We start from the raw sequence: 71,685 nt of genomic DNA on the forward strand, positions 1-71,685 counted from the left end.
GATCTTCAACAAAATCATATTCTATTTTTCCATGAGAAACATTTTATTACTATAAAACAATATTCATATTTCACAAGTACACCTCTTAAATTATAGCTTGGCCTTAAGGAAAATAATTAGCCTTGGAAATCATCAGTACATGATATCTAGTATTTCCTATATTTTAAATAACTTTTACCTCCTAGCAAAAATAAACAATGCAATGGACAATTTCTGTGTTCTAAATTCACACACACAAACAGGAAAGGCACTTTAAAAATGATTTGTTCTCGGCCGGGCGCGGTGGCTCATGCTTGTAATCCCAGCACTTTGGGAGGCCGAGGCGGGCGAATCACGAGGTCAGGAGATCGAGACCACGGTGAAACCCCGTCTCTATGAAAAATACAAAAAATTAGCCGGGCATGGTGGCGGGCGCCTGTAGTCCCAGCTACTCGGAGAGGCTGAGGCAGGAGAATGGCGTGAACCCGGGAGGTGGAGCTTGCAGTGAGCCGAGATTGTGCCACTGCACTCCAGCCTGGGCGACAGAGCGAGACTCCATCTCGAAAAAAAAAAAAGATTTGTTCTCTTTTAAAGCAGAATCCCAACCACGTGCTCTGAATCTAAAAGTTTCCTGAAAGCCATGAAGGGCTAGTTTATTATGAAGGTGTTGATAGCTGATTCTGTGGAGACTCACACAGAAACAAAGAATAAATTTTAATCACACTTAATGCTAATATGATAGTAAGGTTGTGACAATATTCAAATATGACTAATTTCATTGAATTAACTACACTCAGGCTTAGCTTAGTTGTCCAAATTTATTACAAATAACTCAAGACAAATAATTCAACTCTTCTGCTTTCTATTTATTTTTTGTTAATGCTTAAGAGTAAAAAAATATTTCAACTGAATTTTTTTTTTTTTTTTTTTTTTAGCAATCAGTTCTCTTGTTTTATCACCATAAGACTCTAAATGGCCATAACAGGTCACTGAATCTAGCACTGCCTTCAACAAGAAGTGCACCTAGAGCAGGAATGTAGTACTTGGCACTCATCTCTAGGCCTATAACCTAATAGATTTTTTGTCTGTTTTTGGTGACAGTAATGTAAATTTGGAGCTGGAAAGGACCTTAGAGGTCATCTAGTCCCACCCAAGCATCTTTTTTTTTTTTTTTTTTTTTTTTTTTTTTTTTTTTTTTAGACGGAGTCTCGCTCTGTCACCCAGGCTGCAGTGCAGTGGCGCGATCTCGGCTCACTGCAAGCTCCGCCTCCCGGGTTCACGCCATTCTCCTGCCTCAGCCTCTCCGAGTAGCTGGGACTACAGGCGCCCGCCACCACGCCCGGCTAATTTTTTTGTATTTTTAGTAGAGACGGGGTTTCACCGTGGTCTCGATCTCCTGACCTCGTGATCCGCCCGCCTCGGCCTCCCAAAGTGCTGGGATTACAAGCGTGAGCCACCGCGCCCGGCCTCCAAGCATCTTTTAAAACAAAATAAAGAAGTATGTTGGCCTGGTGCGGTGGCTCATGCCTGTAATCCCAGCACTTTGGGAGGCCAAGGCGGGCAGATCACAAGGTCAGGAAATCGAGACCATCCTGGCTAACACGGTGAAACCCCATCTCTACTAAAAATACAGAAAGTTAGCCAGACATGGTGGCAGGTGCTTGTAGTCCCAGCTACTCAGGAGGCTGAGGCAGGAGAATGGAGTGAACCCGGGAGGTGGAGCTTGCCGTGAGCCGAGATCGTGCCACTGCACTCCAGTCTGGGCAACAGAGCGAGACTCCGTCTTAAAAAAAAAAAAAAAAGCATGTTTATTTCATCATTTCATACTCATACACTGTGTGTTTCCAGAAAAGCCTCTGAGACAGCTTAGAATGAAAGGCACAGACACTATAAAACAAGGGCAAAATGACAGAATAATGAAGAGAAGGAGGTGACAATTACGTGGGACAACCTAGGGAAGGAAACACTACCCTTCAGCCTAAACTTTAGTCCTAAGCCTCTTGTTCTTAAAGGCCAAAAGGAAAACGAGAATTGAAATAGGTGTCGTTAGTTAATAAAATAGTATCTGCATATGTCAGCAGCTATTTTTTTGTAACTCTAAACTCTTAAGCAAAATATATAAGTGTTTAAGCAACAGACAATGGACAATACAATAAAAATAATCTTCCATAGCAATTTCAAAACTTTTAAAGATGTAAGTACAAATGACCTCTTCTTACAGGATGCTTTGTTGAAAGCTGCCCACATGATGGTATTTTAAATTACATGATGTTAAATTGCCTGCATGGTGGTATTTTATTGGGACCTGGTTACATGACTTGGTGAAGAATGTAACCTTTGAGAACTTAGAAGAGTGAATGGTTTATATTTCTCTGATTTTTTTTGTTTTCATTTTTTATTTTTTTGAGACGGAGTCTCGCTCTGTCACCCAGGCTGGAGTGCAGTGGCGCAATCTCGGCTCACTGCAAGCTCCGCCTCCCGGGTTCATGCCATTCTCCTGCCTCAGCCTCTCCAAGTAGCTGGGACTACAGGCGCCCGCCACCACCCCCGGCTAATTTTGTGTGTGTGTGTGTTTTTAGTACACAGTTGGTGATGGGCCTGACTTAAAGTCTGAAAATTTAAGACCATGGGGTTTCGCCGTGGTCTCGATCTCCTGACCTCGTGATCCACCCGCCTCGGCCTCCCAAAGTGCTGGGATTACAAGCGTGAGCCACCACGCCCGGCCTGTTTTGAATTGATATTTTATTTTATCCCTCATAGAAAATATATGTTCTGGGAAATATACTGAAATATAGTAAAAAAGAATCTCAGGGTTAAAGTGTTGTGGTAAATGAGAAAGCAGCGGTTGTGTCTGAAGAACCGTGTGGTCGCACTGCACCACACAGCAAACAGAAATACGGGTGAGCACATTACCAACACCAGTGGGAGAGGAACAGCAGTCACAAGATGTGTTTTAACAGAGAGATTGTCAATTAAATATTTTCTAATACACTTATTGAACCTACATTTAGTGGAATTATTTACTTTCCTTACTTTGGCAAATGTGTGTATTTTTATAGAGAACATGGTTTTACAGATGTAATTTTCAGACTTTAAGTCAGGCCCATCACCAACTCTCTATGAATCGGGTGGCCTTGATATGTGGTCCATGTATTTTTGAATCAGGGATGGGAGCCTATCAAATGAGTCAAAAGCTGATTTTTGTAGCTTTCATTATGAACACCTCTCTGGCTGCTCTTCTTTTTGACTCTACCAAACAAATTAGTTAGTATTCTTAAATGCAAGGCATATTAACATAAGAACTAAATAAATGTTTAAAATAAACACACACAGACACACACACAGGACTCTCTATATTTACTTCTACTTTGAATAGCAAACAAGCTGTGTTCCTGGGCCTGTGGAAGAAATATGAAGTTTGAAAAGATTTATAAATAACTTTTTCTTAATGAAAATAACCCTGTAGTAATTACTATTTTAAAAAGCCATTAGAATTTGAGCATAACACAGTTTCAATCTTGTCTCTATTCCAACTTAAAGTCTTGTCCAACAGTTCCATTTTATGGTCTGTTGAATCACAAAATAAAAATTTGTATATTTTAAAGTATTTGGAGAAGGAGGAGGAGGAGGGAAGGAAGAAGAGGAGAAGGAGGAAGAGGAGGAGTTGGGGAAATAACTAGGATTCCTGTTCTTGCCTCACCTTAACTACACTACCACCAAATTCCTGCTACAAAACAGTCCTCAGACAACAATCCATGTATGTAACAGAATTTAATTTGCATCCACTTGTATATATGAGAAAATTGCTCCTCCAGCTAAGTCTTGGCAAACTCAGTTACACAGAAAACAGCTGGACTTGGTTCCATAAAACTATATAGGCCTGGGGACTTTTAGATTCCTAATAGTGGCAATCACCCAACAAACATATTTGGCTGACTCAGTATAGGAAAAATGTGCATACACAGGATTGAAGACCTCTGAAGCCCACATAGAATGGAAGTTTCCAGTCCAGATGACCTAGAGATTCCACACCTACAGAAACATTTGGCCAATCTCTCCCTCACCCCTTATACTTCCCCCATTCTCCTCTCTCAGTCCTTTCATGATTTCTGCCAGGTCCGTTAGTGTTTATGTACTCTGTCCTCCCTGTTTGGAAAGTTCTATACCTTCAGATCCTTTCCTCAGTCATCTGTACTAAGCTTACAAAGGGAGTTTACAGATGTGATTAAATTAAGGATCTTAAAATGGGGGGCCTGGTGCTGTGGCTCACGCCTGTAATCCCAGCACTTTGAGAGGCTGAGGCGGGCAGATCACGAGGTCAGGAGATCGAGACCAACCTGGCTAACACGGTGAAACCCCACTTCTACTAAAAATACAAAAAACCAGCCAGGTGTGGTGGCATGCGCCTGTAATCCCAGCTATTCAGGAGGCTGAGGCAGCAGAATCGCTTGAACCCAGAAGGCAGAGCTTGTAGTAAGCTGAGATTGCGCCACTGCACTCCAGCCTGGGGAACAAAGCGAGACTCTGTCTCAAAAATAAAACAAAGTAAAAAAATAATAAAAAGGGGGGATTATCCAAGATTATCTGGGCAGGCCCTAAATACAATCACATGTATTCCTATAAGACCGAGGCAGAGGCCATTATTTAAAGACAGAAATGGAGAAGACAATGGGACCACAGAGGCAGAGATTGGAGCGCTGCAGCCACAAGCCCAGGAATGCCAGAGCTGAAAGAGGCAAGAAATAGATTCTCTCCTGGAGCCATCAGAGGGACCTTGGTTTTCCAGACAATTTCCACCCTATTATGCTGATTTCAGACTTCTGAGCTCCACAACTGTAAGGGAACACATTTCTGTAAACTGAAATCACTCCATTCATGATAATTGGTTCCAGCAGCCCCAGAAAACTAATACCACCCCCAAACTAGAGCATCTCTTCTAGGTTACTTGCTCTCTTTGTGCAATTTGTCAGAATTGAAATTGAGTAGCTTTCATTGTGTTAAAGGGAAAAAAGAAAGAAAAAGATAAAACCTGACAACAGAGCCAGGAAGGTCATAAGGGATGGTTCTCATGCAAGTATGCCTGGTAATAAGAACCATCATAAATAATTACAAAAACCACAAGCTTGCACAAAGGCCATTGCAATCTTACACACACACACACAAAAAACACTTCTGTGAGAATATCTGCCCAGACACTGCTTGTCCAACCTCAGCACCTTGTAGTCAACGGTAATTATCTCAAACAACGACGTAGTTGTCCTCATTTTTTCTTTAGAAACCATTGTCTTCCTTTACTTCCTGTATACACACACAGTTCACTGTGGCACGTGGATTCCTAAGGCAATGCCCTATCCCCAAATAAACATTATTTTATTTTAGAGACCCTCCCTCTAAAGCTTGTCATAAATGGTGTCCAGACATGGGACTTGAAGCCAGATCACTTCCAGAAGGAATTGGCAATTCTAGGAACCAACGTGTGGGACTCACCTGAGCCCCTTGAGAGCTCTGCTCGCCTTTCCTGCCCTGCTGAATCTTCTCTCAGGCGGACCTTCTTTCTTTTTTGTAGAGGCCTTTTTTTTTTTTCTTTATTAGGGATTTGGTTTGGTTAGAAGGCCACCTTCAGTGAAACACCTTAACATCCCTCCTAGGATGGTAAAAGACTTTTTATCTTTTCTGGCAATTCCTTTCTGATTTAAAGACAACTGTCCTTCTGGCTTCAGTACTCTGGTTTCTGCAAAATTTACATTCTGTCTCTGAGACATGTCTTTTCTGGTGAATTTAATCTTTTTTTCAGCATGCCTAATTTAATATTTTGTTTGATCTGCACACCTGGGTTAAAATGTTTGTGCACACTCTGATGTGGGTTTCCTTTTATTAGCGACGCATGTCTGCAAGTGATTGCTTCTTTCCCCTGCTTGTTTCTGTAAATCTTCTGAGAACAAAAGTAAACATTCTGAACGGTAGGTGCAGAATGACTAACAGAAAATCACTAAGGAAGTCACAACCATCTAAAACACCAATCCAAACTCGTGACCTTCCTTGACAAGATTTACAGGATTTTCTTTGCTCTCAAGAGATTAATAAAAAATGGAATGGGATTCTTTAACAGTAAGGCATGCCAAGCTTTCTGGAACTCCAGCCAGATACATGGCTTTTCCTCATGCATATTGTTGGATCAATGGTCATCATGGGGATCATTTGAAATCTCCAAGCTTGTTTTCGCTTAGTACCAAATTAAGAGACTGCAATCATACAGTTAACATGTAGAGCCTTCAACGTTCTCTAATTTTTTCCTACATACTTTGAATCTACTGACTTTACTGCAGGTGCTGAAATAAAATTCACTGCTTATGGCATGTCGGCCAAGATTTAAAAAAAAAAAGTCCTGAATGGTTATCAAATTGATGGTTTTACAAATTATCACAGCTCCATGACAACCAACAACTTGGACACCTTCTGGAAATGTAAATTTACGTTTGCCTAACAATTGCTTAGGGTGATGGAACAGATAACTGAAGAATTGACTTCTAAAAGAAAACTATCTAAATAAATGTTTATAAAAGTTAGGCACTTAAATCAAAAAGGTCAAAATCTTGATCTCAGAGCAGTAATATATTTATATCCAACAAAAAAATTGCTTTGTATGCCATGCAGGGGCCAGAAAAAACCTGGAAAAAATAACCTGCTAAAATGCTTTCCTGCCCCCATTGACTAGTTAAGTAAAATAGACCAGCAAAGAATGATAGATTTTTTACTAAGATTTCAAGGCCACATGGAGATTTTGTTTTTCTTACACAATTATGCTATTCCTAACTAAAATGTAAACAATGAATATTTAGCCCAAAACTCACTTGCAATGAAAAAAAATGACATGGGGAGAAAGGGTAAATGAGATTCAAAAGTAAGTTGTATCTAAAATGTTTGTCCACAGACTTTGTAAGACTATCCATAGGGGCAATGGAATTTAGTCATGTAAACAGGTCCTATTTTGTCAGAAATATAATTTGGAACCAATTGTCTATTATAAGTTAGTATGTGTATTAATATCTCATGACTAACATTCTAGAATGAAAGCTATAAGATCTTTTGTTGTGTGTGTATATGGCTTAGCTATGTTTATACATATGTACATGTTTTATGGTATATGTTGTGCCTACATGGACAATCTGGGGTAGAGGGCCAGAAATCCCTTACAAAATTCTATTCAGATTGGTTTAGACAGATGCCTGCTCATATAAAATACGTAGTGATAAACCTAAATCCCTTTTAGTTCACATGGCTTAAGTAAATCTGTAATAAATAAGTTGCTTTTACATTTGGTGATGAAATAAAAATACAAATAAAAATACAAAAATACAAAGTCATTGGCATCCATTTTTTTCTAGGGTTTACAGGCCAGACAGGATTATATTTGTCGCTGCTAGATGTTTCAAGGTGTCAGGATTTGACACAAAGTTTATAAAACTATAAAGTCTGCCTAGAAATGGAATGATCTTTGTCTGTGTAAATCTTTGATATGAGAGTAATTTAATACTGCTTGTTTAATAAAAACAGCTACATCTTTTGAGTTATCAGCAAAATGTCCGTGCAAATAACTTTAAGTTTCTTATTTAGGAAAACAGTTGACATTCACAGGCTATAAGAATGGTTAACAGAAAAAACTTCATATGATGACTCGCTTTATCTAATACCTGAGTTTTCATAAGTATCTAGGTATAATTGTCAAAGAAATAAATCAGAAAACTATAAAATAGATAAAGTGTATGAATATGCTTTTTGTTTAATTTAAAATCTTAAAATTTTGTTGTGTTAAATTAAGTGATATATACTCACTAAATGTCTGGTTCATTTTCGAATAAGATACAAAACTGAAACATAAATTGCTAAACATAAATATAATTTTGTTACTGCATTCCTATATTTTATAGAAAGTCTAAATATATTCAGGTCTATGACAACATAACAAGTTATGCTCTTTGGAATCATGTTTCTAAAATTATATAATAATTTTTATCTACAAAATACTGATTTGTAAGAGTTAAAAATTGCTTGCTTAGTAGGTTTTCACTAAAAATTAATGTTACTAGAAAGTAAAATTACTATTCTTAAAAAATGCTAGTGAGTCTGATATTGGTGTGGGAAGCAGGCTTAGAGAAATATCAATCTATTGCAAAAAGTGCACTTCTCTTTGGACACCTGAAAAAAAGAGCATGCATTAAATACATTAAAACTCTATCAAGAATACTTCCATAAAATGCTTCCAAAATATATTGATATAGCAAATAAGATTTTGATGATTTTCAGGGTAATGCTGATAATGTTTTTAAATAAACGAGTTCATTTGTTTTGGCTTTTCCTTCTCCCCGTTTCTTGCTAAACATTGTAGATCTGCCACCTTTTAAAAAATAGATGACACTTCCACTTCCCACTCCTACTAATATACTTACAGCTCCTCTTTAGTGAAAATTCTATTGAATGTTCTTGTGCTCCAACAGAAAGGAAAAACACAGCAGCACTTTATTACTTAATATTGGAGAAGTTACTCACCTTGTCTGAAATATATTTCGTGTCCTGTAAAATTGTGCTAATACAGTACAGTGTTATATTAAGAATAAAATTTAAAAATGCACGTGAAAGGTTTTCAAAAATAAAGAGGTGTTGTAAGAATGTGAGGCATTACCCCACGCCATGCATTCAATTGAATCATGCCATTTAAGAATGTTTTTTGGCTGGGGGTGGTGGCTTACGCCTGTAATCCCAGCACTTTGGGAGGCCGAGGCGGGTGAGTTGTCTGAGATCAGGAATTCAAGACCAGCCTTGCCAATGTGGCGAAACCCCATCTCTACCAGAAAAAAACAAAAATTAGCCAGGCATGTGGGTGCACACCTGTAGTACCAGCTACTTGGGAGGCACAGGCAGGAGAATCGCTTGAAACTAGGAGGCAGAGGTTGCCGTGAGCCTAGATGGCACCATTGCCCTCCAGCCTGGGCAACAGAGCAAGACACCATCCGGTCTGGGCAATATGGTGAAACCTGGTCTCTGTCTTTTCTTTTTTTTTTTTAGGCGGAATTTCGCTCTTGTTGCCCAGGCTGGAGTGCAGTGGCGCGGTCTCTGCTCCCCGCAGCCTCTGCAGCCCAGGTTTGGGTGGTTCTCTTGCCTCAGCCTCCGGAGTGGCTGGGATTACAGGCATGAGCCATCATGCCCTGCTAATTTTGTTTTGTTGTGGTTGTTTTGGTAGGGACGGGGTTTCTCCATGTTGGTTGGTCAGGCTGGCCTGCAGCTCCCGACCTCGGGTCATCCACCCGCCTAGGTTTCCGGGGGTGCTGGCACTGCAGGCGTGAGCCTCCGCACCCGGCCCAATTTATTACTCAGAAAGGAATAGATCTGCGTGGCGTGGTGGCTCACGCTTGTAGTCTCAGGACCTTGGACGGCCAAGCGCAGGGGATCCCTTCAGCTGGGATCCAGAGTGGCTTGGGGAACATGGTGAGACTGGTCTCTCTCTCTTTTTTTTTCTCAGAGCGGAATTTCACTCTTGTTGCCCAGGCTGGAATGCAGTGGCGTGGTCTCGGCCCGACGTGGCCTCCACATCCCGGGTTTGGATGGTTCTCCTGACTCAGGCTCCCGAGTGGCTGGGATTGCAGGCGTGAGCCATAGTGACCGGCCAATTTTTTTTTTTTTTTTTGGTTAGAGACGGGGTTTCTCCATGTTGGTCCGGCTGGCCTGGAACTCCCGATATCGGGTGATCCGCCCTACTAGGCCTCCTGGGGTGCTGGGACTGCAGGCGTGAGCCACGGCGCCCGGCCCACTTTATTAATCAGAAAGGAAAAAATCGGCCTGGCGTGGTGGCTCATGCCTGTGATCCCAAGACTTTGGACAGCCGAGCACGATGGATCACTGCAGCATAGGAGTTCCAGACTGGCCTGGGCAACGTGGTGAAACGGGTCTCTCTCTCTCTCTCTGTTTTTTTTTTTTTTTTTTTTTTAGGGCAGAATTTCACTCTTGCCCAGGCTGGAATGCATTGGCGCGGTCTCGGCCCGCCGTGGCCTCCGCCTCCCGGGTTTGGGTGGTTCTCCTTCCTCTGCCTGCCGAGTGGCTGGGAATGCAGTTGTGAGCCATAATGCGCGGCTAATTTTTTTCTCTTTTTTTGGCGGGGGCGGGGTAGAGACGGGGTTTCTCCCTGTTGGTCCAGCTGGCCTGGAGCTCCCGACCTCGGGTGATCCGCCCGCCTAGGCATCCGGGGCTGCTGGGATTGCAGGCGTGAGCCACTGCGCCAAGCCCAGTTTATTAATCAGAAAGAAATAGATCGGCCTGGCGTGGCGGCTCACGCTTGTAGTCCCAGGACGTTGGACGGCCGAGCACGATGGATTACTGGAGCCTAGGACTACCAGACTGTCCTCGGCAACATGGTCAAACCGGTCTCTCTCTCTCTCTTTTTTTTTCTTAGGGCAGAATTTCGCTCTTGTTGCCCAGGCTTGAATGAAGTGATACGGTCTCGGACCGCCATGGCCTCCACCTCCCGGGTTTGGGTGGTTCTCCTGACTGAGCCTCACGAGTGGCTGGGATTTTAGGTGTGAGCCATAATGCCCTGATAATTTTTTTTGTTTTGTTTTTTTGTAGAGAGGGGGTTTCTCCATGTTGGTCCGGCTGGCCTGGAGCTCCCGGCCTTGGGTGATCCGCCTGCCTCGGCCTCCCAGGGTGCTGCGATTGCAGGCGTGAGCCACCGAATCCGGCCAACTTTATTAATCAGAATAGAATACATCAGCTTGGCATGGTGGCTCACGCTTCTAGTCTCAGGACCTTGGACGACCGAGCCCAGGGGATCCTTTGAGGCTAGGAGACGCAGACGGGCCTGGGCAACATGGTGAAACCGGTCTCTCTCTCTCTCTCTTTTTTATTTTAGGGTGGAATTTCGCTCTTGTTGTCCTGGCTGGAATGCAGTGGCCCAGTCTCAGACTGCCATGGCCTCGGCCTCCCTAGTTTGGATGGTTCTCCCTAAGCCTCCCGAGTGGCTGTGATTGCAAGTATGAGCCATAATACCCGGCTAATTTTGTGTTTTTTTGTTGTTGTTGTTTGTTTTTTCTTTTTTGGGGGGTGGGGACAGGGTTTCTCCATGTTGATCTGGATGGCCTGGAGCTTCCCACCTCTGGTGATCAGCCCACCTAGGCCTCTGGGGTGCTGGGATTGCAGGCGTGAGCCACCGTGCCAGGCCCAATTTATTAATCAGAAGGCAATAGAGCGGCCTGGCATGTTGGCTCACACTTGTAGTCCCAGGACCTTGGACGGCCGAGCACGGTGGATTACTGGAGCCTAGGAGTACCAGACTGGCCTGGGCAACATGGTGAAACCGGTCTCTGTCTCTTTTTTTTTCCTTAGGGCGGAATTGGCGGTCTAGGCCTGCCGTGGCCTGCACCTCCTGGGTTCGGGTGGTTCTGCTGCCTTGGTGTCCCGAGTGGCTGGGATTGTAGGTCGGAGCCATAATGCCCGGCTAATTTTTTTTTTTTTTTTTTTTGAGTAGAGACGGGATTTCCCCATTTTGGTCCGGCTGGCCTGGAGCTCCCGACCTCTGGTGATCTGCCCGCCTAGGCCTCGAGGGGTGCTGGGATTGCAGGTGTGAACCACCGAGCCCAGCCCAATTTATGAATCAGAAAGCAATAGATTGGCCTGGCATGGTGGCTCACGCTTGTAGTCTCAGGATCTTGGACGGCCGTGCTCAGGGAATCACCGGAGCCTAGGAGTTCCAGACTGGCCTGGGCAACATGGTGAATCCGATCTCTATCTCTCTCTTATTTTTTTTTAGGGCTTAATTTCGCTCTTGTTGCTCAGTCTGGAATGCAGTGGCTCGGTTTCGGCCCGCTGTGGCCTCCGCCTCCCAGGTTTGGGTGGTTTTCCTCCCTCAGCCTCCCGAGTGGCTGGGAATGCACTTGTGAGCCATAATGCCGGGCTAATTTTTTTTTCTTTTTTTTTTTTTTTTTTTTTGGGTAGAGATGGGGTTTCTCCATGTTGGTCCGGCTGGCCTGGACCTCCCAACATCAGGTGATACCCCGGCCTAGGCCTCCCGGGCTGCTGGGATTTCAGGTGTGAGCCACGGCCCCAGACCCAATTTATTAATCAGAAAGAAATAGATTGGCCTGGTGTGGTGGCTGACGCTAGTAGTCCCAGGACCTTGGACGGCCGAGCGCAGTGGATCACTGGAATCTGGGAGTTCCCGACTGGCCTGGGCAACATGGTGAAACTGGTTTCTCTCTCTCTTTTTTTTTTCTTAGGGCGGAATTTTGCTTGTTTTGTCGAGGCTGGAATGCAGTGATGCAGTCTTGGCCTGCTGTGGCCTCCACCTCCCAGGTTTGGGCGGTTCTCCTGCCTCAGCCTCCCGAGTGGCTGGGATTGCAGGTGTGAGCCATAATTCCCTGCTAATTTTTTTTTTTTTTTTTTTCTGTGTAGAGACGGGGTTTCTGCAGGTTGGTCCGGCGCTGGCCTGGAGCTCACGACCTCGGGTCATCCGTCTGCCTAGGCCTCTTGCGGTGCTGGGATTGTAGGCGTGAGCCACCGCACCCGGCCCAATTTGGTAATCAGAAAGGAATAGATTGGCCGGGCGTCGTGGCTCACGCTTCTGGTCTCAGGACCTTGGACAGCTGAGCGTGAGTGATCCCTTGAACCTAGGAGTTCCAGACTGGCCTGAGCAACATGGTGAAACCGGTCTCTCTCTCTCTCTATCTCTCTCTGTGTTTTTTTCCTTTTAGGGCAGAATTTCGCTCTTGTTGCCCAAGCTGGAATGCAGTGGTGCGGTCTCAGCCCTCCGTGGCCTCCGCCTCCCGCTTTTGGGTGATTCTCCTGCCTCAGCCTCCCGAGTGGCTGGGATTGCAGGTGTGAGATATAATTCCTGGCTAATTTTTTGTTTTTGATTTTGTTTTTGGGTAGAGACGGGGTTTCTCCATGTTGGTCCGGCTGGCCTGGACCTCCCAACATCGGGTGATACCCCAGCCTAGGCCTCCCGGGCTGCTGGGATTTCAGGTGTGAGCCACTGCCCCAGGCCCAATTTATTAATCAGAAAGAAATAGATTGGCCTGGTGTGGTGGCTGACGCTTGTAGTCCCAGGACCTTGGACGGCCAAGCGCAGTGGATCACTGGAACCTGGGAGTTCCCGACTGGCATGGTCAACATGGTGAAACTGCTTTCTCTCTCTCTCTCTTTTTTTTTTTCTTAGTGCGGAATTTTGCTTTTATTGTCGAGGCTGGAATGCACTGATGTGGTCTCGGCCCGCTGCGGCCTCCACCTCCCGGGTTTGGGTAGTTCTCCTGACTCAGCCTCCCGAGTGGCTGGGATTGCAGGTATGAGCCATAATGCCCTGCTAATTTTTTATTTGTGTGTGTGTGTGTGTGTGTGTGTGTGCGCGCGTGCGCGTAGAGAGGGGATTTCTCCATGTTAGTCTGGCTGGCCAGGAGTTCCCGACCTCGGGTGATCCGCCTGCCTAGGCCTCCCGGGCTGCTGGGATTGCAGGCATGAGCCACCGTACCCAGCCCAATTTGGTAATCAGAATGGAAAACATCGGCCTGGTATGGTGGCTCACGCTCGTAGTCTCAGGACCTTGGACGGCCGAGCGCGGGGGATGCCTTGAGCCTAGGAGTGGCAGACTGGCCTGGGCAATATGGTGAAACCGGTGTCTCTCTCTCTCTCTCTGTTTTTTATTTTAGGGCGGAATTTCACTCTTGTTGCCCTGGCTGGAATGCAGTGGCCCAGTCTCGGCCTGCCATGGCCTCTGCCTCCCTAGTTTGGATGGTTCTCCTCCGGAAGCCTCCCCAGTGGCTGGGATTGAAGGTTTGAGCTGTAATGCCCAGCTAATTTTTTTTTTCTTTTGGGTAGTGACGGGGTTTCTCCATGTTGGTCCGGCTGGCCTGGAGCTCCCGACATCTGGTGATCTGCCCACCTGGGCCTCCTAGGGTTCTGGGATTGCAGGTGTGAGCCAGTGCGCCAGGCCCAATTTATTAATCAGAAAGGAATAGATCGGCCCAGCGTGGTGGCTCACACTTGTGGTCTCAGGATCATGGACGTCTGAGCGCTGGGAATCACTGGAGCCTAGGAGTTCCAGACTGGCCTAGGCAACAGGGTGAAACCAGTCCCTCTCTCTCTCTCTCTGTTTTTTAGGGTGGAATTTTGCTCTTGTTCCCCAGGCTGGAATGCAGTGACTTGGTCTCGGCCCGCCGTAGCCTCCACCTCGCGGGTTTGGGTGGTTCTCCTTCCTCAGCCTCCCAAGTGCCTGGGATTGCAGACGTGAGCCATAATTCCTGGCTAATTTGTGTGTGTGTGTGTGTAGAGACGGGGTTTCTCCGTGTTGGTCTGGCAGGCCTGGAACTGCTGACCTTGGGTGATCTGCCCCACCAGGCCTCCCGCGCCCTTAGGATTGCAGGCGTGAGCCACCATGCCAGGCCCAGTTGATTAATCAGAAAGGAATAAATCAGCCTGGCGCGGTGGCTCACATTTGTAGTCCCAGGACCTTGGACGGCCAAGCCCGGTGGATCACTGGAGCCTAGGAGTTCCAGACTGGCCTGAGCAACATGGTGAAACCGGTCTCTCTCTCTTTTGTTTTTTTTTCTTTTTTTTTTAAGGCGGAATTTCGCTGTTGTTTCCCAGGCTGGAATGCAGTGGCACGGACTCGGCCCGCTGTGTCCTCCACCTCCAGGGTTTGGGTGGTTCTCCTTCCTCAGCCTCCCGAGTGGCTGGGATTGCAGGTGTGAGCCATAATGCCGGGCTAATTTTTTTTTGGGGGGGTACAGTCGGGGTTTCTCCATGTTGGTCCGGCTGGCCTGGAGCTCCCGACCTCGGATGATCCACCCGCCTAGGCCTCCCGGGGTGCTGGGATTGCAGGCGGGAGCCACCACGCCCGGCCCAATTTGGTAATCAGAACGGAATACATCGGCCTGGCGTGGTGGCTCACGCTTGTAGTCTCAGGACTTTGGAAGGCCCAGTGCGGGCGATCCCTTGAGCCTAGGAGTTCCAGACTGGCCTGGGCAATATGGTGAAACCGGTCTCTCTCTCTCTCTCCCTCTTTTTTTTTTTTTAGGGAGGAATTTCGCTCTTGTTGCCCAGGCTGGAATGCAGTGGCACGGTCTCGGCCCTCTGAGGCCGCCGCCTCCTGCGTTTGAGTGGTTCTCCTCCCTCAGCCTCCCGAGTGGCTTGGTTTGCAGGTGTGAGATATAATGCCCGGCTAATTTTTTGTTTTTGTTTTTGTTTTTGGTTAAAGACAGAGTTTCTCAATGTTGGTCCGGCTGGCCTGGAGCTCCTGACCTCGGGTGATCCTCCCGCCTAGGCCTCCTAGGGTGCTGGGATTGCAGGCGTGAGCCTCCGTGCCTGGCCCAATTTATTAATCAGAAAGGAATAGATCGGCCTGGCGTGGTGGCTCACGCTTGTAGTCCCAGGACCTTGGACGGCCGAGCATGGTGGATCACTGGAGCCTAAGAGTACCAGACTGGCCTGGGCAACATGGTGAAACCGGTCTCTCTCTCTCTCCTTTTTATTTTAGGGCGGAATTTCGCTCTTGTTGCCCAGGCTGGAGTGAAGTGACGCGGTCTCGGCCCGCTGTGGCCTCCACCTCCTGGGTTTTGGTGGTTCTGCTGCCTCAGCATCCGGAGCGGCTAGGATTGTAGGTGAGTGCCATAATGCCCTGCTAATTTTTTTTTTTTTTTCTTGGCTAGAGATGGGCTTTCTCCATTTTGTTCCGGCTGGCCTGGAGCTCCTGACCTCGGTGATCCACCTGCCTAGGCCTCTCAAGGTGCTGGGATTGCAGGCGTGAGCCACCACACCTGGCCCAGTTTGGTAATCAGAATGGAATACATCGGCCTGGCGTGGTGGCTCACGCTTGTAGTCTGAGGACCTTGGACGGCCGAGCGTGGGGGATCCCTTGAGCCCAGGAGTTCCAGACTGGCCTGGGCAACATGGTGAAACAGGTCTCTCTCTCTCTCTCTTTTTTTTTTTCTTAGGTCGGAATTTCGCTCTTGTTGCCCAGGCTGGAATGCAGTGGTGCAGTCTCGGCCCGCTTTGGCCTCCGCCTCCCGGATTTGGGTGGTTCTCCTGCCTCAGCCTCCTGAGTGGCTGGGATTGCAGGTGTGAGCCATGATGCCCGGCTAATTTCTTTCCTTTTTTTTTTTTTTTTTGGGTAGAGACGGGGTTTTTCCATTTCTGTCTGCCTGGCCTGGAGCTCCCGACCTCGGGTGATCTGCCCACCTAGGCCTCCGGGGTGCTAGGATTGCAGGCGTGAGCCACCGCGCCCGGCCCACTTTATTAACAGAAAGGAATAGATGGGCCGGTCGTCCTGGCTCACCCTTGTAGTCTCAGGACCTTGGACAGCCGAGCGCGAGTGATCCCTTGAGCCTAGGAGTTCCAGACTGGCCTGAGCAACGTGGTGAAACCGGTCTCTCTCTCTCTCTCTCTCTCTGTTTTTTCTTTTAGGGTGGAGTTTCGCTCTTCTTGTCCAGGCTGGAATGCGCTGGTGCGGTCTCGGCCCTCCATGGCCTCCGCCTCCTGGCTTTGGGTGGTTCTCCTTCCTCAGCCTCCCGAGTGGCTGTGATTGCAAGTAGGAGCCATAATGCCCTGCAAATTTTTTTTTTCTTTGAGTAGAGATAGGGTTTCTCCATGTTGGTCCGGCTGATCTGGAGCTCCCAACCTCTGGTGATCTGCCCGCCTAGGCCTCCGGGGTGCTGGGATTGCAGCCGTGAGCCACCGTGCCCGACCCACTTTATTAATCAGAAAGGAATAGATCGGCCTGGCGTGGTGGCTCACGCTTGTGATCCCAAGACTTGGGACAGCCGAGCACGGTAGATCATTGGAACCTAGGAGTTCCAGACTGGCCTGGGCAACATGGTGAAAGCGGTCTCTCTCTCTCTCTGTCTCTTTTTTTTTCTTAGGGTGGAATTTTGCTTTTGTTACCCAGGCTGGAATGCAGTGATAAAGTCTTGGCCCGCCATGGCCTCCGCCTCCCGGGTTTGGGTGGTTCTCCTTCCTCAGCCTCCCGAGTGGCTGCAATTGGAGTTGTGAGCCATAATGCCTGGCTAATATTTTTTTCTTCTTTTTTTTCTTTTTTTGGGTAGAGATGGGGTTTCTCCATGTTGGTCCGGCTGGCCTGGAGCTCCTGACCTCGGGTGATCCTCCCGCCTAGGCCTCCAGGGCTGCTGGGATTGTAGGCGTGAGCCACCACACCTGGCCCACTTTATTCATCAGAATGGAATACATTGGCCTGGCATGGTGGCTCACGCTTGCAGTCTCAGGACGTTGGACGACCAAGCTCGGAGGATCCCTTGCGGCTAGGAATTGCAAACAGGCTTGGGCAACATGGTGAAACCGGTCTCTCTCTCTCTGTGTGTCTGTCTTTTTTACTTTAGGGCGGAATTTCGCTCTTGTTGCCCTGGCTGGAATGCAGTGGCCCAGTCTCAGCCCGTCATGGCCTCTGCCTCCCTAGTTTGGATGGTTCTCCTCCCTAAGCGTCCCGAGTGGCTGTGATTGCAGGTGTGAGCCATAATGCCCACTAATTTTTTTTTTTTTTTTGGGTAGAGATGGGGTTTCTCCATGTTTGTCTGGATGGCCTGGAGCTCCCGACCTCTGGTGATCCACCCTCCTAGGCCTCCCAGGGTGCTGGGAATGCAGGTGTGAGCCACCGTGCCTGGCCCAATTTATTAATCAGAAAGCAATAGATTGGCCTGGAGTGTTGGCTCACACTTGTAGTCTCAGGATCTTGGACGGCCACGTTGGGGGGATCACCGCAGCCTAGGAGTTCCAGACTGGCCTGGGCGACACGGTGAAACCAGTCTCTATCTCTCTCTTATTTTTTTTTAGGGCTGAATTTTGCTCTTGTTTCCCAGGCTGGAAGGCAGTGGCACGGTTTCAGCCCGCCGTGGCCTCCACCTCCCAGGTTTGGGTGGTTCTCTTCCCTCAGCCTCCTGATGTGGCTGCAATTGCAAGTTGGAGCCATAATGCCCTGCAAATTTTTTTTTTTTTTTTGGGGGTAGAGATGGGGTTTCTCCATATTGGTCTGGCTGACCTGGAGCTTCCCACCTCCGGTGATCCGCCCGCCTAGGCCTCTGGGGTGCTGGGATTGCAGGCATGAGCCACCGTGCCAGGCCCAATTTATTAATCAGAAGAGAATAGAGCGGCCTGGCATGTTGGCTCACGCTTGTAGTCCCAGGACCTTGGACAGCCGAGCACGGTGGATTACTGGAGCCTAGGAGTACCAGACTGGCCTGGGCAACATGGTGAAAACGGTCTCTCTCTCTTTTTTTTTCCTTAGGGCAGAATTTGCGGTCTCGGCCCACCGTGGCCTCCACCTCCTGGGTTCGGGTGGTTCTCCTGCCTTGGCGTCCCGAGTGCTGCGATTGTAGGTGGGAGCCATAATGCCCTGCTAATCTTTTTTTTTTTTTTTTTGAGTAGAGTCGGGGTTTCTCCATTTTGATCCGGCTGGCCTGGAGCTCCCGACCTCTGGTGATCTGCCCACCTAGGCCTCCCGGGGTGCTGGGATTGCAGGTGTGAACCACCAAGTCCGGCCCAATTTATTAATCAGAAAGCAATAGATTGGCCTGGCGTGGTGGGTCACGCTTGTAGTCTCAGGATCTTGGACGGCCATGCTCGGGGGGTCACCGGAGCCTTAGAGTTCCAGACTGGCCTGGGCAACATGGTGAAACCGATCTCTATCTCTCTCTTATTTTCTTTTAGGGCTGAATTTCGCTCTTGTTGCCCAGGCTGGAATGCAGTGGCTCGGTTTTGGCCCGCCGTGGCCTCCGCCTCCCAGGTTTGGGTGGTTCTCCTGCCTCAGCCTCCCATGTGGCTGCGATTGCAGGTGTGAGCCATAACGTGCGGCTAATTTTTTTTTTTTTTCTTCCTGCGTAGTGACGGGGTTTCTCCACATTGGTCCGGCTGGCCTGGACCTCCCAACATCGGGTGATACCCCGGACTAGGCCTCCTGGGCTGCTGGGATTTCAGGTGTGAGCCACTGCCCCAGGCCCAATGTATTAATCAGAAAGAAATAGATTGGCCTGGTGTGGTGGTTGACGCTTGTAGTCCCAGGACCTTGGACGGCTGAGCGCAGTGGATCACTGGAACCTGAGACCTCCCGACTGGCCTGGGCAACATGGTGAAACCGGTTTCTCCTTCTCTTTTTTTTTCTTAGGGTGTAATTTCACTTTTTTTGTCAAGGCTGGAATGCAGTGACGCATTCTCGGCCCGCTGTGGCCTCCACCTCCCGGGTTTGGGTGGTTCTGCCTCAGCCTCCCGAGTGGCTGGGATTGCAGGTGTGAGTCATAATGCCCTGCTAATTTGTGTGTGTGTGTGTGTGTGTATGTAGAGACGGGGTTTCTGCAGGTTGGTCCAGCTGGCCTGGAGCTCCCGACCTCGGGTCATCCGTCTGCCTAGGCCTCTCGCGGTGCTGGGATTGCAGGCGTGAGTCACCGTACCCGGCCCAATTTGGTAATCAGAATGGAAAACATTGGCCTGGCATGGTGGTTCACACTTGTAGTCTCAGGACCTTGGACAGCCAAGCACAGGGGATGCCTTGAGCCTAGGAGTGGCAGACTGGCCTGGGCAACATGGTGAAACCAGTCTCTCTCTCTCTCTCTCTCTGTTTTTTATTTTAGGGCGGAATTTCGCTCTTGTTGCCGGGGCTGGAATGCAGTGGCCCAGTCTCGGCCTGCCATAGCCTCTGCCTCCCTAGTTTGGGTGGTTCTCCTCCCTAAGCCTCCCTAGTGGGCGGGATTGCAGGTGTGAGCTGTAATGCCCGGCTAATTTTTTTTTTTTTTTGGGTAGAGACGGGTTTTCTCAGTGTGGGTCTGGCTGGCCTGGAGCTCCCGACATCTGGTGATCTGCCCGCCTAGGCCTCCCGGGGTGCTGGGATTGCAGGCGTGGGCAACCACGCCCGGTCCTCTTTATTAATCAGAAAGGAACAGATTGGCCAGGCGTGGTCGCTCACGCTGGTGATCCCCAGCCTTTGAGCAGCCAAGCGTGGTGGATCACTGGGGCCTAGGATTTCCAGAGTGGCCTGGGCAAGGTGGTGAAACTTTTCGGTCTCTCTCTCTCTTTTTGTTTTTTAGGGTGGAATTTCGCTTTTGTTGCCCAGGCTGGAATGCAGTTGCGCGGTCTCGGCCCCCCGTGGCCTCCGCCTTCCGGGTTTGGGTGGTTCTCCTGCCTCAGCCTCCTGAGTGTCTGCAACTGCTGGTGTGCGGTTAATGCCCGGCTAATTTTTTTTTTAGGGTAGAGACGGTTCCCTCCATGTTGGTCCGGCTGGCCTGGAGCTCCTGACGTCAGGTGATCCGCCCTTCTAGGCTTCCCGGGCTGCTGGGATTGCAGGCGTGAGCCTCTGCACCCGGCCCAATTCATTAATCAGAAAGGAATACATTGGCCTGGCATGGTGGCTCACGGTTGTGATCCCAAGCCTTTGGGCAGCTGAGCGCGGTGGATCACTGCAGCCTAGGGGATCACTGCAGCCTAGGAGTTCCAGACTGGCCTGGGCAACATGGTGAAACCGGTATCTCTGGTTTTTTTGTTTTGTTTTATTTTGTTTTTCTTTGTTTGTTTGTTTGTTTTTTAGGGCGGAATTTCGCTCTTGTTGCCCAGGGTGGAGTGCAGTGTGGCGGTCTGGGCCCGCTGTGGCCTCCACCTCCCGGGTTTGGGTGGTTCTCCTCCCTCAGCCTCCTGAGTGGCTTCGATTGCAGGTGTGAGCCATAATGCCGGGCTATTTTTTTTTTTTTGGGTGGGGGAGGTAAGAGTCGGGGTTTCTCCATGTTGGTCCGGCTGGCCTGGAGCTCCCGACCTCGGATGATCCGCCCGCCTAGGCCTCCCAGGGTGCTGGGATTGCAGGCGTGAGCCACCGCGCCTGGCCCAATTTATTAATCAGAGAGGGATGGATCGGTCTGGCATGGTGGCTCACGCTTGTAGTCTCAGGACCTCGGATAATCGAGCATGGGGGATCGCTTGAGCCTAGGAGTTCCAGACTGGCCTGGGCAACATGGTGAAACGCGATCTCTTTTTTATTTTTATGTTATTTTATTTTTTGTTTTTTTGTTTTTCTGTTTTTTTTTTTTTTTGAAACGATGTTTCGCTCTTGTTGCCCTGGCTGGAGTGCAATGGTGTGATTTCGGCTCAGTGCAATCTCCGCCTGTAGGTTTAGGGAACTCTCCTGCCTTGGTCTCCCTAGTCGCTGGGATTACAGGCATGTGCCACTATGGCTGGCTAATTTTGTACTTTTAGTAGAGACGGGGTTTCTCCATGTTGGTCAGGCTGATCTGGAACTCCTGACCTTAGTGATCCGCCTGCCTCGGCCTCCCAAAGTGCTAGAACTGCAGGCCTGATTCACCACCGAAACCGGGTCTCTTAATGGAAAAACAAAACAAAAACCACAAAGATTAGCCGGGCGTGGTGGGCCCAGCGGGTAGTCCCAGCTACCCTGAAGGCTGATGCTAGAGCCCGGGGTGGAGGTGGCAGTGAGCTATGATGGCGCTGCTGCACTCCAGACTGGGCGACAGAGAGGGACTCGATGTCTCAGGAAAACAGAAAGGAGAAAAAAAAAGTAAATAAAATTGCTAAATAAAGGAACAGCTTGACAGTTACAATTGAGATAATAGAGGCAAAGGTTAGCAGACACCAGTGTTCACTTAGTGGGAACTGCAGGTGTTCCCTGGACAGGAGGCTCCTACTTTTCCAAAAGAAATCTGTTATTGACTACCAATTAAAAAATACACTGTAGGCTTATTACAATATACAAATAGCTAAACTTCATACAGCCAGGACCATATTCTAGCACTGCTCTAAGCCTTTTCCTGCTCTGAAATAGCTACTGTTGTTACCTCCCTTGTAGAGAAAACAGATCCCAGAGGTTGTTGTGGAAGGACCAAAGAAACTATGAAATTGACTTTTTGTAAGTTTCCGGCTTAAAGGTTCTTCCTGCTCTGCTCCTTACATTGCTACATTTTAGTTAGGTTCTCACTTCATCCTGAGAAGTTCTGCAAAGGTATCATAACTGCCACCTTTTTGCTAATGCATTAAACCCTAAGTCTGATGCCTTGCTTTACAATGTACGACGAAACTTGGGACAAAGATCTCTTTTGATGCAGTTTTTCAATTCAAAGACTTTGTTTTAAAAGAGAAGGTGGGAGGACGGAGCGTGTACAATAAGGCAAACACTCAACATATGGCTGGGTAATCTGCTTGCTTTCGCTGTCCCCAGACAGCTGTCCAGTGGCAGCTCCAGGCAGTTGGCTTGCTTCAGAGGGAGTGCGGAGATATCCACTTTACACCTAGGAAAGTTTCAGGAATCAGAGAAAGAAAAGTGATGAACTCAAGGCCACTGCGGCACCTCCAAAGCACGTGGCTTTGATTTCATCATCCCCCAAAACTCACTCTGTCTGGTCTTAGGTTTATTGAGCAGTGAAGGTTGCCCCAACTCATAATGCTCACTCCCAGCCTAACACACTCTAAAATTAAGGAGAGGGAGAGGCCCAGAAAATCAAAAAGAAGGCAGCATCAGCAGATGGAAAATGAAAAGAGGAGTATGGCCTTTGCCAAATAAGGTCTGCAGAAAGGTAAGATCAAAAATTAGGGAGAAAAAAGTTTGAAAGTTTAAGCCTTATGAGTGAATATGCTGTATGGCTTCCCTGGGCTGTGTCTTTTATGAATAAAGGATCATGGTTCAAAACATGAAGGAAAAAAAAGATAAGAGAAAGGCAAATGGGAGAGGGTTCATGGAGAAACCATTTTCTTCCTGGTTAATGCTAACTGGCGAGTTTTTATTTTAAAAAACATGCTAAGGTGTTTTCCTAATAGGCACGGTTCCACAGGGCTCCCCAGGTGGGTTTCTTTCGGGCAAATGGAGCATGAAGTGCTGCTGATTGATCCCATTTCAGCAGCACTGCCAGGAAAGGCTGTACCCATCTGCTGTAAATTGCATGTTTCCCGCCTCTTAACACCCAGTGTTCTGGGGATGTTGAAAACCTCAAACACATTTAAATACAGAAGCAAACATCAAAAGGGGGACTGAGGTGCTAAGTCATTTATTTGCCCTAACACTGACAACTCTGGGTTTGCCTGGACCACACCTGCTCTGTTTATGTATGCAGGTGGGTGAAGTAGGTAGGACTGAGTAAAGTGGAGCATGGTATTCCCAGATGTCATTTTTTCACATTCTCCTTTACCCTCTATAATTACAGAATAAGATGAATATTCAAGACTTCAGAAAAGGATGGAAGCACTGCACCCCAGAATGAACAATAAGGACAGATTCTTACCCTAAGCCATCAATGGACTTTGTACATCTGCAGTTAATTACAAATAGGTAAACTTACATACTATATAAAGCAATGGCAATTTTGAGCCACATGGCTATGTGAACAAAAACTTCATGAAATTTGGAGAAAGCTTGCAATCACTTTCCCAAATAAATATTACATTAAAAGACTCTACTAGACTTTATTACAAGATTTTAAAATATTTTACATACTAATGTGTCCATATAATTAATTATAAGTGGGCATTTACTTCCTATTTACCAAAAGTGACCCAAATTACAGGACAGAGTGGCCATTAGAGCTTTTGCATGTAATCCATTCATCAAATATTTCTATGGGAGACAGATTACAAAAAAAAGTATTTTTAAATAACCCTCCGATTTGAATCAGAACAGTTTTTCTGTATCAATAAGGAAGCTTTTAAAATTAAATTGTATTACTATCTGTAAAAAAGAGATTATTAAATATTTTTATTTCATAAGCATGATGTAAGTGGGAAATCAAATTTGCTTGGAAAGAAAGAAATGTCAAGTGCTTTAAGCCATTTATTTCTAGAAAAGTAAGTCCCCACAAATTCTTAACCAATATTGCAGTAGTATTTCTACCTAGGAATACTTTGCTAAGCATTATTTTACACTATTATATACACTTTCATTTAATAAAGCTCTTTCTTATAGAAAGGTAAATAATCCAAATTTGTAGAAATTTTCTCTGCTAGTCACATTGTTACAAATTAGCGATAGCCTATTGATGGCACATTCTTTTTAATACCATTAATAATGGCAATTTATTTTTGTCTTTTAAACGTTTGCCTTCATTGTTGGGATGGTGGTTTTGTTGGTTCTTTGCACAGCCAAAATTTATTTAGATACAAGTGCTCTGACAGCTAATAATGTTTGAGGGTCAAAAATAATACATAAGTAAGCACTAATAAAATTTTTCTTGGATAATTAAAAATGAACCTGATATTAATTCTAAAGTAATCTAATAATGTTGTGAGCAGTATTACCATAAGTGGAATAACTGTGAAAATTTTCCTAGTGACTGCTTAAGTGCTCAACTTATTGGAACAGAGTAGTTTTTCATTTTAAGTAAAAGCTGAACCACATACCAGATGAAATGCAAAGCAAATATTGGATTTCTTCTTAAAATTACACATTTTCACAAACTTTTCACTCATTTCTGTCTACTATGATGTTTTACACTTATGTCATTTAAAAAAATTAGTCCCTTCACTAGAATGAACACTTTCATGCAAAATAGCCATTTCTAGTTTAGATATTAGAGTCCTATAAGCAACAGGCTGAAGATTTAGGCATCAGCTTAATGGATTCTACATTCTTTGATAACTAATGACTGAATCCAGCCAAATATTTACTTGTACTTTCTCAGTGACTAGAAAGAACAAGTTAAACTGATATATTAGCATCATGTCAATCAAAATTAAAACAGTCTTTCTGCACGTGGGTTATGACCCAGCCTCTTAGAAGTCCTGACCCACCACATGAACTGGTATCTTAAGAATTAATTTAAAGCTACCCTAGTAGCCCCCCCTTTAATGACGACTTTTTATAAACATTCTCTAACTCTTCTACACACCTAGTGTCCCCATTTATTCCCACATTCTGGAAGACGGAGGAAGGGTGAGCAAAAGAAAAAAATGTATTTCATACAAAACCTTCTTCAGGCCTCATATTTAACCTATTTCAACTCCAGCTCACATTGCTTCAGTTTTGTCATAAAGTTTGAAGGAGAACCAGAAGCTCTATACATTAGCCAGAGACCAGGAGAATTATTTTCATTCACCCCAAACTAGTAAGAAATTACTGCATTATCAGAAAAGCGGCAGAATTTTTTTTAACAAAAATACTTTTTTCCCTCAAATTGCAAATACTGTTAACCATAATACTCATCCAACCTTCCAAAAGAGAAATATCAAATGAACAAAATGGTTTTTTGTGTTTTTTTCTTAGGTTCAAAGACAAATGGACTAAAATCAAAAGACTTCAAGATGTAAACATTCTAGAATACATTCATCAAAGACATCTGCAATATGAAAACTCTCAAAAGAAGAATCTAGGCTGCTTCTTTTTCATTAGTGTACTGGATTCTTCTCTGAAAAAATACTCAGTAACTTGGTTGATCTCTTATGTCTTTCTAGTCACTGCTGAAGACCAGTAAAATCTTGCTGTCTTCTGTCCTCTCTGGCTACGTCTTATTGGCAGGGTACAGGATTAGCTTTTCCTTGTTACGGGCAGGTGTGAGGAGCCAGTAAGTAAATATTTTTGGTTTGTGGGCCATAAGGTTTCTGTAGCAACTACTAAAATCAGCCCTTGTCTCATTAAAGCAGTAATAGACAATGTAAACAAATGAACAAGACATTTTTTCCAAAAAAACTTTATTTACAAAAACAGGCAGCCATATGGATTTCACCTATAAGCCCTGGTTTGCTGACTCTTGAGTTACAGAAATATTTGTAATTTAGTGGTGGTGACTTACACGTCTTTTTTTTTTTTTTTTTTACTGCAAGTTTTTAAACTCACGGCAGCCCAAGAGACTCTGGTCAAAATATCCAATGATCTGTTATCAATAAAAAATGGATAAAGCAAGAAAACCTATAAAAATTGTTCTCTTCTGTCTGATAGAAACAATAGAGAAAACACATGGCCAGGCGTGGTGGCTCACGCTTGTAATCCCAGCACTTTGGGAGGCCAAGGTGGGCAGATCACGAGGTCAGGAGATCGAGACCACGGTGAAACCCCGTCTCTACTAAAAATACAAAAAATTAGCCAGGCATGGTGGCAGGTGCCTGTAGTCCCAGCTCCTCGGAGAGGCTGAGGCAGGAGAATGGCATGAACCCGGGAGGTGGAGCTAGCAGTGAGCCGAGATAGCGCCACTGCACTCCAGCCTCGGTGACAGAGCAAGACTCCGTCTCGAAAAAAAAAAAAAAGATAGAAAACACACACTGAGGGCATCTATATAAGGAATTCAATTAATGAACATGAACCAATTAGGTCTGCTCCAGTGGCATCACGAATGACTTCACACACAAGGGGACTAAACGTCTTTAGACAGTGATTCAGAAGGTGCAACACACCAGCCCTTAGGTGACCAGGAAATTTTTATTCCAGTGTGAGCTTTTTAAAAATGCAATCAATAGGAGCTCCACTGCAACAAGATTTACATTATGGAAATCAAAATAGCCAAGTCACTGCTGGCTTAGTGCCTAGAAAGGAACTCCCATTGTTCATCTGCAAGACAAGGAATCCAATGGCTTTGTGCCTTCACCCCTGCCCTCCTCTCTAGCCTCATCATGTGACACCACTGATTTTTTCACCTCATTAAGGTTCTCAGAGGGAATGTACTCTCTCTCCTTTCCAGGCCTTTGCCTATGTTGTGCTGTCTTCCTGGAATGCTCTTCTTCCTGTCTCCTCCTTAACTACCATTATTCCTACCAGTCTCAGCTTAGACTGCTGTTCTTCAAGGAAGCCTCCTTTTTCATTCCAAGCCCAAACTGGTATCCATGATGCCAGGACCCAAAGCCCTCATTCCACCTACTGCCACTGCCTCCTTACTTGTAGTAGCCCAAGACTCATTAGTGCCCGAGGACAGCACCCTTTTCTGTATCACTGACCACTGAATCCTCAGGTATGTTGCCTTCTGCCCAACACACAATGTGCTCTAGATTTGAATAAATTGAATGCACAAAAGAATGAATGTCAGCGCTGTAACAAAACTCATAAAGTCAAAAACTCCAAATTATAGTGTTTTCTGTGAACTAGCTAAATCTTTTGTAGCCTGTTTCTTCCCCTGTGTAGGAAAGGAATTGAAATAAATATATTTACTAGGTGCCTCTCAGATTTAAAATGCCATTGTTCCACTCACCTGAAGAAAACAGACTAAATTACTTTTTATTCCCCTTTCCTGCAATAGGCATATATTAAAGCCACCCTCTCTAGCCCACAGGCAGTTCATGTGTTGATTTAGCATTGTTTCTGACCTCCCGTTCTTGCCTTTCTCCATTAATGCCACGGCATTTTAATGTTTTAGTTCAACACATAATTTTAACATATCAGTCAGACAAACCTGCTCAAGTTTTATTTGCCATGATAGCTTTTAACCTCTTATTCATTACCATAATTCTATGTTTACAGACTCATCAGCTTTTAACTTAAAGGCAAGGGGCAGGAAGGAGTGCTAGAGTTTTAAAAGCTGTAAACCTCAGAGGCTAAGAAAGCCGGAGAACAGGAGGAAAATGGTGAATGTGTCAAGCCTGGCTGTAAAAGCAGATCAGCGACATAGGGTGCAATTTGTCCAGTGAAATACTCCAGCCCAGATTTTTCACTGCCTCAGAGCCACTAATACACTGGTAGAATGTCAGAGCCGCTTATCCAGCACCATCTGGGACTGAGGAGGGACTCTGAGGCAGGCTGGTCCAAATGGGCTTGTGGGTTCCCATTCTCAACCTTTCCGAGCTAAATTAAGTCTAGAATGAGTTAATCTCTGGAATCACCTTGAAATATAAAATATACTTTAAGAAATTGATATGATTATTTTGAAATGGCTCAAAGTGGAATAATCTATATTACTGTATATTCATGTTCTTGAAATTTTAAAAGTTGGAGCCAGTTAAACTTAGCTTTATGTCTTACTCTCCCCTAAAAGCTCACCGTTCCTATCTAAGATCAGATGCCTTTTTGCTTGTTTTACCCATGAAGAAACACTGGAGTTGGTAGGCAACACAGTTTCAGGGGATTATGGCCTGCAGCACCTTCATCTCACCAACCCCAGTGTTTTTAGGAGTTACTTGTGGCTCAGGGGGAACCTGCAGGTAGGTGGACTATGGAACAAGGGGAAGTCAGCAAGTTCCACGTGACTCAGGAGAGCCTGGAGGAGGGGCCTACGGGGCAGGTCCATGTTTTACCCATCACCAAGCTAACAACCTACCCATGCCAATGTGATTTGTCTACACATAAGCAGCCACTACTCCAGCCTTGTGAAGAACTACACAACTTCAGTATTGTTCAGGCTGACCTACAATGCCCAACCCTTCCATCAATGGATGTCCCTCCTACCATGTCCTTGACAATGGTCACTGCTCACTTTTACCAAAAAATACCAAAAAATTCTATGCTGTTTTGGAGAAAAAAAATACATTGAATCTTACTAGTCATATCTTATTTTCTTAAATTGCATAATTTGAGTTGCCAAGGTGTAAGGACCTACAGTTTAGATGCAGAAAAATCTCAAAATTAATAATTAATACCTACCATCAGAGTGTGCAAGGGAATAAACAATGTCAAGTAGATGTTTTTACTGTTTGCCATGATGACCCTGCCAGTTGACCCGTGAGACCATTATACAGATCCAGAGCCAGACTCCACAGGGAACCCACTGTCCAAGTCCCACAGTTAGCAGACAGTGTGATTATCAGGAAGCTCAGGATGTGTGACCCCAGAGCTGATGTTCCTTCCCTCCCACTGAACAGCCTACACAGCTTCCCTGAAGAGAATTTCCCCCAGAGAGTCCATCTAGATTTTTAACTCCAATGCTCAATTATTAATATCAAGGTTTTATCCAAAAATAAAGCATGAGATAGGCCTTGGAGAGGAGACAGTTAAGATACATTTCCACCAGCAGAGAGCCTCCTGATGCAAAAAGGTATTTTCCCAACAGTTGGAAAATAAAATAGCTGGGCCTTAGAATGAAGATCACAAAGAAAAGCAAATGTGTTAAAAAAAAAAAAAAAAACCTTGAAATATTTAAATAATAGCCATGAAGAGGGAACCATAAGTAGCATGTCAGTGATGTACCTATGCTAGCACAATCTTTCAGGCTGAGAAGCAGTCAAAGTTTTTTTTTTTTTTTTTGAGACGGAGTCTCACTCTGTCGCCCAGGCTGGAGTGCAGTGACGCAATCTCGGCTCACTGCAAGCTCTGCCTCCTGGGTTCACGCCATTCTCCTGCCTCAGCCTCTCCGAGTAGCTGGGACTACAGGCGCCCGCCACCACGCCCGGCTATTTTTTTTGTATTTTTAGTAGAGACAGGGTTTCACCGTGGTCTCGATCTCCTGACCTCGTGATCCGCCCGCCTCGGCCTCCCAAAGTGCTGGGATTACAAGCGTGAGCCACCGCGCCCGGCCAACAGTCGAAGTTTTATGGTAGATTTCTCCCACCTGCAAGTTCGCTGCAGGGTAAAGCATTAGAGCCAGCTCCCAAAAGATACTTTTGTTATCTTTTGTACAGGAGAGGAAAAAGGAAAAGGATACAAAAATAATTCTTTAAAATTCACAAAGAGGAAGAACAGAATGACCACTAAGACAGGTATATGTCTCAGTTACAAACAGGAAATAGCTAAATAATAAATGAATACCCAAATGACAAAACATGGATTACAAGGGACATCTTAAATTACATTTTTTGTCTCTGTGAAGCAACGCAACACTCATTTGGAAAAGCGTTTCCTATTATGTGAAGGAAGCATGACAGCACAATGACTTGTGAAATGCAGGGGCATTATTCTTTGCACCTACTAAAACAATACACTGGCCATTCATCACAGGAGGCCCCTGTTCCCACTGTTCAGACAACACTTTGGGACACAGAGTTCTCTGCATTTCATTTGTGTAACTGATCTTTGCTCTTTGGGCTAGCACAAAATTTCAAATCCTACGACCATGCATATTGGCAGGGTCCTGGTATGTCACGGTATATCACAGCAGTGACAACATTAGAGATACTAAGAAGTACCTGAGCCTGAGCTATCTCAGTTACTCTGCATGAGTGGAGAACTGAGAGACAAGGTCAGAGCAGTAATCCGACAGGCCATGTATGTGAAAGACTGGACCACAGGAAGTGGGTTTGCTTCTAAATGCAAACCTGGCTGGGAGATGGCCAGGGAAGAAATGATTGCAATCTAACAGATAAGCATAGAATTGGGGATGTGCAGATAGTGCAAAGTAACACAACCAGAGACGTGGAGGGTGAAGTGAGAGATCTTAAGTGGGGGCAGTGCTGGTCCCCTAGGGGTGTTTGGACACATGTTATGGAACAAAGGCATGCTGTGTGTGCATACATATGATTGTGTGTTTCCCACAAAGTAATCAAGGAAAGTGACTGGTATCAGGTAGCTGAGAGAGCCAGGTTTGCTAAACGTCCTGCAACGTGCCAGACAGTCCCATGCAACAGGGTACCCATACTGAGAGACACTGGAGCAACATTCCACAGGTACTGAACTCCCCACACATCTATCTCAGGATACTGAGGTGGGATGAGGCAATGACAACAAGCAGTCAGACACAATATTAAGCATTTTACTGAGAAAAAGCCCTGCACAGGTATTGGGTTAGCTGGATCTCAACCTGTTTATGCCTCTAAACACCTTGCTGATGAAAAGAACATTTCACCTCCTTGGGCCTCTGCATTTCCTCGTCTGTTAAATGAAGCGGTTTTTACTAGATAAGTGGTTTTCAATCTTTAGTTTTCAGCAACAAATCCCTTTCTTCAAATGGAATCTCAATATAGAGCACAGGCAAAAGCTGAGATGCTCTGACCACAGAGGAGAGGTGTGAAGAGGCCCTCCCATTCCTCAAGGGGTGACCCTAAGGCATCTCCCTGAACCCAAGATCCAGCTTTGAAAAAGACACCCCATAGTAGTTGGGATCCCTTTCAACATCTGTGTTCTAATTTTTTTTTTTTTTGACACAGAGTCTCGCTCTGTCGCCCAGGCTGGAGTGCAGTGGCACGATCTCAGCTCACTGCAAGCTCTGCCTCCTGGGTTCATGTCATTCTCCTGCCTCAGCCTCCCGAGTAGCTGGAACTACAGGCACCCACCACCATGCCCAGCTAACCAGGATGGTCTCGATCTCCTGACTTTGTGATCCGCTTTGGCCTCCCAAAGTGCTAGGATTACAGGTGTGAGCCACCATGCCCAGCCTGTGTTCTAAATTTAAGATCTGTGTACAAATAGTATGTATACAGATGAACACAAGGCAAGTGATTTGATGGAGAAAGCTACTTGGTTTTTGAAAACACAAAACCCTGACTCTGGACCTCATGATTAAGTCCACGGCCAAGTCATGTGTAAACTTCTGAAGCTCCATTTCATCATCTGTAGAATGAGCATGACACCAGTAACTCAAAGGGCTTTTCTGAAGCTCAGAGATGGTCTGTGCTTCTACCAGCATCTCCTTTTACTTACTGTATGCTGGTTACAGTGCCTATGCTGCCTCATTTCATTGTATTTTTCACTACAACCCTGGGAAGCAGCAATAGTATTGATATTATTGTTCATTACACGTGTCTCAATTAAGTTGAGAGGGTCCAAAATTAAAGAAATAAAATAGATTTGGCCTCGAACTCCATTCCTTGGTGTGCTATAAAGTACGCCAAGGACAGTGAAATGCTTCCATCACGGGAACACCTAGCCTTAGACCTTTACTAAATCATGTAACATTTCACTAGGTAGCAAAAGCAAAATTTTAGGGTATATTGGAAATTTATATAAAATGTTTTGAATACTCTGAGATGGCAGGTTACCTTTCTTTAGATAATTCCTTACGCGCACTATTTTAATCAATACTGAATGACATTTCCCAATTAAACAAACAAAAACGAAAAGCAAACTTTCCCCCAGTTAGGATTGGCCATCCAGCTCACTGATGGCACTCTGGGGTGGGGGATGCGAGGTCGTGCCCTCAGCCCTAACAGATAAAGATCACTTTTCAGAACCAGCCCCATGCAGAAACAAGCTCCCGCCACTGGAAGGCAGAGGGGACTCACGTGCCCAGACGTTCCTCATGCTTTTTACTGTCCTCTCTCCACACTTCAATGTCCAAAATGCCCATCCTGTCAGAGAAGTAGAGAAAGTCAAACTGTTCCTGACACTGCGGATTTGCTTTCTTACACAGTGTCTAGAAAACATGCAGTTATAATATTTATTTTATTTTATTTTGACAGATTCTCACTTTGTCGCCCAGGCTGGAGTGCAGTGGCATGATCTTGGCTCACTGCAAGCTCCGCCTCCTGGGTTCACGCCATTCTCCTGCCTCAGCCTCCCCAGTAGCTGGGACTATAGGTGGCCCGCCACCACACCTGGCTAATTTTTTGCATTTTTAGTAGAGAAGGGGTTTCACTGTGTTAGCCAGGATGGTCTCGATCTCCTGACCTTGTGATCCGCCTGCCTCAGCCTCCCAAAGTGCTGGGATTACAGGTGTGAGCCACCGTGCCCAGCCTTCTGAAAATATTTTTAATTATCTCACATATTTTAACCCAAATATCACATATTATGCTATTCTATTTCTGTAGCATTTCGAAAACTTTTACTTATCCTTTTCCTGCATTCTATGAAACATAGTTTGCTTATTTTCAAAATGAAAATGTCGTGCATTCAAATCTATGATTTAATAAGCTTTCCCTAGCTCTGAGTTACTATATTAAAATAAACTATACTAAGCAATTAAAACAATACCCACATTAATTGACTGCATCTATACAATTATTTTGCTTTCTGCTCCTTAATATAGTTAGGAAGGCTAAACATAAATTACTTCTACTTTTGTAAAATTTAAAGTGGGAAACAATTTTTTTTTATTTTAAAGATACCATGCTCCTATGGAAAGATAGAACTTGCCTTACTCTTATACCTCTGATTTCCCAGTTTTAACTGGACAAACATCTCTGTCATGCTTCCTCCTGAGACAGTCTTCCCTTCCAACAAAGTTATACTTATAATCCCATTCCAGAGTTGGTTTCTTTTCAAGGACTCAGAGAGCTGTAGGTTGCATATCAAAGAGGACTAAAGCAAAAAATAAAGATGACGTGTAAACTTGCTTATAATTCCTGAGAGTGACTTTGGTGATCACAGGAATTCCAACTTTCAATATTTGATTGTAAAAAATTCCCTCCCTGCCTGGTGAAAAGTGTTTTTTTCATTGGTTTTGCAAACCTGCTGTCACAGTTATGTGACTTCCTTCTCAAGCTTTGGAGTGGTAATAATATAGTGAAGGATGAGTATATAGAACACTTTGACTTGGCACTGGCCTGTGCTCCCACCCAGATGAGCTCTTTGGTGGCACTCCTTCGACTGGGCCTTTAGCTATTTTAATAGTGTGAGAGGAAGAAAGACATTCTGGGAAACAGAGATATTATAAGCAAAATCTCTCTGGGCATTCAGAAATAATGACTTTGAATTTATCCTTCACATTTGAATCTGTCTCCACTTCTCTTTATTCCTTGGGCTACTACCCAAAGCCCTTTACCATGTAAGATTCACTACTCCAAACAGAGCCTTCCATGGCCTCGCTGGCCAAATGAGCTTTGCAGATCTGGGGGGGTGGGGGGGAGGGAAGGGGGTGTATAAACTACATCTCACTGCACCTGGCACCCAGGAGGGGTTCAATAACTTAACTCTTATTTCCTTTTCTAAATTATATTACTCACACTCATACACGCCTTATAGGAAAAGGGCAAATGTCCTGTTATTAAATTGTAAATAGAGTAGCCACACTTCATTTTTTAATTTCCACTATGTAAATTTTCAAACATACACAAAGTTAAAGAGAAGAATACAATAAATCTCCATGTACTTAATCACCAGATTCACTGTCTTGCAAACCTTATTTTACCTATGCCTTCGTTCTTTTCTGGTTGAAATATCTTAAAGCGAAATCCATATTTGTTTTTACATAACCATCCGGTATGATCACACTCAATGGCGTTAACCATAAGTTGTTTAATCTATTAAATACACAGTGCATATTCACATGTCCCTGATGGTCTCAACCACGCCCTTTTATGGTTAGTTTGTCTGAGTTGGGATCCCCACATGATCCACATGCTGCATTTGGTTAGCAGAGTTCATTTACATTGTCCGTTAAATTAATGAAACGGCACAAGCATAGGCTTCTTTATTGAAGGAGAAATAAATGGGCTGAAGAATGTAAATGGTGCCGAGCATCATCGTCGAGCAATGAATTTCTAACACTATATATTCATTCCTGTCATCACTCACTATATCTTCCAGATCCTTCAGACACCAATTTGCTCGAACACCAGTTAGTCACAATTTATCACAACAAAGGGTGTGTCAGTACCATAGTCATTATACACCAGCTTACCTCATTGAACCCAGGCCACTCCACCACTCTCAATAAATGATGCAACAATGCCACACTAGGTATTTTGATCATTTATGACAACCTTAAACAAAATACAGTCAAGAAAACACATATTCCCAAACTTCATATCTGTATTAGCCCGTTTTCATATTGCTATAAAGAACTGCCTGAGACTGGGTCATTTATAAAGGAAAGAGGTTTAATTGATTCAGTGCAGCATGGCTGGGGAGGCCTCAGGAAACTTAATCACAGTGGAAGGTGAAGGGGAAGCAAGGTACCTTCTTCACAAGGCGGCAGGAGGGAGAAGTGCCGAGTGAAGTGGAAAGAGCCCCTTATAAAGCCATCAGATCTCGTCAGAACTCACTATCATGAGACAGCATGGGGGAAACCGCCCCCATGATTCAATTACCTCCACCTGGTATTTCCCTTGACAAGCGGGGGTTATGGAGATTGCAATTCAAGATGAGATTTGGGTGGGGACACAAGGTCTAACCATATCAATATCCATGTGGCTTTTCTCTTAAAACACACACACACACACACACACACACACACACACACACAGGTTTTGCAGGTGCTGAGACAGAACAGAAGGGGCAAATGAGGAAAGAATCTTAAAAAGAAATATCCTCTTCTCTGGTGAACATGAGTAATTCCTTCATACTTCATATATATAAATGAGAAAATATGTATAGGAATATTTGAACTATTTCATAAACTTTTATTATTGTATATGTTCCATCCAGAATAATATATGATCATTATTATTGTTATTATATATAAAAATAACATATTTTGGATATAACATATTCAATAAAGGTTTATTAAACAGTTAAAATTAAGTGATTTTGTATTGGTCATAAATACACACCATCACAATATATAAATGGATGTATCTGCATATATGCACATATATCTATATATGTCTACACAGGTATTGATATACATAATACATTTTATAACTTATTAGGTACATGGGCTAAAAACTTCTACCTTTAAAACAAAAATGAGATTTTGATTCATATATCCTGCTGCAATTCCTCCTTTTGCTTTTTTACTTCTTTTTTTTTCTTTTTGAGACGGAGTCTTGCTCTGTCTCCCAAGCTGGAGTGCAGTGGCACGATCTCTGCTCACTGCAAGCTCCACCTTCCGGGTTCACGCCATTCTCCCGCCTCAGCCTCCCGAGTAGCTGGGACTACAGGCGCCCACCACTGCGCATGGCTAATTTTTTTTGTATTTTTAGTAGAGATGGGGTTTCATCGTGTTAGCCAGGATGGTCTCCATCTCCTGACCTCGTGATCCGCCTGCCTCGGCCTCCCAAAGTGCTGGGATTACAGGCGTGAGCCACCACGCTCGGCCTCTTTTTTCTTCTTAAAATTTGACTTGCCAACCAACAAGCAAAAGCATGACCTGTCCCACGGCCATGCTTCAAAGTTCCGACAGATATATTACTCCCTAAACACTGCAACTATTTCAAAATCCTTTTTATAAAAATGGGAGTAATGTCCACAAAGGATCAAAGGGCATCCTACAGTCTGGCAATTGCTTAAGAAGAATGGCAGCACTTCCATGAAATATGCCCTAAAATAATTTTGCAGCTTGGTGTGTCCTAATTTCAAATTGGATGTTTATCTTGGAAAGGCTTATAACTTGTCCATAAAACAGCTCCACTTAGCTCTATGAGCTCTGTGAAAATGGAATCCAAAGTTGGTTATTAAGGGGGCCTCGAGATGGGTTCCATATGGCGGAACAGCGTGGGAGGGCAAGGCTAAGACCTGTATCAGGCGCGGCTTGGCTGGAGCTCCTGATCTAGACACTCGTTGCATTACACCATCACATCGGATTCTTGCTTGTCTTGTCCCTGGGAAATATCCACTTTCCATCAAAGCTTTTGTCTATCTCAGTCGGACTTTGAACATTTTAGTATTTAATGCTGTCACGTTTGATCTGATGGACTTGCTCTCTGCTGTCCAAGATTTTTCTCCCTCCTCCTAAAGGGAGGGCAGGAGAAGTATTTATTGCAGAGTTCACAGATAGAAAAGAACACAAGACCTTTATTCTACTTATTACACTCCAAATATTTCTGCACACCACTATAAGGTTATTTCTCTCTCTCTCTTTTTTTTTTTTTTTTTTTTTTTTAGACGGAGTCTGGCTCTGTAGCCCAGGCTGGAGTGCAGTGGCGCAATCTCGGCTCACTGCAAGCTCCACCTCCCGGGTTCATGCCATTCTCCTGCCTCAGCCTCTCGAGCAGCTGGGACCACAGGCACCCGCCACCAAGTCCGGCTAATTCTTTTGTATTTTTTAGTGGAGACGGGGTTTCACTGTGTTTTGCCAGGATGGTCTCGATCTCCTGACCTTGTGATCCACCCGCCTCGGCCTCTCAAAGTGCTGGGATTACAGGCGTGAGCCACCGCGCCCAGCCAGGTTATTTCTCAAATAAAGTTTCATCTGTGATCCACACATTCTGGAGGAGGTGTGTGTACTTTAAAGAAGTCTCTTAATTACTTCAACATTTCTCTTCCATACTTGATAGGTTTGATGAGGCCTCAGACCAGGGAGTCTGGGGTTGGGGGTAGGGCCCGGGCCATCTAATAGGTGCTTTCTTGCAGAGCTGGGCTCGCAAAAATCTTTTGTGCTCTTCAAACAGCCCCTTTTTCCCCCACAATAAATTGACTCATCTGCACTCACTCAGCTGAATAGCTTAGGTTTTCATGCCTGTGCCCGAGCCTATATATGAAATTTGTCATCTTAATGCAGCCTGGCTTGTGAAAGGAGAGAAGGAAATGACCCATCTCAGGGGAAACCAACCCCACCTGAACTGAAACAGACACCAGGAAATAGTGGAACGTTTCGGGGCCCTGACCCTAATTTCTCAGCAGACATAGTGGATGCAATACAGTACATCAAGGTTTTGTTATTTTTTTCCTTCCTTCCAAAGGATCAGACCTTTCGCTATTCCTATGTTGATTTATTCATCTGCTCTCTCTTTCTCAGCCCCCACCTCACCAAATCCCCACCCATTCTTCTAAAACAGAAAAGGTGACTTCCATCTAAGACCCTGGCTAGTTATTAATAGTGAAAACAAGGTGCGCTGTGCCACTTAGAAACATATTAACTTTTGTAAAAGAGCTTTGGAAACACTAATTTACTTCTCGTTCATGACAATCCCAAGGCAGAAAGGGAAGAAACTTTGAAGTGAGACTAAAATTATACCTGGTGGATTCAAACAGGTAGAGAATCTTTGTAAGTTTCTGATCTAGAAATAGACTCTAAAAACAGTGAAGGTACTGTCATTGCTGGAATACACAAAATGGACTATAGTTTGGTGGCATGCATTATTTGATGTTTTTGGCCTGGGGACATGCTGGGGAGATAGTGATGTGAATTGGCATGGCTGCAAAGGAAACTGAGGGAGGATGGACAGGTCAGCTTGGAGCCTCTTATCTGTCCCAGGCCAGGAAGAGTGGCAGAGAGGTCAAGAGGAAAGAAATCCTAAAAGGAGGGCATGAAGTCAGGAGCTGCAGCCACAGCCTGTGGCCATCAAAAGGAAGGTTACATTCAGGTAGGCGGCACTCCAGAACTATGCCAAGCAATACCCACAGTGTAATTCTCCAAAACATTCTCTTGCATATAACAAAATACCAATCAGCCAACCAGTAAAGATGGCAGTAAGAAAAGGCACTGACCAGAGCATACCTACCAGGTGCCAAATAATGTACTGGTACTCCGTATATAGCCTCAGAGACAGCAGTACAAACGTACCAGCGTTCCTGTGGTGCCAATGCATCTCATTTTCACTCTCATTAATTGTTTTTCCTAAGTCATTGTGGGAAAGTAGTCAATGGAAACAAATGCATTAAAAGAATCAACTTCGTAAGAAAAATGAGTAGCAAAGTCAGATTCCAACTATGTTGACCACTGATTTGAAAACTAAGAGAAAACATTGAGCCTATAAAATGTTTCGCTGAAATATTCCTTTCAAGCTTTTTCAACATGCAAAACTACTGTCCCTGTCAACAGTTTTTATCGCATGGCATGAGAAGATCCATATATCCATAGAACAGGCTCCCAGGGAAAATGCTTCTCTGCAGCGCCTCTCTATTACCTGAAGAGGACACTGGACCCATAAATTCTCCTAGACCTACACAGAAATCCTTGTGTGAGAATATAAAGAAAACCTTTTAAATTTCCCACATGTAAAAGTCCACAGAAGTGGCGATTTATACTTGTAGATGAAAACGGTATCAGTGGCTGGGTGCGGTGGCTCACACCTGTAATCCCAGCACTTTGGGAGGCCGAGGTGCGGGGATCACGAGGTCAGGAGATCAAGACCATCCTGGCTGACACGGTGAAACCCCGTCTCTACTAAAAATACAAAAAAATGAGCAGGGCGTGGTGGCGGGCACCTGTAGTCCCAGCTACCCGGGAGGCTGAGACAGGAGAATGGCATGAACCTGGGAGGCGGAGCTTGCAGTGAGCCGAGATCTTGCCACTGCACTCCAGCCTGGGCTACACAGCAAGACTCTGTCTCAAAAAAAAAAAAAAGTGTCAGTTCCAGAGATATGAATAATCTATGTGTACAAATACATTAGCTATAAAAACTTTGCATTAAATTTAATATTTTTAAATTATAAGATAAAATTTTCACTCAATTTTTGTACTTAAAAATTAGATTAAGAAAAAATTTTTAAGAAATAGTTAAAAACTGCATACAAAATGACTCTCAGATTTTAGGACCAGGAAAATGCTTCTAATGCATGTCCTACTATTTAAAAAATATATATATGAAGAGATAAAACGAGACAACAAAGGCCACGTGATTCAACAGGATTTTCTTTTTGCCGTGACCTGTAGGAAGCTCAAAGTTAAATGTTGGGCTTATGTGCAATACAGTATTAATTATCTTGCATTTCCTGAGTTACTTGTATAATCCTTCTAGCCTTCACTTCTCTATTTTTCTATGTCTATAAAATACTTTATAAGCACCCCTATCCAGGGCTGGGAGTAGTGTGCATCAGTGAGGCACAGGGCTCATCCTCCAGGTTCTGCAAGTGCAGGGCTGCTGCCTCAGCCTGGATGCTTTTTATTTTTATTTTTTATTATTATTGTTTTTTGGACGGAGTCTCCCTCTGTCACCCAGGCTGGGGTGCAGTGGCGAGATTCTTGGCTCACTGCAACCTCTGCCTCCCAGGTTCAAGCAATTCTCCTGCCTCAGCCTCCCAAGTAGCTGGGACTACAGGAGTGCATCACCACACCAGACTAAGTTTTTGTATTTTTAGTAGAGACGGGGTTTCATCATGCTGGCCAGGCTGTTCTTGAACTCGTGACCTCAAGTGATCCACCTGACTCAGCCTCCCAAAGTGCTGAGGTTATGATTACAGGTGTGAGCCACCGTGCCTAGCCCCAGATGCCTTTTTATGTTTTGCACCCAGAGCACCTCACTTGCCTCACCTTAATCCCAGCCCACCTCCATCACCTTACAGTTAGGAGCCAGAGCCATGGCCTCCAAGGCCTGCCCTTCCTTACATCTCCTGCTTTTTCTCCAATGATTCCCAGCATCTTTCTTTACATCCTAGTCCTTCCCAGTACTTCTCAAACTTGAAGACGCTTGACAGCCACCTGGAGGGCTGGTTCAAAAATGGCTGCGCCTCATTCCCAGAGTTTCTGATTGAAGAAGTCTGAGATGGGAGCCAGGAGTTGGATTTCTAACTGTTGCCAGCTGTGGCTGCTCCAGGGGACACACTGGAAAGCAAGCTGTTTAGAGCCCTACAATAAATAGTTTGGAGCTCTTACCATATGCCACATTATTTTATCCTGAAATGTTTCCATTCATTTCATCCTCCTTCTCATTTCATGAGATTCATTCCAGTCTTGTTTTTATCTGAGGGCTTCCCTGAGCCCAACACAGAGACCAGCGTCCAACCCACTCCACCCACCTGCAAGGCCAGGATAATGGTCTCATTGCACCCTTTGAATACCCCCATCACTAATTTTCATCTCTCCTACTTGCTCATCAATTCTGATGACTAAGTCTAATTCATCTTTGTATCCAAGGATAGGTTCTACCACAAGAGCATGTGCTTAATGAGAGGTTTTGGGGCAAAACTGAGTCAAACATCATTGAGAGGAGAGATTTGATGAGATGTTAAGGAAGTCATTCTCTCTGTCCCTCTGGTATGGAGTACATACAAGTTTTGAAAGTTCTGATAAATTGATAGCTTCACCCAAATATGGCTACAGTTTCCTGGAAGGAGAAAAGCCTCTAGAAGTCATTCTGTCCAGGTTAATACTGACCTCGACTTCATAATAAGGCATCAGAAGGATCAGGGTTAAGACATTCATCAGTGGGTCAGTGCAGTGCCACATTTAGATTGATTGATTGATGACAGATAAAACAGAGGTAGATGACAGAGACAGGTAGATTAGCTACATTAGATCATAGATGGAAAACAGACAAGCAAATAGTGATAGGTGTATAAGCACATAGATAAATGTGGCTGTTTTGAGTATGCAAGTCTCCAATCCTTTGGGTTTAACCAAGAAAATAAAAAGGCAAAAGTTGTTACTAGGAGTGGGCATTTGAATTCAGTTAAGAATGTATGAAAACGAAAAAACAGTACAGCAAACAAAAAGCACTTTATTAATTGAGGAATAATTCCAGGTACAACACACTTCTTTTAATTCCTCAAATGGACAATATTTCCTCCTGCAAGAGGGTTTTTCTTGTACTACTTCCTGGGCTGACACAGAAATAAGACATGTGAGTTCAATTAGAGAAAGTGGTACAGTGAGACAGTGCATTTACCTAGAAGATGACAGAAGTGGCATCTTTGAGTAGCTCCTTTTCAATCCCAAAATATATGACTACAGACAAAGCAATCAGCAAACTTCCTCCTGGTTCTCACCTGGACTTTGGACACAGAACAGTTCATTTGAGAGAGGGGGAGACAGAGAGAGAGGAGAGAGGAGGGAGAGGAGAAGTGGGGGGGGAAGAGGGAGACAGGGGAGGGGAAGAGGGAGAGAGGGGAGGGGAAGAGGGAGAGAGGGGAGGGAAGAGGGAGAGAGGAGAAGGCAAGAGGGAGAGAGGGGAGGGGAAGAGGGAGAGAGGAGAAGGGAAGAGGGAGAGAGGGGAGGGGAAGAGGGAGAGAGGGGAGGGGAAGAGGGAGAGAGGGGAGGGGAAGAGGGAGAGAGGGGAGGGAAGAGGGAGAGAGGGGAGGGGAAGAGGGAGAGAGGGGAGGGAAGAGGGAGAGAGGAGAAGGCAAGACGGAGAGAGGGGAGGGGAAGAGGGAGAGAGGAGAAGGGAAGAGGGAGAGAGGGGAGGGGAAGAGGGAGAGAGGGGAGGGGAAGGGGGGGGAAGAGGGAGAGAGGGGAGGGGAAGAGGGAGAGAGCGGAGGGAGAAGAGAGGGGAAGGGGAGGAGGAGAGAGGAGTGGGAGAGAGAGGGGAAGGGGGGAGGGGGAGAGAGAAAGAATCTACAACGGCCATTCAGGAGAGAAGGGAGGGGAAGAGGGAGAGAGGGGAGGGGGAGGGGGAGGGGAGAGGGAGAGATGAGAGGAGGGAGAGGGAGAAGGGAAGCAAGATTGAGTCCCTCCAAATTCTATGTTCTCTCATTGCACGTAGCCAGGTGGAGACCTGCTGATAGGAGTGCCTAGAGAATGTAGCTTGCAGAGGTCAGCCTTTGCAATAACAGAGAGGAACCAGAATAAAAGAATATAAAACCCAACAGGCCAACAATTGGCACTACTAGTTAATTAATTTCATACAGAAAAAAACAGTTATGCCAGTATAGGTCATGTTTCTTACTTTAGACAGCAGACATATTGATACATACAACAGTGGGTCAAAAGAGAGGCTATATAAGAGTATGTACTTATCTCAGTGAAAATGCATCTAAAGTAAAGAAAATCCATAACCAAATAGCCATTGTAGTCAGAGATAACACCTATACACACCCAAATAATAGCAGAGGGGTGTGATGTGTGTGTGTGTGAGAAAGAGAATATGTGCAAAGTTTCTGAACACAATCAGTAATTTGTCAAAGCCATTTTTTATCATTGCTTTTTTTGTCTTTATATTAGACTATTTGATGTGAGATAAATAACCATTGTTAATATTTTTTAGCTCTCTAATTGTTACACAAATTAGAAAAGAGAGAAATAAGGTTTGGAAACAGATCTAGTCACACCAAAGATTGTATATAGTAAATACATAAAGAGAACTAGGTGTCTAATTCAACCCTATTAAATCAAATTCCCAATTCTTATTTAAATGCCCATTTTAAAAAGCTTTTGGGTGAAATCTGAACCTATTTTTAAAGACAATCTTATTGAATTTACTATGTTGAAATCCAGCACAGAATAGTTAGAAAACAGTTGAAAAAAGAATCTACAAAGGCCATTCAGGAACCTTTTGGGTGACGCAAAATCAGAAATTGATGGCATTAAGAAGCAATTACCTAAATAAAGTTATTATAAGAAAAAGATTCTAGATTCTAAGTTATTATAAGAAAAAGCCAATGATATTTTTAGGTAATACATTACTTAGGGCTAGTAAAATTTTCAATACTCATAGCTAAGTAATCTTCCTTATGTCAAATTATTACATAATATTAAATACAATGTGGAAATCCTGAACTAGAACCTTATAGTTTAAAAATACCAAAAGATAGGCTGACCAGGGTCTTTTAGCACTTTTACAGATTGTTAATCAAGTGTCTATAAAGTCTCCATTTCCATATGCCAAATTAGACACCACCTGACTTTTCTCTTTAGAACTGCACATTCTCAGAAGCAAAAAGTCAACATAATTGAAATTTCTAGCAAAATGTAACTTGCGTGCCTTGAATAAGAGCATAAGTAGCTTTCAAAAGTAAATAAAGTAAACTCTATTTATCTAGGATTTTATTAAATACGTATACTCAGGATGGGCATGTATTACATCCCTGCACCCAGTGCACTGAAGTCAAACTCGAGAAACTACCATAATGGCAAAAAAAGCAAAAAAAACCAAACAGCTCAGTTCTAAGACACAGCTCTGAAGTATACATATAAATACTGCTCTCCGGGATCTTCTGTTCCCATCATCTTTTTGATGACTTTATCCAGGCCGTCAACATTTTTTCTATGCCTCCTCATTCCTTTGGCCGTTCTTCCATAACCTCTCCTGTCCTCCCTAGACTCCATTATTCTCCCAGCTCACTATTTTTCTTTCTAGCCTTTATGTTCTTCCACAAACTGCCAGTGCTCTTCCATAGACCAAAGCTCCCTAACTAAAGATGGTTATGAATGTACAGTACCAGTGTTTCAGTGCAGCGGCAGAATCAATAAATGAGAAAACACTGCTTTGTCAGGCTCCACCAAAGCATTCTGGGAAACTTCACTGCTTTGGGTGGTTACAGAAACTTTTTTTTTTTTTTTTTTTTGAGACGGAGTTTCGCCCAGGCTGGAGTGCAGTGGCACTACTGGATATTAATATCAGGGTTTTTGGTGGGGGCTTTTTTGTGTGTATTTTCCTGGAATAGTGACAGATCTTTTCACCCAAACCAACCACCAAAATTAATTACCATATTTTAGGTACACAGGGCCATTTAGGACCCTTTGACGGATAGTAACTCATTTTTTTTTTTTTTTTTGAGATGGAGTCTCGCTCCATCGCCCATTCTCCTGCCTCAGCCTCCAGAGTAGCTGGGACTACAGGGGCCTGCCACCACGCCCGGCTAATTTTTTTGTATTTTTAGTAGACACGGGGTTTCACCGTGTTAGCCAGGATGGTCTTGATCTCCTGACCTCGTGATCCCCGCACCTCGGCCTCCCAAAGTGCTGGGATTACAGGCATGAGCCACCGCGCCCGACCTTACTTGACTTTTTATAACAATTATGCAGGATAAAGCATGTAAAGAAATTATCGGAAAATGACTATTACTATTCACTTCCTACAGTGCTACCAACTACCATATATTGAGTGTCTCTACCCAATTCCAAGCACCATATTTGATAATTTCAATCTTCACAACCCTATAAAACAGACACTCTTTTTATCCTTGTTTCACATATGAGGAAGTTACAGCTTAGAGAGTTTAAATAATTCTTTTCATTCACCAGACCACTGGTGGAGCTGGGATTCAAATCCAGGCAGTCTGAGAATAGAGCCCATCATTTTAGCTACTATTTTTTTATTTTTGCTGTGCAAAAACACACAGCTGTCAGTCTTCCAGCCAGTGTCCTCCCTTCTGCCTGTACCATTCTCATATACATTTAAGTCCCTGGACACAAGAGTAAATTCATAAACATTTTGCACATACTGAGATTTTTGTCAGCTTGGTTCTAAAGCAACCTACCTCAAAGATGATTGGAAGAAAAATGGATAAAAAACTGAGAATCTAAACTGAAATATCTCCACCAGAGTTTAAATTAAAATGGAAATTTATAAACAAATTATCTCATTCAAATAATCTACTGATTTCCAGTCCCAAGTGCTAGTCATTCTCACTTAAAATCCCAATATAAAAATGTTTTAACTATTAACTCAAACTCAATGAAAAGAACTAAGATTCTGATAATCTGTTATACCCCAAGGGCTCACACTATGCACTGTTAGCTGAATAACCACACATGGCCCAGAATAAAGTGTTCCTCAATTAATTTTCTTTGATCAAATATATAAATGGAAAAAAACTACCAATCAGAACAGGTAAGACTAGGCAGAGTTTTCTATATTTCCATTTTCTATATATGTAATATATACATACACACATTTATCTCCATATGTGTATATATATGTATTCATATATGTGTGTATATATGTATATATGGATGTGTACATACATGTGTCCATATATATACACATGCATATATATTTATCTCCATATCCATATTTATGGAGATAAATATATGTGTATGTGTATGTGTATGTATATATGGAGATAAATATATGTGTGTATATATAAATACATGTGTATATATGGAGATAAATATGTACACATGTATATATATGAAGATAAATACATGTGTATATATAGGAGATAAATATATGTGTGTATATATGGAGATAAATATATATGTGTGTATATATATGTGAAGATGAATATGTGTGTGTGTATATATATGGGGTTAAAAATATATTTGTGTGTATATATATATTATCAATGTATTGTATACTAGGCTTCTGCCAGACAAAGACCAAAGAAAATAAGGAAGCACATGAGTGAGCGGACAGGACAGACATTCTGACAAAGTCTTCCACATGAGAGGTGAGGGAGCCAGAGAAAACCAGGCCCACATTAAGAGGAAACTGTGGTATTCTTAAGCCCTGAAAAGACAGTCTCTTTGAGATCTTTTATAAAAACAGCTCCAAGCTGTATCTAGTATTAACTGTTCTGCAATTTGAAATAAATTGAAACGAAAATGGCATTATGTTAAAACTCCAAATATTGACAATATTGAATATCTTTTAAGTGTAAATATTACTGTTAAAAATAATCTAATATGCTATAGAAAAATTCACAAAGGCAGTCATTTAAATATGCAGCTATTTTCATGGAGAAATCAGTTACCTTTACAAACCTCACTTGAATATATAAGAAATTTTTTGAAGATAACAGCTGGCAAGTTGTCAACCACATGACAAATGATACCTATTTACGTTACGTGCTATAACCTGGCCCCCGGCTCAAGTCACCGGTCACCTACTGTACATGCTGACACTGAACCCAGAGTCATAGATGCAGCAGCAATGCTGTCAAGACTTAGAAGCTAAAGAAAATCCCTGCTTCTTTAGGTGGAATGAGAAAAAATGCTTTTATTTTCAACATTAATTTAAGACATTTTAACACTAAAATATCTCTTTTAATGAGGTCCCAAGTGTCAACAATGCCACTTTTTAAAAAGAAGTAATAAAAGGAATTCAAATTAAAAACAGCAGATATTTAGTTGAATCTTTGAAAAGGCAATTGAAAAGTCACACTACAGTCTCTCTACTGCTTTAACCTATCTTCTGTGAGTTTACTAGTAAATCAGTCATTATTTTCATCATAAAAAAAACTACAACTAAAAGCATAAGTGAGGTCAAAATGAAAAATATTCTCCCCATCCACCCCACCGCCTCAATTCAAGAAGCATTACTGGAGACCTAATTATAAATAGGCTTCATATTTTTACGTTGGATTATAAACATGCTAAATTGTATCATCTTTAAAAGCAGGTATTTTAATTGGCTTTAAAAATGCTTTTCAACTAAGTCATAATCAAAGATGCTTTTGTTCTAATACAGCCTTAGAATTATAAAATATAAACCCAAATAAAATAAGATTATGATTCGTATCCACATTTTTGCTCATAAGAAGAGTCCCAATCATATTGTGACAAAATCTAATGCTTCGCTGATGTTACAGACATCTTTGATAGGTACTGTATCAACTAGAAATTTCCATGTACTAGACCAGTGAACATTAAAATTTGTGTCTTCTCAAAAGAACTCCCAATGGAAAACTTGGTAGCTAAAAGTAAAAAAAGAAAGAAGAAATCAAAATGCTGCAAATGTATGCCTGATCATCTTAATAACAGAAAAGAAATAATTCCTTAACGAATTTCCTTTCCAGTGCTTCAAAAAAGAGCACTGTATTAAAAAACAGATATTTTAAGACTCCATAACATGTTTCACCCCCCTAAAATAATTGCAAAAATAATCAGTCGTCTGCTAGCTATCAAAGGACAATTGCAATGAGCTGCTTACACAGGACAAAATGAGCCGTTTCAAAAGACACTTACATGTCTCTTGAAATCACCCTGTTTTACCACTAGGTTCAAATTTAAGATGATCACTCCCATGTCGTCTTCTAAACTGTTTGGATATTCCAGTTTTAAAATATGTTCGGTTGTTCTAAAAGCAAAAAGCAACAAATAATGCTACCATGTATTACAAGATTGTATTGACCTACACGCCTCAGGAGCTTATGGTAAAAGTGTCCTACCTCTGAATAAGGATTAGACACAATGTTAAGAAATCACAAAATTTAGTGAAAATAAAACAATTATATTCAAGGTGGAGAACCTGTTTGGCATCCTTTAATTCAACAGTTGGTTAACTGATCCCCCTCCCCTACCACCCAAATAAAATGTAAACACTTGTTTTAATTTTAAGTTAGGTTAATGAAACTGAATATTAACAAATGAAAGTATGAAATCCAATACACACTTTGCATTATAAAATACTTAACATCTGACAAATATATTTGGCACCTAGAAAGCAAAAATCCTTAAAAATACACTGAGAGTTATAACACTTTAAAGTTCTCTTTCATTTGTTCAGATATGATGTTTTTGTCATTTGACCTCAACAAGCACCATTTAACATTATCATGAGTTCCCTCTAAAATTCATCAATTACAATTACAAAGTAAAAATACGGTACCTGTTAAGCTCAAGATCACTGAGAATGACAAATGCAGAACCCATGAAATCAGATGTGGTTAAATCTCAATCATATACCTACAAAGAGGGCAGAGGTCAATAACACATTATTATAGTAAACCAACCGAGTTTATCAAATTATTAACAAATGCAATAGGTTGGAAATTTTGAAATCAGCCTTTCAGATCCTGAAATACTTTGCATAGTATAGTTAAAGAGAAATTTAGTCAAGCCAATGCAGAAAACAAAATTATTCAGTCTTGCCCATTTTGCCTACTATGATCAAAATAGCAGCAACAATTTCTTTTAAGGCAGTATTTATATCCATTGAAATGCACAATGGACCACGCTCTGTAGTTTAAATAGTCTGTCATTAAAATTTAATATTTTCCACAGTGAGCAGATCTGCCAATTAAATAGAAATTTGCTAAATTTTCTATAGCAATCTCATCCTGCACTCAACTCATGCAGTTTTAATCCAGATGTTGTAGCAATTGGTGCTTACAACTGGTGGCTTGAAGCTCTATTAAGTATAAAGATATTCCTAATGAGAAAGGCTTTAGTACTTGTTGCCACTGCACTACCAGTAATAATTCTTCCACATTTGGTAGATTTAAATACAATCAATGTCTATAGATAGATATTATTTTCACTCTAATTTTCACTGGAGTACATCTCATTGAAGAGAAACATACAGTTTCAACAAACAGTATAAGGAATTTCTCCTATATTAATATTTTTAATCTGGCCTAATAAAAGAATTAATTTTGGCAAGTTCACTTCTAAGAGGACATGAGAAACTGCTGAGAAATGTTTTTAATAAAGGAGCAGATTTGAAAGCCATCTGTGATTACCTTCACACGTAGCTTTTGATCAAGGCTTTGTATTGGCAATACAACTGTTTCATCCCAAACTGGGTTCAAGTTCTTATATACGACTCTACTTTTGTACAGTGCCTTCCCAGTCAGCTTAAATTGCACATAAGGATCACTTGTGCCTTTAAAAGAAAAAGGAAACAAGACAGAATTTTAAAATACATGTAAAAGCCTGGGACCTTCATTAAATAAAGATCCTTTCCCCACTCCTAAGGCTAATGTCTCCCTGCACAGAGATTAAAGGCCTCAAAGGTGGAGGATGGAGGGAGACATAAAACAATTTGGGGTAAATGAATGATTCTTTTTTCCCTTTAGTGGTAGAATATAAATGGGCTCCTCGAATATTTTTGTTTTGTTTCATTGTGGGTGGGTCACCCCTACACTACTCGCAAAAATTCAAGAAGTAAAATCCACCAGCACCAGCTAACAGGGTCAGAAGTCCTACAGAGAAACCACCCCTCCTAGGAACCGCAGCAAGTCAGTGAAAAGTGAAAGAAATCGGTTTCAAATATTTCGCCAGATGGCTGATTCAACAGAATCTTGTACTTGAAAATATAATCATAATAAATAAATCTCTGGAATCACTGGCTTGAAACATGGCACTATGCGGCTACAAGTGAAACTGGAGGCGTAGAGATTAAATTGACAAAGTTGCCATTCTTTGCTGCCTCGCCGCACCTGCACTAAAGCAGCCAACACTGTCTCAGCCAGGCCAGCTGAACTCCACATCAGCCAGGCCCTCAGCTGGCCTCAGCGCTCACACCGCTGACCCGCCGGGATCCTCCCTGGGAGCTTTGAAACAGACGCCAAAAGGGCTGGGCACAGTGGTTCACGCCTGTAGTCCCAGCACTTTGGGAGGCCGAGGTGGGCGCATTCACGAGATCAGGAGATTGAGACCATCCTGGCTAACACGGTGAAACCCCGTCTCTACTAACAATACAAAAAAATTAGCCGGGCATGGTGATGGGCGCCTGTAGTCCCAGCTACTGGGGAGGCTGAGGCAGGAGAATGGCGTGAGCACGGGAGGCGGAGCTTGCAGTGAGCCGAGAATGTGCCACTGCACTCCAGCCTGGGGGACAGAGCGAGGCTCCGTCTCAAAACAAAAACAAAAACAAAAACAAAAAAAATTAATAATGTCCCTCCAGTTACTCTGCCCAAAGCAAAAAGAAGGGCTGATGGCAGGAGAATAGCGTGAACCTGGGAGGCGGAGCTTGCAGTGAGCCGAGATCGTGCCACTGCACTCCAGCCTGGGTGACAGAGCAAGACTCCATCTCAAAAAAAAAAAAAAATAGTGAAGGAGAGAAGGAGACCCAAAATGTCTAGAGTGGTGTGGTGCCGAGCATGCATTTCAATCCATCCAGAGATTAAGGGAAGAACATATAATGAGAAATAAAGTTGTAAAAAACAGATTTGAGTTAGAGCCCCAAGTACCCTATAAAAGCAAAATAAGGAGTTCAGTTTATAATCTGTAATAAATACAGGTGTTTTATTTTCCTCTTCTCTTGTCTTTTTTTAATTTTTAAGAAAGGTAGTATAGGCACACAACTCTGAAAGGGAAGAAAAGTAAAATCTCTACCCTAGTGCGGGTTCGCTGATTCTCATTTATCTAATATACCCACCATAAATAGTTTCTTGGGCATTCTACAGGAAAAAAAATATAAGAATTGTTTTTAGTGGACTCATGCTTTCACAATTAACATTCCTTGGAGCTCTGCTCATACCAGCAGTATAGATCCACTGTTTTTTTTTAAAACTAACTGCATTGTGTTAGTTTATGTAACTAGTTACTAAATAATGGTGATTAATATCTTTTCCACTTTTATTAACTAGTACAAACAATACTGCAATAGACATCCTTCTATAATTATCTTGGAGTCCGTAAGTGATAATATTCAGAGGAAAATTTTAACAATGAAACTGCTGGAGAAATGAATATGAGGGGCCCATGATTTTGTCCTTTGCTGATGGATTAAAATGAGCCCCTTTATTATGGAAGTCAATCAGCCATTGACTATAAGTCTTGTCAGAATTTGTTGAGACTTACGTTATTTCTGGCAATAAGGGATTTTCATTTTTATTTCATCAAATTTTCCTAAGTTGTATCTATGGTTTTGTAGTTTAACATCCTGTTTAGAAGCAATGTTGTCACTACAAATGGTTTTTTTGTTGTTGTTGGTTTTTTGTTTTTTTTTTTTTTCCGAGACGGAGTCTCCCTCTGTCGCCCAGGCTGGAGCACAGTGGCGCCATCTCGGCTCACTGCAAGCTCCGCCTCCCGGCTTCACGCCATTCTCCTGCCTCAGCCTCCCAAGTGGCTGGGACCACAGGCACCCGCCACCACGCCCCGCTAATTTTTTGTATTTTTAGTAGAGACGGAGTTTCACTGTGTTAGCCAGGACGGTCTCAATCTCCTGACCTCGTGATCTGCCCGCCTCGGCCTCCCAAAGGCTGGGATTACAGGCGTGAGCCACCACGCCCAGCCTGTCACCACAAAATTTTAAATTAATTCAGCTATGTTTTCTTCCACTGATTTTATAGTCTTTCTTTTTTTTACACCACTTAAGCCTTTGGCTCATCTGGAATTATTTTAGTATGAAGAGGGAAGGAAATTCAGTTTCACTCACTAGCAGCAGGGTAAAGTGTTTGGAGCCAAGGTTTAGAAATATAAATCTGACAGCACCTTATAATTTAGAATAAAGAAGAAAGAAGGTAAAGCTAGGAAACCTGGTAGCTGAGAAAATACAGCAACAGGGAGTTGAGGACTGAGGAGAAAGCTGGGACCAGACCACAAGAAGGACCTGCTTAAGGTTTCGGAAAGAGCCCTAAAAAGCGCTTCCATAGAACTTCATCTCCAGAGACACCCCATGGACGGGAAAGGGTACGTGATGCAAACCATTTAGAAAAGCTGCTTACCGTTGGCCAGGCGCGGTGGCCGCCTGTAATCCCAGCACTTTGGGAGGCCGAGGCGGGCGGATCACGAGTTCAGGAGATCGAGGCCATCCTGGCTAACACGGTGAAACCCTGTCTCTACTAAAAATACAAAACATTAGCCCGGCGTGGTGGCGTGTGCCTGTAGTCCTTCCCAGCTACTCGGGAGGCTGAGGCAGGAGAACGGCGTGAGCCCGGGAGGCAGAGCTTGCTAAGTGAGCCGAGATGGCGCCACTGCGCTCCAGCCTGGGCGACAGAGGGAGACTCTGTCTCAAAAAAAAAAAAAAAGAAAGAAAGAAAAAAGAAAAACTGCGTACTATTTCCTAGCCTAGAACTTTCATAACATAGCGTAAAATATTAAACTATGCTAAGAAATGCAGTACAGACAAATGACAGGCTGGATGCAGTGGCTCATGCCTATAAATCCCAGCACTTTGAGAGGCCAAAGCAGGAGGATCACTTGAGGCCAGGAGTTTGAGACCAGCCTGCGCGACACGGCAAGACCCCGTCTCCACCAGAAAAAAAAAAAAAAAAAAGTTGTTTCAAAAAATTAGCTGGTTGTGGTTGCAGGTGCCTGTGGCCCTAGCTACTCAGGAAACGGATGCAGGAGAATTGCTAGAGCCCAAGATTTAGAGTTTACGGTGAGCTAGGATTATGCCACCGCACTGTAACCTGGCTAACGGAGCAAGACCCTGTCTCTCTAAACAAACAAAAAAAACACCTTAAACTTTTCTACTCCATATTTTACAAATTTATTTAAATATAGTAAACATTATTTGGACCACCTATGAGTGTATTATTAAATTTCTTCAAATCAAAGCTCCTGGAAGGTAAGACTAATGCCCAGAGGTGCCTAATATGCCTGGTAGATGGATTATACTTATGTGATGAATGAATGAATAAATTTTGAAGTTAGATAGACATGGTGAATTAAAATCTCAGGCTTTCCTTTTACTAACTGTGTAACTGTGGGCCATTTACTCGATTTCCTTATGCTGTAGATCTTCACTTGTAAGATAGAAAACTACCAACTTCAAGGGATTATTTTGAGAACTGAGTGATCCGATACACTTCAATGATAGCAGGCTTCAGCCATTTGCTGAGAATGTCTCACTAGTGCTACTAAGTATTACTACTCAAGTTATAAAGGGGAAGAGTGTATGACAATGCATGCAGCAATAATTAAATATTCATTTATTTTACTTTAATTTTCCAAGTTAATGTACACTGATTTGTTTCTATAGTATTTCTTCTATTGCCACCTCTAAAGGTGTGAAAATTATATCATATTCTCTTAAGTTTGATAAAAAATTCCTTATCTTGCTTCTCACAGGGATTCTGTGTGATTTGAGAAAATTTCCGTAAAATAATCTGAGCTGTCCTAGAAGGAAAGAGCTGTATAAAAACTAAAAATCACTAAGTCCTCCTAAGGACTTTCTACTTCCTTACCTACTGTTGTATTCACTGAGGATTTCAGAGCACTTCGGAGATATAATTGATACAAATAACAGGCAGCTCAGTAAGGACCCACGGCAACTCAAGTCTGTCATCAGGAAAGAGTCACTAAGAACCATAGAATTTGAAGATTTTGATCTCCCCTTCATTTTACTTATCATCTTTAGGAACTCTTACCACCTTGAGAGTGCTATGAAGAACATGGCTGGTACCAATACAAATGGTAAATAGAAACAGAAAATATCACATTGAATGGCTCAAGAACAATTGTCATATGGAAGTAAAATAAACCTATAATACAGCTCTAATTATAAACAACTTCTCTTTGCTTTTTTTTGACATAACTCATAGCTATAGAAAAGGTTAATATGCTGATATGTACTTAGACTTTATATGCTTAAATGTACACGCACGCACATACTTATCACAAATAGGGATCAGTCTTTATACAGTATTATTCACCTGCTTTCTTCAATTAATAAGACATCAGAATCCTTATACGCCCATATATATGTACATATGGTTTTTTTTTCCCCCAAGACGGAGTCTTGCTCTGTGGCTCAGGCTGGAGTGCAGTGGCATGATCTTGGCTCACTGCAACCTTCTCCGCCTCCTGAGTTGGAGCAATTCTCCTGCCTCAGCCTCCCAAGTAGGTGAGATTACAGACGCCCACCATCACGCCCAGCTAATTTTTGTATTTTTAGTAGAGACGAGGTTTCACCATGTTGGCCAGTCTGGTCTTGAACTGCTGACCTCGTGATCTGCTTGCCTTGGACTCCCAAAGTGCTGGGATTACAGGCATAAGCCACCATGCCCAGCCCATAAATATATTTCTAAGATTCAATTTAATGTTCACTTTATGTGTATGTCTGTGCATATATATGTACCAACTTGCTATGCAACATTTTTTAAAAACTAGCATTCCTAATGTAGACTAAAAATCCACTGTGTTGAATACAAAAGCATTATTTGCAGGAAAAGCTTACTTATTTGCTATCAGCAAAGCATGTTTTCCAAGTTATAAAATTTAGCTGTGCAATTTCTCCAAAAGAAATGTCTTTAACTTGAAAAGTTTTCTAATTAAATGTATTTCCCAAAGTAGTTGCTTGCTCATGAAAGGAAATTATCACCATATTTTTACACTAAGTTTGCATTTTGGAATATCTGATAACTTTCTTTGGGAGAGCTTAAAATTTCAAATTCAAGTCAACAATTATTGACGGGTCTTTAGGGACACTGTGCTGCACATATGAAACTCCAACAGCAAAAATAGTATTTGGAAAGATAAAAAGTACATATCTTGGCCGGGCGCGGTGGCTCATGCCTGTAATCCCAGCACTTTGGGAGGACGAGGCAGGCAGATCATGAGGTCAGGAGATCGAGACCATCCTGGCTAACACAGTGAAAACCCGTCTCTACTGAAAATACAAAAAAAAATTAGCTGGGTGTGGTGGCGGGTGCCTGTAGTCCCAGCTACTCAGGAGGCTGAGGCAGGAGAATGGCGTGAACCCAGGAGGTGGAGCTTTCAGTGAGCCGAGATAGTGCCACTGCACTCCAGCCTGGGCGACAGAGCGAGTCTCCATCTCAAAAAAAAAAAAAAGTACATATCTTAAATTTTTTTATCTAATAGGGTAAGAGTAATAAGCGACTATTCTATTTATACACATACATTTATAGTCTTCTGAATATATATATATATTTAGGATCTTCTCTTTTTGTTAGGAAAAGAATCAAGCCTGAGCTTCTTTTAGATGGAATCTGCAAGTTCTGACTTTGACACCAGAAAAAAATAAAAATAAAAAAGTCGTTTCTGGGTTTTGAACAGGTGCTGCTGGCCTCTTACAGTAGAGCTAAGCTACTCAGCTCTAGTGTGGCACTCTTAATTGACCTCTTCAGAAACCGTAATGGATGTTGTGGAAGTTTACAGTGCATTTTTCCTCAGTCATCTGAGAAAGTAGGAACTTTTCCTGTGCAGAGAAAAATGTATATTACTTAAGATAGTGGTAAATTCAAAGCTAGCAGAATTCCAAGCCAGTGGTTTTATCCACCAAAATAAACAGAACATGCACATTCCCAGGTATGTCATGGCCCATCTTTCTTTTGCAGATAAGGACCACATGCTTCTCAGAGCTGTTTTTGATACCAACCACAGAACAGTTTCTTCCCCAATCTTCTACTGGCCTTCCTGTCTGTGTTTTGCCATTTAGCCCACTCTGATTGAACTATTCCTGCACTTCTCTCCCAAACACAATTTGGGACTTCCTTCCTCTAAGTGGACCAGCTATGTATAACATCCCATTGGCACCTTGGGCAAGGTCTGCACACGGATGGACCATGAGATGCAGTAGCTCCAGGCAATTTACCAAAGCCCATTTTACTGGAAGAATTTCCAATGACCAATATACAGTGAAATCAATGACCTGAAATTTTCAATGTTACTAAAACTTGTTTAACTATTTATAAAGTCTATAGCAACACATAGAGGATAAACAATGAGACATAAGGTAGCTCTAGGGAACTGGGGAAGGAGGTCCTCCTGGGTCTTCAGATTCTTCCTTGCACCACGGCCCCCCTAAATTTCCTCAGCCCCATCCAATACCATCCCAGACCTCCACATACCTCCTCTGCCTCCCCCTACTCTCAGTCCCTCCCCCAACTCTTCCCCTAACATCTTCTCTTTTTCTGTCCTTAGACTTCCCCTTTCAGGGTCTGCAGCTTAAGCTATGACATATTCAGTCTCTTCTACTATTTATTCTTTTGGCTTGACACAAATTAAATATTGTTTAAAATGCTGTTTTGGTTTTGTCTTTATAACCCATCAAGTAAGGTGAACCAGAGACCTTCAAAATGTATTTTTAAAAGTCCCCATCCAATATTTTTATGAATATCAATCGCTATAACTTTATAAATAGAAGAAGAAAAATGTTGCCAATATATTAACATAGTGAATTCAGTAATTTCAGTGAATTGGTCATTTGGTTGAACAGATGATTGAACTAATTGACTTTTGGCAAAGTGGTCATTAAAAACATATGCCTGATCATGCCTGTAAGCCCAGCACTTTGGGAGGCTGAGGCAGGTGGATTGCTTGAGCTCAGGAATTCAAGACCAGCCTGGGCAACATGGAAAAATTCCACCTCTACAAAAAATACAGAAATTAGCCAGGCATGGCAGTGTGCACCTTTTGTCCCAGCTACTTGGGAGGCTGAGGCAGGAGGATTGCTTGAGCCTGGGAGGCAGAGGTTGCAGTGAACCAAGATCACACCACTGCACTCCAGCCTGGGCAACAGAGTGAGACCCTGTCTCAAAACAAATACACACACACACACACACACACACACACACACACACTCCTATATGCCTGCATCACCCCAATAAGGGTGTGAACTTCCACTTAGAGACCTTGTACATGGTTGTCCCTATAACACTGAAAAAGGAGGGCCCCCATGTGAAGTTAGAAGAAGGCATGACAAAGGGAGATGAGAGACAGCAGCTAGCACACTGCAATAAAAAGAGGCTAGAAAGCTTTAGTGCCAAGACCAGCTCAGTTGGGGAGACCTTAACCTAGCAGCGCTAGAGGAATTAAAGACACACACACAGAAATATAGAGGTGTGAAGTGGGAAATCAGGGGTCTCACAGTCTTCGGAGCTGAGAGCCCCAAATAGAGATTTACCCACTTATTTATTAACAGCAAGCCTGTCATTAGCATTGTTTCTATAGATATTCAATTAAATAAAAGTATCCTTTACAGAAACGAAGGGATGGGCCGAATTAAAGGAATAGGTTGGGCTAGTTAACTGCAGCACGAGCATGTCCTTAAGGCACAGATCACTCATGCTATTGTTTGTGGTTTAAGAATGCCTTTTAGCAGGTTTCTGCCCTGGGCCAGCCAGGTGTTCCTTGCTCTCATTCCGGTAAACCCACAACCTTCCAGCGTGGGCGTTACAGCCATCATGAACATGTTACAGTGCTGCAGAGATTTTGTTTATGGCCAGTTTTGGGGCCAGTTTATGGCCAAATTTTGGGGGGCTTGTTCCCATGTCCCCCTTCTTTGATTTGCAAATTGATAAAAGCAAAGGCAGCTTTGTCACGGTGAGCTACTTCTCACAGGAGTCAGGATCCACATCTGCAAACTATACAAAGACAAACAACACAGATTAAAAGCACAATCATCATTGAAATCACAAAGCTTCCAAGTGTTTTTGTCCATTTTAATGGGTTACTAGCTACTAATCTATCTGCAGCTCCTTAAAACACTCCAGTTCCTGGCATTAAGGACAGGTGTGCCTGGGATGCTTTAAATATTTGTTCTTTTAATATTGCAATATCCAAAAACAAGTTTGTAGAGTGTCCTTCTAGATGCTTTTTTATTCTTTCCTAAATTTTGATTTTGTTAAGAGCTATTAATAGTTTCCACAAATCCTTAGGTTTAGCTCCTACAGCAGGCCATGTCATTTGAGGTTGAGGTGCCACTATACCTCCATGGTTCCAGATAATAGGAACACTTGCCATACTTCTTATTATATCTAACATCTGACCATTTTGTCCAGATCAGCTGAACATAGTGTGGTCATGGCAGGCAGACTGAGAGATGAAATTCAAGCTAAACATCCCCTTAGGGTACCAATTAATAATGATTCCATAGGAATCGTTGTGCAGTACCTCTGCCTGTTATGCAATGCAATCTTCCTAAACAAGTACATTCATTTTTTCTGGCCAGGTTCAATTTTGTTTACAAATAGGTTTTTGAGGGTGGTATGCCTCAATTATAGGAGCAGATTTATTATGGTAAATACTGAGATCAGAAAGCATGTGTAACTGTGTCATAGAGCGATTACATCTAGGCATTATTGCCAGCCAAGATTGATAAATGTGCCTAATAAGTATAATTGTTCTCTGTGTCAGCCCTTGTTGAAGGAATACTCATGGCAATGGTGATCACCGCTATCATAGCTACCATTAAAGTACTCATTGTGACTGGTTGTCCTGCTTTCCTTAGCTTTTCTCCTGCCATCTGTGGCAGCTTCTTGATCTGTCCCCTGGTGGGTGGCTGTGTTCAATGGGTGTTGCTTGTGACAGTTGGGATCCTCCTCAGCGTCAGTCTCAACATGGCTGCAACTGGGGTCCTCGGGATCCTCCCAGCATCTCTTCCTCAGCATCTGGCTCATGATAAGGTTTTAGGTGTCTTGATGGTATCCAAATTGGCTGTTGATTTTGGCCTGGAGAAATATAGGCATAACCTCTACCCCAAGTTATTATTTTACCTATTTCCCAACTTTTTGTTATTGGCTCTCTCCACCAAATCAGTTGTTCTGCTTCTGTCTTCGCAGCTGGTTTCTGCAGATGCTGTTCAGCTGCTGATAATATCTGGCCTTTGGGCAGGCTCGAAAAATTTAAAGTTAATAATGCTAGATTTAGTTGCATCTGTGGGGTTCCATATGCTCTATTTCCCCCTTTCTGCTTTTGCAACTGCTGTTTTAGGCAGAGATTCATTCTTTCCACTACGGCTTGTCCTTGAGAATTGTATGGGATACCAGTAATGTGTTTAATATTCCACATAGAGAAAAATGTAGCTAGAGCTTGGCCAGTATAGCCTGGGGCATTATCTGTTTTAATAGAAGCTAGAATACCCATCACCACAAGACACAGCAAAAGATATGTTTAACACGGGCAGAAGACTTCCCTGTTTGGCATGTAGCCTAGACAAAGTGAGAAAAGGTGTCCACACATGCATGTACATAAGCTAGTCTCCTAAACAAGGGAACATGTGTGACACCCATTTGCCAAAGAGAGTTAGGTTCCAATCCTCAAGGATTAACTCCACCTGTAAAAGATGAAGAATATACCATTTGGCAAGTTGGGCATCGCTGGAAAGAACCTTTAGCTTCTTATGACACTGTCTCAAAAAAAAAAAAGATTAGGGATACTAAAATGAAAACATCAGTGTTTGGAGAGAAAAACAAATGGATAAACTGAATTGATATTAGGAAAATAAGAGAATTCTGTAAGATAGCTGAAAAAGCTGGCATTTTATACACTGAAATCATAATTGTTGTCTTTTAGAAGTTAGAGATAATAAGAATCTGAGTTTAGAGTCAAAAGGGTCAGGCTCCATCAAATACTAATATCCTAATCAAAGAATTACTTAGCCAGACATAGTGGCTCACCCCTGTAATCCCAACACTTTGGGAGGCCGAGGCAGGTGGATCAGGAGGTCAGGAGATCAAGACCATCCTGGCTAACATGGTGAAACCCCATCTCTACTGAAAATACAAAAAATTAGCTGGGCGTGGTGGTGGGTGCCTGTAGTCCCAGCTACTTCAGAGGCTGAGGCAGGAGAATGGCGTGAACCCGGGAGGTGGAGCTTGCAGTGAGCTGAGATCATACCACTGCAATCCAGTCTGAGCAACAAAGCGAGCGACTCCATCTCAGAAAAAAAAAAAAGAAGAAGAATTACATAACTTTAGGATACTCTAATAATCAAAATTGATAGTGGCTTGTGAACAGATAGATCATTTGAATAGAATAGAACCCAGAAATAAGCCAAATGCTTCTGGGAGACTTTAGTATATTATAAACATAACATTTCAAATCAATGAGGAAAAGAAATCATTTGCAGCTCACCCCACCATAGGCAGCAGAAATAGGAAGTCATTGGCAGAATAAAAAGATGATAAGAACAGAAGAGAATTGTAGAATAGTACATTTCTTGCTTCCCCACTTTTCAAAGTATTTTTTGCTTTTACACAAGTATAAGTGTAATTTTATTTTCTAAATGCATACTAATTCTTTTGTCTCTTTCTTAAATGAATGAAAAAAATCACATCTTTAGAATAAGAGTTGTTAGAAAAAAGCCTTGGCTGTGTCTAGGGGAAGTGACGGCACAGAAGAGACCAGAGAATAGCCTCCTGGAGGAGACCCTGTGCTTTGACCATGCTGTCCGGATGGGTACAGTGCGCTCTTCTGCAAAGTGTTCACTTCTGTGCTTTTTCTATGGTTCCATTTCATAGAAAGATTTCGGGTGATGTTTCTTTTCCCTCAACTTTTTATTTTAAAAACTTGCAAACACAGAAAAGTTGATAAAATCATACAGTGAACATCAGTATGTTATTCAACTGGATTCACTAGTTAACGTTTTGTCATATTTGTTTTCTCTCCTCCGCGTATGGAAGATTGTATATGTGCCCTTTTTCCCCCGAATCATTTCAAAGTAAGTTGCCAGTATCAGAGCATTTCACTGTTAAGTACTTTTGCAGATATCTTGTAAGAACCAGGACATTCTCCTACATAATCACAATACCATTAATCCACCCAAAAAATTTAACATCCGTACACTAATGATACCTACTGTATAGATTATAATCAGCTTTCTTGTAGTAATCTGTTTAGAAGGCTTGCATCCTGTCACTGTCCACTGATTAAATTTTGAACTCTAACCTGAAACCCTGGTCATCTCATTGCCTTCTTTCTTATACCCATTAAGTCCAAATGAGCTCTCATTTTATTTCAATGGAAAAGAGAATGGAAAAGAGGGGAAGGTAACTTGGATAAACTATGAGCACTTACTACCATATGTATTCTAGTTCTGTAGTTTTCTTTTTTTTTTTTTTTTTTTTTTTTGAGACGGAGTCTCGCTCTGTCGCCCAGGCTGGAGTGCAGTGGCGCAATCTCGGCTCACTGCAAGCTCCGCCTCCCAGGTTTACGCCATTCTCCTGCCTCAGCCTCTCCAAGTAGCTGGGACTACAGGCGCCCGCCACCACGCCCGGCTAATTTTTTTTGTATTTTTAGTAGAGACGGGGTTTCACCGTGGTCTCGATCTCCTGACCTCGTGATCCACCCGCCTCGGCCTCCCAAAGTGCTGGGATTACAAGCGTGAGCCACCGCGCCTGGCCCTGTAGTTTTCAAACTTCAGGGAGCATCTCAAGGCTTATTAAAGCACAGATAGCTGTCCCTCTTCCCCACTTTCTGATTCAGGAGGTGTGGGGCTGGCCCAGGAATTTGCATGTCTAACAAGTTCCCATGTGTTGCTGATGCTGAGGGTCTAAGGACTACAATGCAAGAATCAGTGGTTTAGTGGATATCCACCTAATGAATACATGTTGTATTTCCTTTAGCACCTGTGATTACAGAGGAAACACCTTTCAACTGGAAGATGTCATTAAACAGAGGATAACAGATCAGGTCAGTAAGAATTAAATTTAACTTAATTGAAATGTCACTGAAATTTTTAGAAATAATATGACAGGCCAGGCACAGTGGCTCATGCCTGTAATCCCAGCACTTTGGGAGGCCAAGGCAGATGGATCATTTGAGGTGAGGAGTTCAAGACTACCTGTCCAAGATGGTAAAACTCCCTCTCTACTAAAAATTCTAAAATTAGCTGGGCATGGTGGTGCATGCCTGTAGTCCCAGCTACTCGGGAGGCTGAGGCAGGGGAATCGCTTGAACTCGGGAGATGGAGGTTGCAGTGAGCTGAGATGCACCACTGCATTCCAGCCTGGGCAACAGAGCGAGACTCCATCTCAACATAAATAAGTAAATCAATAAAATAAAAATAAAAAATAAAGGGAAGATGGGGCAGCTTTGTGTACTTCACATCCTGAAAATGGGCTGATTTCCCTCAAGAGGCAGCGATTTAAGCGCTCTAGCCTGCATGGGATACATACAGGAGAAAAAAGAAGAAAAAGAAAAGAAATATTAATATAAATAAATGAAAATAACTCTTCTCCCTTATTATAAAGGAAATCACATTTTTCTAATAATTTGGATGACAAGATATAAAGAAAAATCTTTAATTTTGCCACTCAAAACATTCTGCTTTGTTGCTTTTTACACTTTTTATGCATATAAACATTTTAAAAAGTAGAATCATAACATGTGGTATTTTGTCACTTACTATATTTTAAGCATGTTTCTATGGTAGAAATATATCCTGGCATCATCATTTTTAATAGTTGGATGTATTTTTTTTTTTGAGACGGAGTCTCTCGCTCTGTTACCCAGGCTGAAGTGCAGTGGTGCCATCTTGGCTCACTGGAAGCTCCCCCGCCCAGGTTCATGCCATTCTCCTGCCTCAGCCTCCCAAGTAGCTGGGACTACAGGTGCCCGCCACCACGCCCAGCTAATTTTTTGTATTTTTTTAGTAGAGACGGGGTTTCACCTGTTAGCCAGGATGGTCTTGATCTCCTGACCTCATGATCCGCCCACCTCGGCCTCCCAAAGTGCTTGGATTACAGGCATTCTACATACATTTTTATGGACTCGAGTAAGGATTTTTGCACTGAATTCATAGAAGTAGAATTCCTAGAGGAAAATAATATAAAACTGTTTTAGGATTTTTAAAAGAAATTTCAAATTATCCAGTAGGAAAATTGGTTCAGTTTATGCTCCCACCAACAGGGACGGAGCTCCAGGTTCCCCCTTCCATTGGTCATCTTTGCTGGTCTTTAAGCAGAAAATCTCATTGTTTTCATTACATTTCTTTGATTTCTAGTGCTTTTGAATCTTTTTCATATGCTCATAGGCCATTTTTATTCTTGTAGGAAGTGCCGGTTTCTCCATTGCCCATTTTCTGCTGGAAATCATTCATTATTTTTCTGAGTAATTTTAAAGATTTCTTTATAGGCTAAGGATACAAACCTTTTGTCTGTCAATGGGGTTACAAAGACTTTCTCTCAGTAAGTAATTTGTTATTCCATTTTATTTATTTATTTATTTTTTTGCTAGCAAAGCACCAAAATCAAATTTCACTTAAATTTTATCCTGCTGAATGAACACATTTTAACTTAGTGATTTTAGTGGAAACAGGAGCAAGACAGAATGTAATAACTAGATCTCACTCTGGCACCCCAACTGGAGTGCAGTGGCATGATCATAGCTACTGCAGCCTCAAATTCCTGGGCTCAAGTGATTTTCCCACCTCATCCTCCCAAGTAGCTCTAGGACTACAGGTGTGTGCCGCCAAGCCCAGCTAATTTTTGAATTCTCTTTGTAGAGATATGAATTAGCTATGTTGCCCAGGCTGGTCTTGAACTCCTGACTTACCCACCTTGGCTTGCCAATATGCTGGGAGTACAGGCGTGAACTACTGCTCCCGGCCAAGAGCTTACTTCTGTTTGCTAGCGAGGTTCTTGGTATCTTTTTATATTTGAGGCTTTCATGCTAGTGCTGAAGTATTACACTCACCATCTGAGGTTTACAGGACTTTTGTTTTAATATTGAACAGAGAGAACTGTTTAGTTTTGCATCTTTGCAGGTATACAAAATGTGCCTACCGGGACTCTGCTTTATATCTATTGAAAAGCAACAAGTAATACAGTAAAAGTTTGGCTGGCTAGAGGCTTTGGAAGAATGGAGTATTCTGGTTTAATTCTATTAACTTGGAAGGATGAAGGTGAAAAACATTCAAAATTTTAATTTCTTGTTGAATGCAATTTGAAAATATAGCTAATGAGTCCACTTTTCTTATCTACTAAGTTTGGACATTCTGATCTATTTGGTCTTTTATCATAGAGCTCCTAGTGTGCCTGAGTCTTACGTTGTGAAGATCCTTTTCTAAAACTTTAGATGTAAGAGGATATAAATGATATTTGATGAGATCAGGCTGGATAAGAACTGATATCTGTAAATATATTTTTTAGATGAAATCTCTGATTGCCACGCGTTTTCTTATTGAACTCATAAAAATAAAACACACTGGCTGGAGGGTGGAAGTAGGAAGGAGATTTATGTCTTTTAATTGCATGTCATTGTTTCATATCAAGACAGAACATATAGTATGCCTGGCTTTGGACCTACAGAAGGAAACACGTTTTTCTACCTGCTGTATGGCAGAGGTTCCTGAACACCTGGATGGCTTATTGCAGCACAGGTTGCTGGGCCCTACTCCAGAGTTTCTGATTCATCAGGTCTAGGGTGGGGCCTGAGAATGTATATTTCTAAGAAGTTCCCAGGTGCTCCTGGTCCAGAGACTATATGTTTGAGAGCCACTCTTACACACTAACTGTAAATTGTAGAACTCTATAAAAAAGCTTAGTTTGGTCTGAGATAAGAAGCACATAGGTAATTGAGCAAATCATGAAAAAGTAAAGCCTTGATCCCAGGTAACAAGCAGTACACAGTGACATAACACAATTCTTGGTTTTCATGATTGCAAGTCATAGCCAAGTATCAAGTGAGAAATTCAGTTTCATTTTCAGGGCTTAGAGGCCAGTTGATTCTAGAAAAATAGGATTTAGTGATTAACCTCATGAGAGTAGAAGTTATTTATGTCCTTTTTCTCTCCCCCATCGCTTAGCATTTAGCCTTACTTTAGAAGGGTCCTGTATTTGCGTTAACCATGTTAAGAAGTTTGAGTGCTTATTAAACAGAAAGGTGTGTGTGTGTGTGTGTGTGTGTGTATGTATGTATTTGGAGACAGAGTCTCATTCTGTAGCCCAGGCTGAAGTGCAGTGGCACGATTTTGGCTCACTGCAACCTCCGCCACACAGGTTCAAGGGATTCTCCTGCCTCAGCCTCCCAAGTAGCTGGGATTACAGGCACCTGCCACCATGCCCAGCTACTTTTGTATTTTTAGTAGAGACAGGGTTTCATCATGTTGGCCAGGCTGGTCTTGAATTCCTGAATTCGGGTGATCCACCTGCCCCAGCCTCCAAAAGTGCTGGGATTACAGGCACGACCCATCGCGCCTGGCTCAAAAGCTTTGTGTTTTTAAAGATATTAGACATGTTTCTTGTTTTTTTTTTTTTTTTAAAAAAACCTAACACTAATGTAGGAGAATAAGAGAAAGTTTTTCCAAAAAAGAGAAAACATTGTGATTATTTTATCTTATTGGAATGTTGGATATTAAAGTCTGCTTTATCAATCATCAAGCACACTATAAAATTTCCATTTTAATAGGATTTGTACCTCAGTTGAGGTAATAAAGTTTTAAAGGTTTTAAAGTGAAAGCCAGCCCCACCCCTCTCCTGGAGTGGGCGGGGACAGGGGTTGCATGGGCAGGTTTCCTTGTGACAACACAGGTCCTTCATGACATGCTGCTGTCTGGCCACACCTCCTTTCTCTTTCATCTTTCTCATTGACCAATGGGCTTCAAGCATTAAAGCAACGCCCCTATTCTGCATTCTAGTGCAGCCCTGGTTACGCCTCCTCTGGCTCAGTCACACAGGTACCTATAGGTGACTGGAGGTGTATAGCTGTCCTCACCTGGATCATGGTGATGTGGCCCCAACCCCACCTCCCTACCCATCCCATGATGTCCAACGAAACCCGACAGAGCAAATTGGCCCAGGCCAAGGAAAAGGTAAACGCACCAGCACTCCAACCCAACCCGAGGCCCCCTCTGACAGCCGAACTGCTGCCAGAGTCTGCGCCACTCCTGAGGCACACTGGGCTGGCCTCCCCAGTGCCTCTGAGCTCCCCACACCAAAATCTTGTCAGCCAGCCCAACCCCCTCAAGAGTCCTGCCCCTGCCCTGCCCGGAACCCCAGGGTGACTTTGAGCAGGTGACTCCCGGGGCTTCCAACTCCACACTCTGCCCTTACTTCCTGCTACCCCAAACCCGACCTCCCTGGGCTCTTTGGGCTCACATCTCCAAGGACCTGGGTGCCCCAGAACCTGCCCTCACCAGTTGCCACAGGGTGACTTTGGGGATGTGACTCCTGGGGCTCCTTGCTCCTTACTTGGCCCTCACCTCCTGCCGCCCCAAGCCTGACCTCCCGGGGCTCTTTGGGGTCACGTCTCCAAGAACCCGGGTCCCAAATTTGTGACCCCCTCCCCAGTCTCAAAGCGGCAACTTAGGCATTGCACTCATGTGTCCCCCCCACCCCCACCACTCTGCCGAGGAGTGGAATGTAGTGGATGTCACAGTCCCTCTACAAACTGTCATTACTACCACAAGATCGGCCTTTGGTCTCAGGACCCAGTCCCCTAAGTGTTCTTGCCCATTTCTGTTTCCTCTGGTTGCAGCACAGGTTTCCAGCTGGAAGGGGAATGGGGACTGTGGGACCTAGAAGAGAGAGGTTTCAGGCTGCCTTACTTCCTTACCACAGACGTTGACAGTGTGAAAAGCCTACACTTCCCCCATGAGCACAACACATTGACAGTGTCTCTGGGTGGCAATGGGAGAATGGGTTTGGTTTGGTTTTCTCCCAGGCTTCTACTCTCCAGAGAGACTTTAACATTTTTTCTGAGTTCTGCACCTCAGATTTGAATTCTCCTCCATTGTTCTGGGACCAGAGTGCCCCTCAGTCACTGGTTTCTGGAGTGAGATCTGCTTATCTTCTGTGGAACACATCTTGGGAAACTGAACTTGACAGCTTGAGTCTTCCTCATCTCATCTCAAACTGGGGAAATTTTGAGTGCCACAGGATAAATATGGGGCATCTTTATGAGGCATCAGTTTCCCTTGATTCTATTGAGAGACAAAACATTAATGTACTTAGGGATGAAAGTCACATAGATTTATAAGACTATACATGACTTCTCTCTGAAATGAGGCTTGGGTTGTCCTCTTTCTGTTAAATTCCCAGATTTAACAGAAAGGCTGCCTTCTGCCATGAGGATACATTGATGTAAAAGTTTGAGAGGTACTGATGTACTTCTTAGCACTAACAGACGTGTGAGGGTGAATAACTCTAAACCACATAGTGGACAGTTCCTGCCTACCTAATATTTGCTTTTCCACCTCTGCCTCTGGTTTTGGTACCTGGCAGCTGCTGATCTGTGTCAAAATCCCAGAGCTCAGAGTCAGAAAACTGAGTTTAAGTTCCATTATTGCCTTTTTTTTCAGCCATGGTATCAATCTCTCTCAGTCACGAAGTGATTGTGACAACATTTCCTACGGTTGGTGGTATTAAATCAGATGGTCTATAAGAGTATTTAGTGTAAACTGTAAAGCAGGATGTGACTGTAGGAGCTTGTAGTTCTCAGGAGTATCACTGCTCTTCCTTTCCACAGTTGAGAGACCCTCATCCCCAGACCAACCCTAGTGTTGGTACAGGAGCAAGCGACACCAAAAGGAAGAAAATAAATAATGGCACTAACCCTGAGACAACAACTTCCTGTGGTTGCCACTCACCTGAGGATGTGTGTCTTGGCTGGCCAGGCTCCTGGGGACAGAGGGCCCAAGGTGGGGTGGAGGGTAATTATTAAGATTGTGGAAGAACTGCCAGGTACTGGTTAAGAATTCTGGGTTTGAATCCTACCTCTCCATCTGCTAGGGATATGATTTAGGGCAAATTGCTTGAGCTCTTTGGGCCTCTCTTTTCACATCTGTAAACTAGGAGTGGTATCGTTTTACTTACATTTGTGAAGTTTAAATGAGATTTGTCATTGTGTTTTTATGTCAATCCCTAGTCCAGGGCCTGCTGTAAACTCTCCTTCTTGGGCTTGCGTTTCCTGAGGTAGAGTTAGAGAGTATCAGAGGTTACTGTTAGCTCTGAGAGTCTGAGAGTTAAAGGCCCCCTAGAATGGAAACCTCGGGGCCAAGGGCTCCCGTCTGCCTTTTCCATCCCATATCCCCGCTGTGAAGAACCGTCCCTGGCCCGTATGTGCTCAATGTTTGCTGAATGAATGCACCTTTCTAGATCACAAGCTGGCAGAAGGGTGGGCTTTTCTCACACTCCATCTCTGAGGGTTTCTGTTACTGTCTTTCCAAGAGAATCTAGTTTCAGACTTTGAGTTCTGTGGCTGTGGGCAAAAACCAACAAAGACCCAAATCCTTCTTCTTTGGGAGTTGAGGAGAGTTTACCAGTTCGTGTTCCCATTGGGTCTGAGAACTGTGCCTTTTAAATCCATTCCTGGCCCCTGCCTATCGCTTCCTGGCCTGAGGAATAGAGTCGAGGGGGCCACCCACAGTCACCTTCCTTTGACTCTCCCCACAGAAACAACAGAACCGAGCTCAGCTGGAAGAAGTAACGTGATTTCTTTGTTTGCTCACGACATGACCGCTGGGTTTGGGGGCACTCAGATGTAGAGGCCCCAGTCTCATCTCGCCCACTCCCAGCCTGGTGAAGAAGGCTCACCTCCCATATTCCACCCCATCCCAACAGGGTCCCTGATAAACTGGTCCCATGGGTGGGCCTGTCCTGGGGCAGTGGTGCCATTCTGGGGGCATGTCTCTTGCTGTGCCATCTCTGCCTCCGCCTAGTAAGAACTCTGTCTTCCTCTTTCTATAGGAAAAGACGGCAAGCCTCCAACATCAGGAAGCCCTAAGGAGGGAGCTAGAGGTGAGTGGAGGGTGTGACGTTCCCTCCTGTCCTCTGGAGAATGTTTCTTTGCTTCTCTTTCAGCATTTGCTTGTCTCTTCTCCCAAAGGCCCAGGTTCATACCATACGAATCCTTACATGTCAGAAAACGGAGCTTCAGACGGCACTCTATTACAGCCAGCATGCTGTCAAGCAGTTGGAAGGTGGGAATCTGGCACCCCGTCATCCTTCAACCTGGCACTTTGACAGGACTTTAGGGGGAGTCCTTTGGGCCTCATCTGAATGTCTCTCATTCCAGGAGAGTCCAGGGATCTGATCAGCCGCCTGCATGATTCATGGAGGTTTACAGGAGAGTTAGAGCAGGCTCTCTCTGCTGTGTCTACACAGAAGAAGGCGGCGGATAGGGTGAGTCCAACCACCTGCCCTGTCCCCTGGGAGCCCAGCTTCGCAGATGGAGGAGTGAGCCTAAAGGTCCCTTCTGTAGGATGGACTGTCCTGCCCAGAAAGCAGCATGGCAATTTCTTGCTGCTTTTGTGTGTGGTTGTTAGAGGCAGATTGGGGCTGAGTTGGCTGCTGTGGGTGTGTTGGGGAGCACTGTGGGGAGCGAGCACTGGACAAAGAGCTCAGAGGCCAAGTGCCCACCCTGCCCATACTTGGCTGTGGCCTTGGCCACGTCCTGAGTGGTCGTTAGGGTACTTGTACCATAAAGGTACAGAAGAGTATCTTGAGTATGTTATTATTTGTGTGGAGAGAGGAGGCAGGTATATATGTGTGTGTGTACATATTATGGTAATATACATAAAACATGTCTGTAAGGATTCATAAAAAAACTCAGGATAGAGGCACAGTGTGGGGGGAGATATTTCCCTTCTCGACTTTCTGAGTTTTGGACTATACGAACGTATCACCCTTTCAAAAATTCAACAAAGGATTAATTTCCTCCTTCTTAACTGTGCCCCTACCTCCAGCGAAAGAATGGGCTTAGAGAATTAGATATACCTGGGTGTTGAAATCCCAGCTCTAAGTGATCTTAGGCAGCACTTAACCTTTAATACCGCATGTTTTTCATCTACACAATAGAGATAATAATGGTAACCATCTCCTATGGAGGTTGTGAGGATTAAATGGGATTGTTAGCCTAGTGCCTGGTGAAGCACTCAATAAAAGTTCCAACAGTGGTAGTAACAACAGTAATAACAATAGCAATATTATCTGATCTCTCTGGGCCCCTGTTAGCCAGCCCTAAATTCAATCTCTTTCCCTGTCCCTTCCACCTTCACTGAGTTCTTTGAAAAACAAATGAGGGCCAGGTGCTCTCGCTCACACCTGTAATGCCAGCACCTTGGGAGGCCGAGGTGGCGGATCACCTGAGGTCAGGAGTTCAAGACTAGACTGACCAACATGAAGAAACCCCGTCTCTACTAAAAATACAAAATTAGCCGGGTGTGGTGGCACATGCCTGTAATCCCAGCTACTTGGGAAGCTGAGGCAGGAGAGTCACTTGAACCCAGGAGGCGGAGGTTGTGGTGAGCCGACATTGCGCCATTGCACTGCAGTCAGGGCAACAAGAACGAAACTCTGCCAAAAAAAAAAAAAAAAAAAGAAAAAAAAACAAATGAGACCATGGGCTTGGAAATGCCTTGAGAACATGTCAGGTGTGATTGAGAGTGAGGGAGAGTTACTGTGGAGTATCAGTGTAGCTGTTGTTCCTGGTGGGCCCGCTGCTCCTCTACCTGCTCTATTCTGACTTCACCTTTCTCTATTTGCAGTACATCGAGGAGTTAACAAAGGAGAGGGACGCCCTGAGTCTGGAACTGTACAGGAACACGTAGGATGGGGGAAGGTGGAATGGGGGGTCTGGGGGCCCTTTGGGTAGTGTGCTGGGAGGTGGGGGGTACAGGTGAGCATGGGGAGAGGCTCCTACAGGTTTTCATGTGTGCACAGGGAAACTCTAGTGCCGGCTGGGCCACTGATTCATGGGGTAGCCTCAGGCAACTCATGTCTTCTCTCTGGCCTGCCACCTGTGACTTTTAATTCCTGGGGTCCCTACCAATGCCACCGTTCTGTGGTTGTGGGGCAAAAGTAGAGGGTTGATCACCAAAGCGGTCCTTTCTGTTCTTCGTTCATTCCTTTCTCTGCTGCCTCTGGCCATAGCATAACCAATGAGGAGTCGAAGGAGAAAAATGCCGAACTACAAGAAAAACTTCGACTTGTAGAATCTGAAAAGTCTGAGATCCAGCTCAACGTAAAGGAGCTAAAAGGGAAGCTGGAGAGGGCCAAGCTCCTGCTGCCACAGGTGAGCGGCTGCAGCCCTGGGGGTTGTGGGAGCCCCATCCAGCTGGGACCATGATCTAGGGATCATGCAGTGTATGGGGTGGTTCCAGCCAAGAGCTGGAAAATTTGGGTCCTTGTTCTGGTCCCGCCATAGAATCCTCTACAGTGTGCTAAAAACGTACAAATTGGGGCCCTGCCTGGGGAATCAGCATCTCAGAGTTAGGGCTTAAAAATATTTTTTTTAAAGGATCATGGATGAAAACCATTATTTTATAGGTTACATTTATTTATTTATTTATTTTTGAGAAGGAATCTCGCTCCTTCACCCAGGCCAGAGTGCAGTGGCGCAATCTCGGCTCACTGCAAGCTCTGTCCCCTGGGTTCACGCCATTCTCCTGCCTCAGCCTCCCAAGTAGTAGCTGGGACTAAAGGCACCCGCCACCACACCTGGCTAATTTTTTGTATTTTTAGTAGAGACAGGGTTTCACCGTGTTAACCAGGATGGTCTCGATCTTCTGACCTCATGATCTGCCCGCCTGGGCCTCCCAAAGTGCTGGGATTACAGGTGTTAGCCACCGCACCTGGCCTATAGATGACATTTATATGGCTAGCTCATGAGTCTGTTTCCTTCTGAGGTTCAAACCAACACTTTCACGATTCCAGCAGCAGCTGCAGGCGGAGGCTGACCACCTGGGTAAGGAGCTGCAGAGTGTGTCAGCAAAGCTCCAAGCCCAGGTGGAAGAGAACGAGTTGTGGAACTGCCTGAACCAGGAACAACAGGAGAAGATGTGGAGGCAGGAGGAGAAGATACGGGAGAAGGAGGAGAAGATACGGAAGAAGGAGGAGAAGATGCAGGAGAAGGAGGAGAAGATACGGGAGCAGGAGGAGAAGATGCGGGAGAAGGAGGAGAAGATGCGGGAGAAGGAGGAGAAGATGCGGAGGCAGGAGGAGAAGATGTGAGAGAAGGAGGAGAAGATGCGGGAGAAGGAGGAGAAGATGCGGGAGAAGGAGGAGAAGATGCGGAGGCAGGAGGAGATGATGCGGGAGGAGGAGAAGATGAACGAGCAGGAGAAGATACAGGAGCAGGAGAAGATACGCGAGCGGGAGAAGAGGCAGGAGCAGGAGGAGAAGATATGGAGGCAGGAGGAGAAGATACACAAGCAGGAGGAGAAGATACGGGAGAAGGAGGAGAAGAT

General features: G+C 43.6%; 1 protein-coding gene and 3 long non-coding RNA genes across 5 annotated transcripts in view; 2 read left to right on the top strand and 2 right to left on the bottom strand.

Moving 5' to 3' along the window:
• The first annotated feature begins 23,177 nt into the window (after nt 1–23,177).
• LOC129481767 (uncharacterized) lies at nt 23,178–25,431 on the top strand. The gene is made up of 2 exons (XR_008657505.1): nt 23,178–23,278; nt 25,205–25,431. It is a non-coding gene; the product is annotated as an uncharacterized lncRNA (long non-coding RNA).
• A 6,581-nt stretch (nt 25,432–32,012) lies between these two features.
• LOC129481766 (uncharacterized) lies at nt 32,013–51,811 on the bottom strand. Of its 2 annotated transcripts, none has more exons than XR_008657504.2 (4): nt 51,539–51,811; nt 48,608–48,750; nt 47,755–47,831; nt 32,013–32,076 (listed from the first exon to the last, which is right to left on the bottom strand). It is a non-coding gene; the product is annotated as an uncharacterized lncRNA (long non-coding RNA). The 2 variants fall into 2 exon arrangements; XR_010121040.1 differs by lacking the exon at nt 32,013–32,076 and adding an exon at nt 47,010–47,223.
• Nucleotides 51,812–65,066: 13,255 nt separating this feature from the next.
• LOC129482489 (golgin subfamily A member 6-like protein 26) overlaps nt 65,067–71,685 on the top strand; it is an 8,421-nt gene continuing 1,802 nt past the window's right edge. Inside the window, 8 exon segments of the mRNA XM_055278394.2 lie at nt 65,067–65,310; nt 66,966–67,094; nt 68,186–68,236; nt 68,325–68,418; nt 68,514–68,620; nt 69,985–70,043; nt 70,370–70,511; nt 71,153–71,644. Of these exon segments, the coding sequence (XP_055134369.2) occupies nt 65,221–65,310; nt 66,966–67,094; nt 68,186–68,236; nt 68,325–68,418; nt 68,514–68,620; nt 69,985–70,043; nt 70,370–70,511; nt 71,153–71,644 (1,164 nt within the window). The 5' untranslated portion in view covers nt 65,067–65,220.
• Nucleotides 67,949–71,685, bottom strand: part of LOC129482490 (uncharacterized) — a 6,729-nt gene continuing 2,992 nt past the window's right edge. The window contains exon 3 of the long non-coding RNA XR_008657715.2: nt 67,949–68,594. This is a non-coding gene — a long non-coding RNA (uncharacterized lncRNA). The remainder of the gene's footprint in view (nt 68,595–71,685) is intronic.

The sequence above is a fragment of the Symphalangus syndactylus genome, chromosome 5 (genome assembly GCF_028878055.3).
Source record: "Symphalangus syndactylus isolate Jambi chromosome 5, NHGRI_mSymSyn1-v2.1_pri, whole genome shotgun sequence".
Classification (NCBI taxonomy): Eukaryota; Metazoa; Chordata; class Mammalia; order Primates; family Hylobatidae; genus Symphalangus; species Symphalangus syndactylus.